The 72,089-nt window shown below is 44.0% G+C and overlaps 2 protein-coding genes across 7 annotated transcripts in view; both read right to left on the bottom strand.

Annotated features, from left to right (window-relative positions):
• LOC147608268 (calcium/calmodulin-regulated receptor-like kinase 1) overlaps positions 1 to 4,044 on the bottom strand; it is a 13,792-nt gene extending 9,748 nt beyond the window's left edge. For 2 of the 4 annotated variants that reach the window (XM_086788840.1, XM_086788839.1), the window contains exons 1-3: positions 3,724 to 4,044; positions 2,822 to 3,237; positions 2,582 to 2,735 (exon numbers count right to left, since the gene is read on the bottom strand). In XM_086788840.1, coding sequence (XP_086644966.1) covers positions 2,582 to 2,735; positions 2,822 to 3,156 — 489 coding nt within the window. In that variant the 5' untranslated portion in view covers positions 3,157 to 3,237; positions 3,724 to 4,044. Of the gene's footprint in view, positions 1 to 2,581; positions 2,736 to 2,821; positions 3,238 to 3,723 lie in introns of those variants that run through there. The other 2 variants (XM_086788841.1, XM_086788842.1) reach the window with 2 other exon arrangements.
• Positions 4,045 to 27,345: 23,301 nt separating this feature from the next.
• Positions 27,346 to 71,537, bottom strand: LOC147608267 (chaperone protein dnaJ-like protein). 3 transcript variants are annotated; one of them, XR_015264458.1, is made up of 4 exons: positions 71,278 to 71,536; positions 28,317 to 28,442; positions 28,082 to 28,218; positions 27,346 to 27,825 (listed from the first exon to the last, which is right to left on the bottom strand). XR_015264458.1 is itself a non-coding variant. In XM_086789240.1 (3 exons), the coding sequence occupies exons 1-3, from the start codon at positions 71,443 to 71,445 to the stop codon at positions 28,135 to 28,137; spliced, it is 378 nt and encodes a 125-aa protein (XP_086645366.1). In that variant the 5' UTR covers positions 71,446 to 71,536; the 3' UTR covers positions 27,869 to 28,134. The 3 variants fall into 3 exon arrangements, 1 of the variants encoding a protein (XP_086645366.1); XR_015264459.1 differs by lacking the exon at positions 27,346 to 27,825 and adding an exon at positions 27,869 to 27,956 and having other exon boundaries at positions 71,278 to 71,537; XM_086789240.1 differs by lacking the exon at positions 27,346 to 27,825 and having other exon boundaries at positions 27,869 to 28,218.
• Positions 71,538 to 72,089: the final 552 nt, after the last annotated feature.

Here is a 72,089-nt window from a genome sequence, read left to right as displayed (position 1 = left end):
TGAGGGGACACTCCCATGAGGTGTCCCGTCCCACGCGCCATGTGTCCACATAAGGGGTCCCTTCCCACACGCCATGTGTCCACATAAGGGGTCCCTTCCACTTTGAGTTTCTTTCATGGGGCTAGAGCATCACCCTTGGGGGATTCCCCCTCCTTACGTTCTGTCACCCTCACATGAAGAGCGTGGACCTTCCTCTTCTCCTCTTCCAAGGTACCATCTATAATGGGAGTGGGTGGGGGGGGTGTTTGCTCACCACTTCAGTCCATTCTTTCTCTACTTCTTACTTAACTACCGCGGCCCACCCTTTCTCCATCTCCTTCTTTGTGGCCACTAAAACTTCCTGCATTTTGTTTTTCAAGCTTTCAACCCCCAAGGCAAAGGAGGGATTAATTTTCCCTTCTTCCTTTATTTGTAGCTCCTCCTTGAGGTCTTCAACTTGTGCTTTCCACTTTCCCACTTCCGTCGCATGGGCTTCCTTGAGCTCTTTAATTTCCCTATCCTCTATATCTTCCTGGCATATCAAGATGTCCATGAAAACTTTTAGCCCATCTTTCATCCATCCGCCTAGGGGCTGCTTCTCTGGCTTCTCTGACCTACCGACCATGATTGTATTCAGTTTCTAATGCAGAGCCTCCCATTTCCAAGATCTTGGTGCAAGCGAGAGAGAGAAAGCAAGAAACAAAGAAAGAAAGTTGTATTAACGTCTTCAAAAGGCCAAAATGACCTATGAGACCAAAAGGTTACAGCATATCCATGAGGTACATCATCTTGGGTACAAAATAGTAATAAAGAAAGATAACAAAAATCTAGAACTATAAAATCTGATCTAGGTACACGAGCAGAGAGCTCTCATATCACCCTAATGCATCCCTCATGGGCCGCTGTGACATGGTGCTCAAGATGGTAAAACTGAGCCGACGTGAGAAGGTCCTGCGATGATGGCCCAGATCCTCTTGTGGTGGCATGGCCGTGGGCAAGGGCCATGGGGTTTGGGGCGTCGAGCTCTACATAACTCAATGGCTCTGTCGAGTGTCACACCTCTCGGCCGAGCTCCTACACTAGCCTAGATTATTTGTAGATTTTGATGCTTGCATATTCTCACATGCATCTAGTTAAAGTAAATTCATTCTTCCAACAAAGCCAATCATACTATTGACTCGTGAAGGAGGCATGTGGCATGTGTATGAATGCTTGACTAGAGAGAAAGCCTTGAATTAATACCCAGCTTTCCAAAGTATGAATGGGTCAATTTGATCAAACCTACCACAATATATGTGAGCATATTATTACATCCCCATACTAACTAGAGTTACTAGCTAACTAGGGCTAATGGATATGATTTGAAATGTGGGATCCTAAGACAAACATCTAAACTCTAGGGTTTGGATTAATCATAGAGCATTAGATTAATTGACCCCAATTAATAAAGGTTACAAGAACGCTTATAAAAATAGTTGGGAAGCTAAGAATAGCATCTGAGCACTATTATTGACTTAGCCTATAAAAGTGGATGCTAAGCTTTAGTTACGCACATCTACTGTTCATCAGCTCAACAATGATAGTGACATATTCGACGCCACCCTTAGTGGGATCATTCTTAGATTGGGATGTGGGCAATTTCTCGGCTCTAGCTTGCAGTTCATGTAGATTCCTCTGACCCAATCGCTGCGTGTGAGCTAGTTCCACTCTACAATTGGGTGGTGAGCTATGGTGTCATCTGTTCAGATTCTTCGGTCAGAGAGCCATCCTGCAACTATGGAGTCATGAGATCCATGGGCGAGTCCTACTAGGGACATCTCAAGCTAGTGCCCATGTTGCCAGCATGTGTGTGAAATAATTTGTTCATGATCCACACTGCACATAGGCTGCCTGATTTCTCTAATGGCAGTGAATGCTGATCCTTTTGCTCGGCAGGCTGGCTAGAACAGCTTTGTCGGAGCGCAATGTGCAGTTTCTCCCCACTAAGGTGCAGCGATCATCAGCTGTGTGATGACATCCCAATAGACACAGCAATAGAAGCGGCTCCCCAGTAAACTCACTTACTCAACAAAAGAACTGTTTGGTACCAATTTCAGATAGCTGCCCAAAGAGTCAAGTATGGCGCACCCCCTATGGGTAAGGATCTGTAGCATAGACAATAATGGGCTTGTGGTAGAAACAGGGGGATGTTTCGGTCAGACATCTTCATCGGTAATGGGCATGTGCCAATTGATATCATGCCTTACACAAGGTAGCTCCACTCTTACTGGCATGAATGAAACAACGGTAAAAATCTGGCGTTGAAAACCCAGTAAGATAAAGCTCTGATACACCAAGATGGCAAAGGACGAATCTTCAAAATAGCACCTAAAAATGGTATGTTATGAAATGCATGACAAAACCAAGGTATTTACGCTATGTTATGTAGCATGACAAACCAATTCACTTAGTTTCATTACGACTCTTCCAAGCACACTTTTACCACCCTATGAAGGCATAATCTCCTGTAATTCCACACTTTGCAGGGCAGGCTGACTTGACAACACCAAAAAGAACATATTCTACTGCTTCCATGTATCCATGTATAAGGACAGTGGCACACCTCATTTTGAAACTCCTTCTCGCCTTGCTTGGATTTGTTAGAAAGAACCTTCACAGCAGCAACTGCTGTGTTTGGCAACATGGCCTTATAAACAGGCCCAAATGCTCCTTTTCCAATTATCATTGTAAAATTATTTGTTGCTTTTTGCAGCTGTCTGATACCATGAGTTCAAGTCAGACGCTGCTTTGAGAGAAGCTATAGAAAAAACTGAATGTGTTGCCCATCAAATAATGCACTTACTTGTAAGTAAACTGTATGATCCTATCCTGTGATGATGACCGTGGGCGCTCTTCCATACTTCTCCCCCAAAAGGAGAAGGGCCCAAGAGCAAGTGTGTGGGGTTGCAAGTGCTGATGATGGGGAATCATATCGGACAGATCCATGCTGGTGTTTTCACCATGGACCCGAATAGGTAAAGAGCATGACCGTGTAGTTTCCTGATTGGATCTTGTTCTTCCTTTCCTTGAGATTAAATATTTCATGCAACAAACTATGCATGTGAATAAAACACAGGCACCAAAGATGGCTGCAAATATGATTCCCCCGAGTGCTGATGGTCCTCTGAGCTTGTCCATGTACAATCAAGTCCTTGTCATATTATAAATAATAATAATAATTGCTTGGAGCTTCTACTCTGCAAAAGGAACTGCAGAATCCTGCAAAGCAATTCACATCCGTTGTTGGTTGAGAGCGCATTGAAACCATGTTTTTTGATCCTTATAACTTCGTCACGAGAAGGAAAATAAATGAACAGTCCAGAATGTGCTTACAGACTTCCACGAGCTTACACTGGGTGCAAGCGTACATATGTATACATACATCGTGAGTAGGACCCGCTAGGAATGGCAAGACTCGTGATCTCTGAGAACACGTGTGTGTGTGTGTGTGTGTGTGTGTGTGTGTGTGTGTGTGTGTTAAGAGAGAAGAGAGAGCACAGAGGTACTAAAAAAATAGGGGTTACTCTCTTCTGTGGAGAAGAGACCATACAATTTACCATTAACACGAGGGCACTAAAAGTTGTGTGTTTTGCAGATAGGTTGAGTACAGGGGCAGCAAACAAGGGTAAGGATTGTACAGGCATCGCATTGAAACTCTAAAACCTTCGGCAGATCAGGGTATGATAGAGATAGTGTGTGGCTTACCTCTGCGGCTGTGTGCAGCATACGGGATCTGCGCGGAAGAATCGTGAAGGCACAAGCAGCGTCAGGGATTATGTTTTCTGATGAAGGTAGGGTTTCTGTTCAAAGAGTCGAGATTTCTGTGCTGCAGGTGGGTTTTGTGGAGAAGAAGCCTGAACGTGGGCTTTGCGGTGGACTTTTCTCCTTTCTTCGCTCCACTGTGTGTGCCAACGAGCGCGTCGGGAGGGTGGGGCTGACCAAGCTCGCTATTTCTCTCTCGCGTGCGCGTGTGGTGTGGGACAAAGACAACAGTCCACCCTTTGGCCTTGGAACCTTCCCCACTACAAAATTCAACCTTCAACCCATCCCTTTGAAATTGTATCGTCGAAAATTCCTCATTTTAATTCTTTCAAAATGACATTCTCTTGTGTGTGTGTCTTATTCAAGTGCCCGTTAATTGATTCAACAATGTTTAACTCTTATCTTACCACATGAATAGAATCGATCCGTAGCAGCCGAGATGGCACTTGCTGCCAGTGGCAACAAGTGTTCGCAAGAATGCTTGTCGACGACTCATCTCTCTATGGCCAATGGGCAGATCAAACCCCAGATAAGAATTGTTGCCACCACTGGCAGCAAGTGCCATGTCGGCTACTACGGATCAAAACAACATTTATCTCAACTTCCTCTCCTTGCAAATTGCAAAACCACCCGCACTTGGGGAGAGAGAGAGCGAGCTAGTCTAAACCATGCATGGTGTGTGCATGTGCGCGTGTGTGTGCATGTGTGCATGCATGTGTGTGTGCGCGTGTGCATGTGTGTGTGTGTGTGAGAGAGAGAGAGAGAGAGCACTACCCTTTAAGAGAGAGAAAAAGAGAGAGAGAGAGAGAGAGAGAGAGAGAGAGAGAGATCACATGTGACAAGCTTGATCATAAGAGATTGAGAGAGAGGTGAAATTGATCGAAACCCTTTAAATCACTAGGAAAAAACCTTGCATGAATTGGAGATAATCTATGTCCAATATCTAGTTCAAATTGCCATCACACGATTGACCTTTAAAATTAGGAGTGGCCAAAAGCGATAAGGAGCATGCATCTCTCACTCTCTCTTAGAGAGAATGCGTGGGAGCGAAAGAGGGCAAGGGGGTGGTGATGGGGAGGGGTGGAAGTGTGTGGAGTGTAAGGTACCAAAGTGAAAGAACTCCTTCCTAAATAAAAACCTTATTTTTATCTTTTCCAAAAAGTAACAAGATGACGACATCATGTGGCGCAACTACATGTTGGGCTACCATGGTGAGGTCCTAGGTTGTGTGTGTGTGTGTGCGCGTGCGTGCGTGTGTGTGTGTGTGGGGATGTAGGAAATCACCCAAAAAAAAAAGTAACGAGATGGGGAGTTCCATCCTGATAAGGGATGCATGTGTGTGTGGGGGGGGGGGATGTAGGAAATCACCAAAACGAAAAAAAAAAAGATGAGTGATGCATGTGTGTGTGTGTGTGCATGCATGCATGTGTGCGCGTGTAGGTGTGTGTGCACGTGCATGCGCACGTGTGTCTATGTGTAGGAAATCACCCAAAAAAAAAAGTAACAAGATGGACCTATTAACATTATTGTTTTTCTTAATGCTTTCGTATTTGTACCAATTTGTGAAGCACAAACATATACATATTGATTAATGTTTTATTTCATAATCATAATAAAAATAACCTTAGTAAGTCAAAAAATCGTATATTTAAATCTATTAAAAAACAATGCAATTAGAAAAAACAATATAGCAATAAATTAAAGCATGTGCTATCAAAAAGGGTCGCTTATATATTTGAAATATTCAGATGTTAACAATGTGGTAGTGTAGCCTAGTGGTACAATTCGTGTCTTGCAATCAAGGGTTTATGGATTATGTTGCATTTTTTAAAGAAGGAAGCGTCGCGAAGGTACTCTCTTAGAGATTAATTGCATTATCTAAATAAAAGGGGCCATTATGTGCCTTTAGATAGGTAAATAGTAGATAGTACTTGGATGAATATATTATTCATCTAATAATAATGTGTGTGTGCATGTGTACGTGCACACGTGCATGTTCGTGTGTGTGTGTGTGTGTGTGTGTGTGTGTGTGTGTGTTTACATCACATCTAATCTAGGTGGAAAAGTACAAATTTTTTTAGCATCATAGTACTATGATCCCATTAAGGTTACATTGTAATGAATGATGAGTTTTTTGAAGAATATGCATTTTCTAATGACTTTTTTGGAATGGTAATCACGACTGGAATTGAATATGAAGTTTGCTCGAGATCATACATGGAAATGTCAAAGATTTCAACAATTTATATTCTTATTATAGTGCTAGTTGCTTTATGAAAAGCAAAAAAAATTGAAAATACACGGTGGATCACCCCATCAAAATATCATTAAAAAAGCATAACTTTGTTAAAGAAATGGTTTACACATCGCCGATGGATTATACATTGTTCTCTTGATAACCTTTGATGTGGCCCATTGACACTGGGTGTATTTTTTTGGTGAGCATTTTTGCACGAGCGCTTTTTGGTGTTAAGGTAAGCGGTTTCTCTCTCTACACTTCTTATATTCGTCTACTCTTCTCCCTCTACTGTAACACCTACGAGATGTTGAACACTACACACATTGCAACTCATTTACAACTATCATTGCAACTCATTTACAACGATACCATATTATGATCTAAAACTTCCGTTATATTCCCAAGCAAACTTACAAGCATGTGCATGTGCGTGCGTGTGTGTAAATGTGTGTGTGTGTGTGTGTGAGAGAGAGAGAGAGAGAGAGAGAGAGAGAGAGAGAGAGAGAGAGCGCTACCCTTTACCATGCGAGCGAGAGAGCGAGAGAGAGCGAGAGAGAGAGAGAGAGGTGAAATTGATTGAAACCCTTTAAAACCTACTAGGAAAAAACCTTGCATGAATTGAAGATAATCTATGTCCGGTATCTAGTTTAAATTGCCATCACACGATTGACCTTGAAAATTAGGAGTGGTGGCCAAAAGCGATAAGGGGCATGTATCTCTCACTCTCTCTTAGAGAGAATGCGTGAGAGAGAAAGAGGGCAAGGGGGTGGTGATGGTGAGAGGTGGAAGTGTGTGGAGTGTACGCTACCAAAGTGAAAGAACTCCTTCCCAAATAAAAACCTTATTTTTATCTTTTCCAAATAGTAACAAGATGACGACATCATGTGGCGCAACTGGATGTTGGGCTACCATGGTGAGGTCCTAGGTTGTGTGTGTGTGGGGGAGGGGATATAGGAAATCACCCAAAAAAAAAGTAACGAGATGGGGAGTTCCATCCTGATAAGGGATGCATGTGCGTGTGTGTGTGGGGGGTAGGGGGATGTAGGAAATCACCAAAAAAAAAAAGATGAGTGATGCATGTGTGTGTGTGCCAGCATGCGTGTGTGTGTGTGTGTACGTGCATGTGTGTGTGCATGCATGTGCATGTGCGTGTCCATGCGCACGTGTGTCTGTGTAGGAAATCACCCAAAAAAAAAGTAAAAAGATGGACCTATTAACATTATTATTTTTCTTAGGGTTTAATTTCCTGGAATCCTTAAGGATATAGACTTGGAGATCAATGCTATCTCTTAGAGATTAATTGCATTGTCTAAATAAAAGGGGCCATTATGTGCCTCTAGATAGGTAAATATATTATTCATTTAATAATAATGTGTGTGCATGCATTCGTGCACACGTGCATGTTCGTGTGTGTGTGTGTGTGTGTGTGTGTGTGTGTGTGTGTGTGTGTGAGAGAGAGAGAGAGAGAGAGAGAGAGAGAGAGAGAGGGGGGGGGGGGGGAGAGAGAGAGAGAGAGAGAGAGAGAGAGAGAGAGAGAGAGAGAGAAACACACAGAGACAAAGATACACACACACACACACACACACACAGAGCACACATGATATATAGTATCGTGTACGTTCCCCTCCCAAGCAATAGTATTCCTATCTTCTATATTAATCAAAATAGAATATGCTTGAATATGTATAACACAATGTTTGAAGGAACAGGCTTTTTGTAATTATTATAGTATTCAGATCATCTATATTAGTCAAAATAGACTACGGTTGAATATATATGACACAATGTTTGAAGGGATAGGCTTTTGTAGTTTACAATTCTTGCATTGTAATATATTACTTAGTTATGGTTCTCTTTGTTTAGTCTAGTTTTTTGCATAAGAAAATAGATATTTTATTGAAAAATAAAATATTTACATCACATCTAATCTAGGTGGAAAAGTACAAATTTTTTTGGGATCATAGTACTATGATCCCATTAAGGCTACATTGTAATGAATGATGAGTTTTTTTAAGAATATGCATTTTCTAATGACTTTTTTGGAATGGTAAGCAGGATTGGAATTGAATATGAAGTTTGCTCGAGATCATACATGGAAATGTCAAAAATTTCAACAATTTGTATTCTCATTATAGTGCTAGTTACTTTATGAAAAGCAAATAAAATTGAAAATACACGGTGGATCACCCCATCAAAATATCATTAAAAAAGCACAACTTTGTTAAAGAAATGGTTTACACATCGCCGCGATGGATTATACATTGTTCTCTTGATAACCTTTGATGTGGCCCATTGACACCGCGGGTGTATTTTTTTGGTGAGCATTTTTGCACGAGCGCTTTTTGGTGTTAAGGTAAGCGGTTTCTCTCTCTACACTTCTTATATTCGTCTACTCCTCTCCCTCTACTGTAACACCTACGAGATGTTGAGCACTACACACATTGCAACTCATTTACAACTATCATTGCAACTCATTTACAAAGATACCATATTATGATCTAAAACTTCCATTATATTCCCAAGCAAACTTACAAGCATGTGCATGTGCGTGTGTGCATGCGCGCGTGCGTGCGTGTAAATATGTGTGTGTGTGTGTGTGTGTGTGTGTGTGAGAGAGAGAGAGAGAGAGAGAGAGAGAGAGAGAGAGAGAGAGAGAGAGGAGAGAGAGAGAGAGAGAGAGAGAGAGAGAGAGAGAGAGAGAGAGAGAGCTACCCTTTACCATGCGTGTAAATATGTGTGTGTGTGTGTGTGTGTGTGTGTGTGTGTGTGTGTGAGAGAGAGAGAGAGAGAGAGAGAGAGAGAGAGAGAGAGGTGAAATTGATCGAAACCCTTTAAATCACCTACTAGGAAAAAACCTTGCATGAATTGGAGATAATCTATGTCCGGTATCTAGTTTAAATTACCATCACACGATTGACCTTTAAAATTAGGAGTGGCCAAAAGCGATAAGGAGCATGCATCTCTCACTCTGTCTTAGAGAGAATGCGTGAGAGAGAAAGAGGGCAAGGGGGTGGTGATGGGGAGAGGTGGAAGTGTGTGGAGTGTACGCTACCAAAGTGAAAGAACTCCTTCCCAAATAAAAACCTTATTTTTATCTTTTCCAAATAGTAACAAGATGACGACATCATGTGGCGCAACTGGATGTTGGGCTACCATGGTGAGGTCCTAGGTTGTGTGTGTGGGGGGGGGGGATATAGGAAATCACCCAAAAAAAAAGTAACGAGATGGGGAGTTCCATCGTGGTAAGGGATGCATGCGTGTGTGTGTGGGGGGGGGGGTGGGGGGATGTAGGAAATCACCAAAACAAAAAAAAAAAGATGAGTGATGCATGTGTGTGTGCACGTGCACATGTGTGTGTGCCAGCATGCGTGTGTGTGTGCGTGCATGCGCACGTGTGTCTATGTGTAGGAAATCACCCCAAAAAAAAGTAACAAGATGGACCTATTAACATTATTATTTTTCTTAGGGTTTAATTTCCTGGAATTCAATGCTTTGCAATGCACAATGCTAGGAGTTATATTCATTTTTATTTCTTTAGTAGTAGGTACGCTTTCATATTTGTACCAATTTGTGGAGCATAAACATATACATATTGATTAATGTTTTATTTCATAATTATAATAAAAATAACCTTAGTAAGTCAAAAAATCGTATATCTAAATCTATTAAAAAACAATGCAATTAGAAAAACCAATATAGCAATAAATTAAAGCATTTGCTATCAAAAAATGGTCGCTTACATATTTGAAATATTCAGATGTTAACAATGTGGTTGTGTAGCCTAGTGGTACAATTCATGTCTTGCAATCAAGGGTTTATGGATTAAAGCCTTTCCTTGTTGCATTTTTTATAACGAAGGAAGCTTTGCGAAGTTACTCTCTTAGAGATTAATTGCATTGTCTAAATAAAAGGGGCCATTATGTGCCTTTAGATAGGTAAATAGATAGTACTTGGATGAATATATTATTCATCTAATAATAATGTGTGTGTGCATGTGTACGTGCACACGTGCATGTTCGTGTGTGCATGTGTGTGTGTGTGTGTGTGTGTGTGTGTGTGTGTGTGTGTAAATAAAAGGGGCCATTATGTGCCTTTAGATAGGTAAATAGATAGTACTTGGATGAATATATTATTCATCTAATAATAATGTGTGTGTGCATGTGTACGTGCACACGTGCATGTTCGTGTGTGCATGTGTGTGTGTGTGTGTGTGTGTGTGTGTGTGTGAGAGAGAGAGAGAGAGAGAGAGAGAGAGAGAGAGAGAGAGAAAGAGAAACAGAGACAAAGATACACACACACACACACCCACACCCACACCCACACCCACACCCACACACAGCACACATGATATATACTAAATTTCATTCACATTACTCGTGTATGTTCCCCTCCCAAGCAATAGGATTCCTATCTTCTATATTAATCAAAATAGAATATGCTTGAATATGTATGACACAATGTTTGAAGGAACTGGCTTTTTGTAATTATTATAGAATTCATATCTTCTATATTAGTCAAAATAGAATATGGTTAAATATATATGACACAATGTTTGAAGGGATAGGCTTTTGTAGTTTACAATTCTTGCATTGTAATATATTACTTAGTTATGGTTATCTTTGTTTACCCTAGTTTTTTGCATAAGAAAATAGATAATTTATTGAAAAATAAAATATTTACATCACATCTAATCTAGGTGGAAAAGTACAATTTTTTTTGGGATCAAGTACTATGATCCCATTAAGGTTACATTGTAATGAATGACTTTTTTGGAATGGTAAGCACGATTGGAATTGAATATGAAGTTTGCTCGAGATCATACATGGAAATGTATGAGATTTCAACAATTTGTATTCTTATTATAGTGCTAGTTGCTTTATGAAAAGCAAATAAAATTGATTTGATGTGGCCACTTGTGATATGCTCACGTCTTGTGATAATGCGATCTCATCTTGATTTCCTGTAAACCCTTTCGATTTTGCAAACAAGTCTAGGGAGGCATTTTGGCTTGAAAGTCAAATGCTTGAAAGATGCCACCTTGAAAAATTCAACATAAGTTTTTTCAACCATATTATTTCTTTTTTTGAATTAAAATTTAAATATGGTTAGTAATTAATATACATCCTTTGTTTATTGATAGGCAACCACAATTAAGACAAGTGCTTAAATTAGTCCCTAAACATGATTAATTGCTGATCCAAGACATCCATTCTTTCAAATAAGATGTGATGCAACTTTGTAAATTAGCATTGCATTAAATATGCACAGAATTTCTTAATATTTAGTAATTAGTTTGACAAATAGATTAATTACAAGAAGAATACCTCAAGAATTTGAATGATTGAATCAACTTGGGTTGTGGAATGTGTTATTGTAGTATAGAGAACCTTTAATCCATCACTTCTTGCTCCTTATACTCCACCAGATACTCTAATTGATTAATGTGCGTTGGGGGCATGAGGGTGCGTTGAGGGAGGCAAGGGGGGCACGAGGGCACATTGGAGGAAGGAGAGAGGGGAAAGTTGAGGGAGGAGAGGGGGGCACATTGAGAGAGGAGAGGGGGCAAGTTGAGGGAGGAGAAGAAGGCAAGGGGGTTGCGAGAGTTGAGAGAGGAGAGGGGGCACGTTGAGAGAGGAGAGGGGGCAAGTTGAGGGAGGAGAGAGAGGTGAGTTAAGGGAGGAGAGGGGGGCACACGAGGGCACGTTAAGAGAGGACATAGGCTAGTTGAGGGAGAAGAAGGGTGTGAGGGCGAGTTGAGGGAGGAGGAAGACTTGGGCGAGGAGAGGGAGGAGGGGGACTTGGGTGAGCAGAGGGGGGTGCTTGGGTGAAGGGCTCACAAAGGGCTTTGTAAGCCCTCCACTAGCTGTCCAACGACTTTAAAGCCGTTGGAAAGCCACAAGCCATGTCATGTGGCATGTGGCATTATGAATAGCCACAGCATTATTACTACATTTAATACTTAGGAAACACACTCATTAGGCTCTACGACGCATAACCATTGATTGGGCTGAATTCCTAATTAGTTGTTCATTCTCTTCGTTGATGACTCTGTATGTCCTCTAGTAAGCAATTGCGCTTAATATTCTAAGCTCAAACATACCTATTGCTGCAAGATCATTCTCCTTTGCTTTGATTATTTTATTTAATTACCATAAGAAGCTCCTTGAAATCTCGCTAGCTTGGTAAAGTCCGGATCGTTTGAGTCCTTCTTGTGCATCTCGTTAAGCGTCATGTATCCTTGCAAAATGATGCACTCCATGGTTAGATCCTCTAGTGATGGCGTGGCCATGACAAAAGCACACATGACAAACCTTAGAGATTGAGATATCTAGAGAGAGGGGGGGGGCATGAGGACAAGTTTAGGATTGAGGGGAAGGGGGGGCGAGGGCGCATGAGGGAGGAGGAGAGGGGGGCGCGAGTTGAGGGAGGAGAGGGAAGCGTGAGGGCGAGGAGAGGGGGGCCACAAGGGTGAGGAGAGGGGGGCACGAGTGCAAGGAGAGAGGGGACGCGAGTGAAAGAAGAGGAAGGCATGAGGGTCAACCCTCCTGTGGTGGCTATCCACGTGGCATGCATCCCACGTGGCGTGGCCTGTTGCATGTAGGCCACATGGATAGCCACCACAGGAGGGCACAAGTGCAAGGAGAGAGGGGGCGCAAGTGAAAGAAGAGGAAGGCATGAGGGACAACCCTCCTGTGGTGGCTATCCATGTGGCTTGCATGCCATAGGCCACACCGTGTGGCACATGTGGCAACCCTCCTGTGGTGGTGGTGGTGGCTATCCAGGTGGCCTGCATGCCACAGGCCACGTTGTGTGGCATGTGCCACACGGCATGGCCTATGGCATGCAGGCCACATGGATAACCACCAAAGGAGGGTTGTCCCTCATGCCTTCCTCTTCTTTCACTCGCCTCCCCTCTCTCCTTGCACTTGTGGGCAACCCTCCTGTGGTGGCTATCCACGTGGCGTGCATGCCACAAGCCACGCTGTGTGGCATGTGCCACATGGCGTGGCCTATGGCATGCAGGCCACATGGATAGCCACCACACAGGAGGGTTGTCCCTCATGCCTTCCTCTTCTTTCACTCGCGTCCCCTCTCTCCTTGCACTTGTGCCCCCATCTCCTCACCCTTGTGCCCCCCCTCTCCTCGCCCTCATGCTTACCTCTCCTCCTTCAACTCGCCCTAGTGCCCCCCTCTCCTCACCCTCACGCTTACCTCTCCTCCTTTAACTCGCCCTCGTGCACCCCTCTCCTCCCTCATGTGCCCTCGCCCCCCCCTTTAATCCTAAACCCATCCTCACGCTGCCCCCTCTCTCTAGATATCTCAATCTCTAAGGTTTGTCACGTGTGCTTTTGTCATGGCCACGCCATCGCTAAAGGATCTAACCATGGAGTGCATCATTTTGCAAGGATACATGACACTTGACGAGATGCACAAGAAGGACTCAAACGATCCGGACTTTACCAAGATAGAGAGATTTTAAGGAGCTTCTTGGCAATTAAATAAAATAATCAAAGCAAAGGAGAATGATCTTGCAACGATAGATATGTTTGAGCTTAGAATATCAAGCGCAATTGCTTACTAGAGGACATATAGAGTCATCAAAACGAAGAGAATGAACAACTAATTAGGAATTTTTCCCAATCAATGGTTGCGCGTTGCAGAGCCTAATGAGTGTGTTTCCTAAGTATTGAATGTAGTAATAATGCTAGTGCTACTTCATAATGCCAGCTTCTTCAATGTAGTAATAATGTTGGCGGTACTGCATAATGCCAACTTCTTCAATGTACTTACTGAGCTTTTTATAGCGTAATATTGATTATGTTTCTCGTCGATGTTCATTTTGTAAACCGCGATTTGTTTATTGCAAACAAGGGCAATGTTACTTGAGTTCCTTGAGCATTGAGTTTGAGCACCCACTCCAATCATGTTGAGAGGTTTGATGGCAGGACCATTTTTCTGATTTGTAATTATAACTTTCATTGGGAAATCTTGTTGAAATTATATGCTCATATTAGAGATAGGATGTATGTGTGTGTGTGTGTGTGTGTGTGTGTGTGTGTGTGTGTGTAGCAAACCATCTCATGTTGAGATAAGGTTTGTGTGTAGCAAACCCTAGCCTAGAGGCTATAAAGGGATCAACTCTTTCTGATATTGTGTGAGAGGAGAAAGGTATTGTAAGCCTTGTTTTTAGCTAAAGCACATTCATAAGCTTTTCACAAGTGTGCCTAGCACATAAGTGATGCTACAACGCAAGTGTGCAACTATAGAGTTCCAGCCTAGCGTGCTTTATGCGGCGGCAGCTTGTGTAAAGCCTTAACATAAGGCTTACGAGAGGCTTACAAGAAGGCTTAAACAAGATATGCTTTGCTGCTCTCATCAACTGGCAGAAAATAAGCTCATAAGTGGCTTGTTGTTCTCCTTTCTACCTGCATCGCACAACAAATAAGCTTACATGCTGTTGGTTGCAATGAGGGAGGCAGGCTCCCTTCTGCCATCTGAGGAACGAGTCTGCATTCTACGTGTAATTTTTCACTAGCATGTAAGAATTAACCATTAGCCTCTTTTCTCTTTGCCTTTTTTTTTGGGGTAAAATGTCCCCAATAAGAGTATGTTCATATACAATTTCTTCATACGTAGTTGCAATCATCAACTTATTTTTTCTTCCTCGTAATTTGAGCCACCCGGTTTGTAAAGCAGCTTTTGAGGTGTAAAGGTGTAAGAACCTCCCCTTATGTTCTTGTCATTATTCCCCTCTCTGAAATAGAAGAAAGATCTTGTTTTACCCTGTTTTGGCCTAGAGAGATTTCAAGGTGTAATGGAGGTATCTCCGCAACTCTCACTAACTCCGCAACTCTCACTAACAAGCTTGATGAATTTTGTCACATCTATTTTGAACACACTTTGTTCTTCTTGAGTTGTTGTGCTCTTTAACATAGTTGTCACTCACAACCTTGTCAAAGTAAGGCCACACCTTCTTTCGCTTGTTTTGTAGAGTTGGATCCTTGTCGAGATCTGTGGTGCACTTCCAACGCTCCCATCACGGGCTCCTCCCTCGATCGTTCATAGAATGCAAGAATCGCCTCGCCTTTGCACCGCTCATTGACACTTGTTGAGAAACAATATGATGTGCCCCAGACTTCTTAAGATCTTTCACAATCTCTACATTCCCGCCATGCACTCCCAGAGAGTTGAGGATCTCCTCCACTTGCTTTATTGCTTGGCCTGAGCATAAGGCTGGCTGTATAGTGAATCATAGTCAATGTGAAGCTTATGGGGATACCTTTTGAAACATTGAAATTTGGAGTAGAGGTACGGGATACAAAGTTCCCCACCTCTTGTTTAGAAGCATGTTGTGGACACCTTGAAGTATTGTTCCCTTGCTCTCCACACTTACTACATTTAAGCTTCTGGGAATACCTTTTGAAACATTGATCGATCATGTGTCCTTTTTTGTGTCCTTTTTTATTACAATAAGAGAATTTAAGGTTATGCTTCATAATAAGGGCCTCATTTGATGTAGTAGGAGTCGTCGATGTAGATCCTCCATTCTTCACATGTAGTTGTTGATCTTTTTCAAGGAGAGCTGCCTCCTCAATGCCTTCAAAGGTAGGGTTGGGAAGATCCTTTAGGGTGGTGACAACGTTGGAGAACTCATCGGGCATTGCCTTGAGAAGAACCGCCACGGTGTTCTCCTCTTCAATTCTTGCATCAATGCTTGCAAGTTGTCCCATTATGCTCTTCATGTTGCTTATGAAGCCTCATATATATAATCTATACAAAATAAAGCAATGGTACCTACCCCGTAAATCTAGCCTTTACGTGGAGAAAGATGAGGGACAACTTACATGGTAAGATATTCTCATCTTAATTATCGTCGTTCATTAATTACCATTGCAACTAAAATTCCATAAACATTTGTCTTCATAATTTCTTACTTAGACATTTTTTCATAGCACATTGTATATGCACATGGACCGTATTTTCTACAAAAATACGGGTCCTTGGATATTTTCAGTACCCAAGGCATGGAAAAATCACATTACGCAGCCAAAGTAGTGTACTTCAAGAATACCTGACATGGTGGAGGGAAGACACGTAGCAATTATCTTGGGAGATGTTTAATTGGTTCTATCGCAGCAATCTTGCAAGAAATGTTACTAGGGAAAAGGCTCGAATGTCAGCAATTGCTAAAGCTGCACGACTCAAAAGGAAGGAGGCAAACATAGAGAAGTGAAATGGAAGTTCAAGAGTAGGCCACATCACATGGCGTGCCACAATGGCAAGACATGGTAGACGTTGGGTGAAACGTGTCTAATTTGGTGGTTTTGTAATTTTTGGCCGGTTTCAGAGTATTTGAACACATTATAAATGAATTTATATAAAGGTGTAATAGTCTCATTTCTATATTTTGACTTCACTTTTTGCCATGGCTCGCACAAAAAACACTGCACGTAAGCATCCACCATCACCTCATCGTCCTCCACCGCCACCTCCACCTCCCTCTCCCCCTCATCCGGACACCACTGACCCTGCCACCACCACTGACCCCCTGATCGAGAGATAGGGAGTGATGTTGACCCTGATGGAGTGCCATGGGCTGATATTCCTATCCCCCCAATACGTTCCACAACTGGGGGGAAGAGCTTGCATCAAGGCATGGGTCCATTGCCAACACGAGAAGAGGTAACAGCAACACCAGCAAAACGAAAGCAACACAGCAGAAGCAACAACAGTTGAAGGAGCTCCATCATCCTCTCATAAACGTGCACGAGATTGGAGTGCTCATGCACGTCCTCCTCGACCACTTGCAAGAAACCCTCCTCCTCGACCACCTGCAAGAAACCCTCCTCCTCGTGCCCCCAGGAGGAAACAACACAATGGCATGGCAGCTCTAAAGGACGGAGGTTCCAAAAGAGTGTCGACCTCCTCATCCTGAGAGCTCCTTTTACACGTGTCTTGTCAAAGAGATACTATACGATTTAGGGGGCCGAGACAAGAGGATGCAAGCCTTGCCTTAGCTGCAATCCAAGAAGCAACGGAGGCATTTTTGGTCACCATATTTGAAGATTCTAACCTATGTGCAATCCATGCAAAGCGGGTCACAATCATGTGTAAAGACATGAAGCTGGCATGCACCATTTGACGTGATAACCTCTTAATATTTTCCCTTATGATATACATGATTGGACAATGTAAAACTTCACTTAATATATTCCCTTTTTTAGTGCTTCTCAAGTTGTCCATCAAGGCCTTGATTGCATGTGTATCTGTATAAAAAAATTTAAATGTAATTGATTTGTATATTTCATTTACAAGGGTGATTTTTATATTTCACTTGTTAGCATGTATAATTTGAAGGCTTAAAAAAGTAAAAAAAAAACCCCAACCTGAATAGGGCGACTTTTGCCTGTCTGGGCAAAAGTCACCATGTTCAGGTTGGGGGTCTTTTGCCTTTGTAAACCTTCCTGTCAACCATATGTATTAATATTTTTTTATTTTAATATTATTTAGTTGTAAATTGCTTGGTGATAGCAAAACTTGCAATGTATGATAACTAGGTGATATCAGGCCTAGTCTGAATGTACCACATCTTTTATGATCTTAATACTACTTTGTAAGGTAGTATATATCTTTAATTTTAAGTACCCACCAATTTATAATAAGGTCTATATAAATGCTAATACATGACAATTGAAGGCTAAAAAATGCAAATAGAGCCCTAACCTGAACAGGGTGACTTTTGCCCAGACAACAAGCCTGTCTGGGCAAAAGTCGCCCTGTTTAGGTTGGGGCTATTTTTGTATTTGGTGGCCTCTAATTGTCATGTACAAACATTTATATGTATTCATATTCACATATACATAGGTCTTACTATCAATTAAAGCTAAGTATTGGCTAAATTAGATAAAACTATACTCATGTAAGAACTCTCTCTTTCCATGTGTAAGAACTCTCTCATCATGTAAAAGAGTATCTTTTATGATCTTAATATTACTTTATAAGGCACTATATATCTTTAATTTTAAGCACCTAGTTTATAGAAAATCTTATATGAATGCTTATACATGACAACTGAAGGCTAAAAAATACAAAAGGAGCCCCAACCTAAACAGGGCGACTTTTGCCCAGACAGTGTTCAGGTTGGGGCTATTTTTGTATTTGGTGGCCTCCAATTGTTATGTACAAGAATTTACAAGTAGTCACATTCACATGCACATAGGCCTTGCTATCAATTTACAAGTAGTCACATTCACATGCACATAGGCCTTGCTATATCAATTAGAGTTGGGTGTTGGCTAAATCAGACAGAACTACACACTTATTGTGGTCAGAGAGGATAGGGGGGGACATCATGGGAAGTTGGCCCAAATTAATCATTACTAATACCACAAACTAAACATGCATGCAATCCAGTGTTATCCACAATGGCTCTCATTCTCTCTCTCTCTCTCTCATATCATGAAAACTTGCATTATTCAAACTTTATGTAGACATTATGTATAAAAAAACCCACTTGTATTTACATTGATTGTTGAACATAGTATCTACGATAAATTTTCAAGCTAACTCATAATGTTCTTGAGACGCCTAGCTACAGTCTTGCGCCTCTTCTTGCTAAGTGGAAGGGTCCCTGACAATATGGCATTGATGACACAATCTGGGTCCTTCTCACCAATACTCTCCGCAAATGCAGTGTGTGCAAGCACTTTAGAAGTGTAACCCCCTTGGAAGAGGCAGCGTACGCTGTAGCTTGTTGATGAGCACTATCTTGTCAGCGTTTCTTGGAATCGTTGACAAGCATAGGACCTTGTAAGTACTTTGAGGGCTGACATGTAGAAGCTTGCCATGGGACTGAATGCATTGTGTACCACAACAAGGTGTTGAGGTGCCATATGACCCATGTAATGGGCCAACACTGTATCTCTTCCAAAACCCTAGCGTGTGCCACCTTTATGTTGAGCCCAAGCATCTACAAAGACTATATGTTGCACACAAGAAAGAAGATTAGTGGAATTCTAGTAGTATTATCAATTATATTTGTTAGATTCATACATAATTTATCTTACTGTGTGTTTGAAAAATCAGAGCTAACCACCTCACGCTTGCAAATGTCAATGGACTTGTGTTCCTCTAACGACACTAATGTAGCATCATACTCTCTAGTCGGCCACGACAATTGTTCTTGAGCTTTTCGAAACTCCTCCTCAATCACAAGGCTTTGATCAACCTCTACAATTACTAATTTCAGGATCATCCCCGACTCATGCACACCACCCTGCACCGGAACAAGCCCTTGTTGCAAAGCCTCCGAGCCCTTGTTTGTCGATGGAAAATTCATCATTCTCACAGCTAACAAGGAGAGGCACTCGGCTTGGTTGAGCTTGTAGACTTTTTCTAGGTCATATAAAAAGAGGAATTCCTCCCCTTCAATCACCACAGAGCTGAACTTACTAAGCTCAAGCTCCGGCGTCTCATGTGTAGCCTCCTTTCCCTTATCCACATCTGGTACATCTAGGGTACCCTCTATAGGACCCTCCCCCACCTCTTCTCCACCCTCTATTGTGGCTGAGGCACTTGTTTCTCCAGAGTATGGCACTAATGCCTTTAATGAGGATGCTTCACCAGATTGAGGTGCCTCAATTTGGAGGAGGAGATCTTTGGCCATAATGGCCTCAACAAGATGGTTGAGGACCTCAGGTTTAGGATCCTCCTCCTTGCCTTGTACCATGCCTCCAATTGAGACATCCTCCACCTCTACCTCTTCATCAAAGTCTTGCTCATCACCACAAAGGTATATGAAGGTGGCAACCCAAGAGAGGAAATCAAGGCCAATCTTCCCCCTCTGAAGTGCAAGCATCTCCTCCTTGGTGATATGCTCTATAGTGACCATCACAAGGAGCACAATATCTTGGAATTTTTGCAACCTCCTGAGGGCATTTGTGTCATTCTTGGAGATTGCATGGCACCCAATCACTATTCTCCTATGGTAGCTTGACAATCTAGGGCCTCATGTACTCCTCCATGTAGTCAAGAATACCTCTGTAGTAGTTCTCTTCTACCAAGAGGATGGTCGTTCCAAAGTCAATCTCGCGAGAGAAGATGAAGAAAAGTTCCTCTCTGTCAGGCCACTCGGTTCTCTTCAAGAACTCGAGAAACCTCTCGTATGCCATGTTTGCGTCCATATGCTGGAAGGGAGTGACGAATGCTAGAAATGGAGAGATGGGTGGTGAAAGAGAGAGGAACTTCAAAACAAAGTGTTAGAAAATGAGAGAGGTCCTATATTTATAGACCTCAAAATTAAACATTGGGAATTTCAGACTATAACATAAGTGACCAGTAAGTAATCCCAAATTTATATCAAAATATAAATTAAATTGACAAGACATAACACAAGTGGTCATTCACAAAAGGAACCATCATTTTATAATAGGTTTAATACAAAACCATCTTAATTTTTTTTTAAAAAAAAAGACAAATAGCCCCTCGATGACTTGCACGACACTAATTTTCAGGTTGAAATTTGCATCCACCATTACTCCAGTCTTTGCAAACCTTTAAGCTCTTCTCCAAACGTCTTTCAATATAAACAAGGAAATTCAAGTGTAATAAATAAAACAACATATTCAAAAAACACAAAGCAACGCAAATTTACAAATATCAAAGCTCACCTTTCGTCGGCCAATCTTGATGCTTGCTTCTTGAACATCTTGAAATCCCAGAATGAGCAAATGCTCCCAAACATCTCCTAAGCTCCATTCATTGCTTGCATTCACCACCTCAATTGAACCATCAAGAAGAGTCATAGATAAATCTATGGGTGTATCCACACCCTCACTTGATTTCAAGGGAACCCACTCCCCATTCTTCTTCATCCATTGTTCATAGAAAAATCAAATGGATAAGCTCTGACGAGTCTTCAAGTATCGAAAGGTCACACTTGAAGGCACCACTTTACATGAGTAGATGTCCCCTTTGTGAAACCCCTCCACAATATTCCATCCAATTCCCAAGACATTGTTAATTTGTTCAATTTGCAATTTCTTGTTGCAAATGAACATTGTTGGGGTGGGTTGTGGAGAAAGCTTAGAGAACATAAATACAAATAGATGGATTGGGGAAAACCATCCAAGCCCCACAGACTTAGAGACCTTAGAGAATTTTAAGGAGGAGTGTATGTCAGAATACATCTTGTTTTTGAAAGCATTAACACTCTACCTATCCGGAACTGGCCACTCTACACTATGTAAAGAGTCCATAGGGATCTCCTCAAGGCTACCATATTCTCTAGGCCGAGAAGGAACTTTGTAAGAGTGTGTGTAAAAGAATATATTTTTGAAGAGGACTCTATGATTCTCACCTGAAAACATAAGCTCACCTATTGTACTATGAAAAGCACTAAACACACCAGTGAGGCTTCTCAAAGGTTTTTCTTCAATATAGCTTGATGGGAAAATGTCTCCATAATTAGTAAAACAAAACAAGCCATTTCCAAAAAAAAATTACAACCACATACTTACAATTGCAAGGGAGCCTATTTCTCTCCATGGAAGGAGGAAGATACATGTCTATAGCCATGTAGACATGTTGTATTATTGCCTTGATTTCTCCATTCTTATCCTTCTTAAAATGAAGAATCCTTCCCTTCCAATGGTGTTCTAAAACACCACAGTTAAGAACTTGATGTGGGCATGTGGCACTTGATTGCATATAAACCCAATCTTTCACCCTAAATGGATGCCCAATCCACTCACCTTCATCATTTGTAGTGTTGTAGAGAAGGTATTCAAATATGGAATCACTTGGTCTCTTACTAGAGGTAGGCATAATGAGATGTATGGGTGAAGAAGAGTGAGGAAAAGAGAGGGCACGACAGCTTAAGAAACGATTAAAGAAATAGAAGATTATGAAGAAATAGAAGATTAAAGTTTGGTATGGGTGAGCAAGAGAGAGCAAGATGAGATTAGGGAGAGTATAGTAGCTTTAGAGATGATTATGCAATAATAGAAGATTAAAGAAGCTTGTGGAAGAGGATTGGAGAGAGATTAAGAGCATAGAGAGCTGAAATGAGCTTGAAAAATGATTAGATAGCCTTGTTTGAGGTAAAAACACCTTTTTGGAGGAAAAACCAAAATTACAAATTTTTACGGTTTTTTTTGGCAGAGCTGCACTTTTTTATTTAAAAATGTTGGCCCATGTCATTTCAAAAAAGAGATTTGACCCTTGCCTTGAACTTTGGTGTGACCTCTAGAGAGAGGTGGAAGATAGGGGAACAAGGCTAAGAAATGTAATAACTACCCTATATTTTATAGTAGCTAAAGCTAGTGGATAGAATGTGCACTCCCCTCCCCTTTTCATTGGTGGATATCTTGATTAGCACTAATTTTTTGATTAGTAAAGGACCCATTTTATAGTCCATTTTCTCCCTAATGTAGTGCGTGGTGGCTAAGAATGTGTGCCACTACTAGATATATGTGGTCCTACCACACCAGCACTTAAGTGTTCATGCTTCTGGGATAGGTGACAACCAATAGAAGCGACTCCTATGATTATTTGGCACTTGTGTTGAGGTGGATGTGAGACATTATAGGGCTCCTTTGGTCATCACACAGTGGTCCAAGAGTGCCCATTGGTACATAGTACCGTCCTTGTCTAAGGATCACGATTATGGGGGGAGGAGTTTTATGATGATGTGATTGACAAGCGTTGATGAAATAGCCAATGGCTATGACATTATGATATGAGGTCCCAAATGAGTCGCTCTATGGTTAGTGTGGTTTCGCTGCCATAAATAGTGGAGTAGGAATCTCATAGCTAGTATTAGAGCTGAGCCACGTCTAGATGATGTTAGATATATTTTTATCATATGGTGCACTGCCTGGAATAGAAACTCAGTATTTCACTAGGTTTCTCTTTCAGATAGAGCAGCAAATAGCCAGATTCTATCTATTTGGAGTCCTTAAGCTATCTTTAGATAACGACGACATGATAGCCTTCACATTCAAGCACCTTCTCTAATTAACTCATTGCGTAGACAGAGTCGCCCTGGCCTAATCCTTTGAGAGCCTCTACTTTTCGACCATTGCTGAGACACAAGTAGTACTCAGGACAGTGAACATTGCCCTTAAAATGATGACTAGATATTGTGAGAGGCACAGTACTGTCGTGATTGCTTCAACGAGATATTAGAGTTCATGGATTGATGTATAGGACTCTTAGGCGTTGTATATTCCTCAACATAGGATCTCAACAACTAGTCAAGCCTCTGATCAAGTTTCCTATTGCATGTTCGTTCGTATGTATCGACGCTCCATGAGAGCTAGACTTGGTCATTAATGACATCTTTCGATGTACTCAAAAAGAAAACTTTATATGCATTACCTTGTGTTATGTTCACATCTTGTCTTTTATTTGGAGTAATGTTGTGTAAAATTAAAATTACAATAGGACCCAAAACTTGTCTTCTTTCCTAGAAGGACAAGCCATCCGAGTATACGATCAGCGACAAAAAGATGGTTGTAAGTTTCTATCTCAACTGTCAAGAATATTATTTTAGGCAGCCTTATCAGTCACTATTTATGGTGGAACAAACATGAAGAAAAGTTTATCTTGGTTATAGACATACATCATCTTACATTCTATGTCTCAATTTTGAGCTTGGCCATGATTATGAAAAGTTTAGATTTTGTAAAGAAGTACAAAATTTGTGGCAAAAGTCTTTTTATCCTAGATGAGTATTTAGTTAGGCTAAATCATCTTAGTCTATATTTCCCTCGTAGAAAAATTATAATTATAGGCCAATATCGTCATTTTCAGCTTTTTGGATCCTAAGATTGAGATCTTTTAGTAGCAATGTAAAAAAATATTTTGAGGAAATAAAGAAAATATTTATTCACTGTCAAGATTTTGATTCAAGAATCGTGAGGCATGGGCTTCAAGCTCAAAATGTTATACCCAAAATTGAGACCAGATAATGATGTCAAGGAGGCGCTCCATAGATCTCAGCTAAGACTATTCTGAGGTGAGGGTAATAACCTCATAGAGGAGGTTTTGAACTGGACAGAGTATATGGATGAGTACTTTGACATTATAGGGTACAATGATAGACAAAAGATGACTCTTTCCAATTTCAAGATTGAAGATTATTGGTGTAGCCCAAAACAATTGGAGAAACCACATTGAATCTAACCATCTCAACCACAACGAGCTGAGATGGGAAGACATGAAGACTTACCTCCATGACAGATTGTCTCCCTAGATTTCAAGAAGTGAAGATGAATGAGTTCCTAGAGTTATCTCAAGTAGGCAAGCCTATTGAGGCTTACCATCAGTCTTACGCAAGCCTAATCCGATATGCTCTTACGATGGATGATGAGATCCTTCTCCGTCAGGTTTGTTAGAAGATTAGGTTCTTCCCGAGACATATTAGTAAAGAATGCAAATCCCTCTTTGTTAGAGCCAAAGTAGTAAGGATGGTTGAGGACTTTGTGCAAGCTTTTTCTAAGAAGACAATCCAATAAGCCCTTTTTGCCTCCTCCACCGAAGAGAACTCCACCTAATTTTGGTATGCCAAAGTCAAAGAGAAATCGAGGACAAGATCAAAGCCAAGTCCCAGAAGCCATTGGGTCCAAAGGCCATGATTATTTCCCTAGAATGCATTTAGATTTTGTAATTCCAGGTCAGGAAGGAGCTTAAGTGTTTTGGATACCAATAACCAAGACATTCAATGAATGATTGCCTGAATGCAACCGTTGTTGTCACCTTTCTAACTCCATCTCAACTAGGATCTCATTACCAAAGACTTGCGACTTAGTCTACAGTACTCAAGGACCTCCGCCTCAGAACTAGAAATTAGAGGAGGCTAGTTCCAACATAGTTAGCCACTTCTAATGCTATTTATTATACAATACATGACCAAGAGAACTAGAGAAACTAGAGGAGGCTAGTTCCTGCATAGTTAGCCACTTCTAATGCTATTACACAGTAGCTGACCAAGAGAAAGAAGAGAGCTAGAATTCATGCCATAGTTGAGCACAAGGATCAGAACCAACAATCTCAGTAATTCAGACCCTGGCCAATATCCAAGGTAAAAATTTTAATCTTTTGGTTGATTCCAAGCAGCACTCATTCTTTCATTTCACCTGGATACTTACATAAGTTAGTAATCGATCAAAAGTAGGGTAAACCAATATAAGTAGAATTGGCTAATGAAAAGGTTATTTTCACGCACTGTGAGACGGATGAAATTCGATTCTCCTTGGATGGAAATCTAACTGAATGTAAGTTCAAAGTCGTACCCTTGGGCGTGTACAATGGGAATCCTGGTATGAATAGCCTCATGCAAAACCAAACGCATTGTGATGTGAGGCCCAAATGCCCTTAGTGTGATTCTACTGTCATAAATAGAGGGGCATGGGTCTCACATTATCCTTCTCTGTAGTTACTACATTCATTTGTTGTTGAGCAATATTGATAGGCATTGCAAAGCTGCTTGTGGTGTGATTACACTGGCTGTGTTGGAAGAAAAGGGAAAAGATGTGACTGTACAAAGAAAGGATACAAGTGGGGTCGTCGGGTGAATTCAAAAAGGAATAGAAATAGAGACGAAAGAAGTGGCGAGTGAAAGGAAATCCTGAGGAATGGCGGTTGAAGAGGCTTGTGGATATTCAAAGGGTCAAGACCCTTCAAATTCGGTTTGAGGGCTGCAAGCCCAAGCATATAACATTTGTAATCTAAGTTCTTCTTTAGCTACAATCTTGTGATTCCTAGTGATGCTAATTGTTCAATTCATAGCTTAAATGGTAAACGCATTCCATCATGGCCTGCTGTAATGGTGCAAACAAGCAGGCCCCCACACACACAGAATTACACTAGAGTCCGTTAGTCACCCTGGTCATGCAAAGCAACACACCTTCAGCCTGCAGGAAATCCGTACCGGTGTGCCAGCCTCTTTCCATTGCCTACAGCACTTTTTTGTTGTTCACCATTGCAGCCAAGAAAGAAGCCTCTGGTCCACACATATACTAGATGCCAATCCGTACAGTTGTCTTAGCACATCTAGAGCTCATCCTTTTTCATAAAAATAACAACAAACATTTTTGGCTCTAAGACCGCGGTCGCGCTCCTAGCAGCTTTCCTGGTGGCACATTAAAATCAGCAAGCCCACATCTTTCTTCGCCACAGCCAAAGAACAAATTGTGCAAAACCGAAATCGCGGAACTGTAAGCATGAATCAAACAAACAACTTGCATGAAGATGAAGGTCACATGCATGAAGCACTGGAGTGGCTCTAATACCAACTGAAGCAACCCCTTGTCTCTGAGGAACTCTTGCAAGACAAAGATAAAACACAAACCAACATAGATACGGTGCCCACACAACTCACCACCCAACCATTGCTCAGCTAAAGCACCCTCGAGCTAGAGGCTAGACCAACACTGTGACCATACACTCCGCCCAAACCAGAGTGAGCCCACCCATCCAAGTGCGTGGCTAGAGCCATGGCCAAGACCTCATTTGGGTCTTGATCTACTAGGAGTCCCCCCTAGTAAGGATGATCACTTATGAGACAATAAGTCACTTAAATAGGCTTGGGCGAATTATAAAGCAGGAAATCGCACGTTTTAGCTATTTATAGCTTTTCACATTTACCCTTGCCTACAAGCACCCATAAGTCATTTATTCCCCATGCATCCCATCCTGGGCTGCCCTGGCCCCTAGGTAAAAGCCTAGCCTCAAAATACATGCCAAGAAGGGAGATTAAACCTTCTAGAAAGGGAGTAAGAGCCACGTTGAGAGCTTAAAATGCCATCTGGACTCAGCTGAGGCCCACTCAAGAAGGGACCCCTTGGGCTCCAAACGCACATGAAAGCTGCTCTACACTTACGTATATAGTGATAATTGAAAGAACTCAGAACAGCAAAGCATCACGCGGGTGGAAGCATAGCATGTGGACGGAGGCCAACAACCAGCCGGGTCCTGGGTGAAGGATTTCAGCCCTGGGTGCCAAAAAAGAAAAGAAATTTGGAGGTTCCCTAGGCTCTGATACCAACTATAGAACACCTGCATATGTGCAAGGGTTTTCCAAAGACAAAAAGAAGAGTGCGACGGAAACACACAACTATAGAACACTTGCATATATGCTAGGGTTTTCCAAAGACAAAAAGAAGAGTGCGACGGAAAAACACGACTATAGAACACTTGCATATATGCTAGGGTTTTCCAAAGACAAAAAGAAGAGTGCGACGGAAAAACACGACTATAGAACACTTGCATATATGCTAGGGTTTTCCAAAGACAAAAAGAAGAGTGTGATGGAAACACACACACGTTCTAAATTACTACTTTGTATTATGTACAAGAAAGAAGTAATGCAATTGAATTTCAAGTACAAGATGTGACTAACGCCTCAAATCACAACCCTGTGACCTACTGTTCACTCCTAGCTAGCACTTTGCCTGTAGAGAAACGCTCTATGAAGTACAACGCTTGGGAAAGCAGATAAATATGACGATTTGGCTACCCACGTATATATATATGCACCAATGCTCCTAGTCGGCCAGTTATAAAGCTGTCGGCCAGATATACCCGATTGCCACGCCATCAATGCCATGTCACCACTGCCACATCATCACTGCCACGTGTCACCTGTGCTGTCCTACTCTGCTTGTCGGCTGCTATCTGGCGTCTCTGGCTCTGCCCTTGCATACTGGTAGGTGTCACATACCACATTGACTCTATGTTACCTAAGAAGGGCATACCTCTATGGAGTGCGTGGGAGTAGCAGTTTGCCTCTTTGGCACCTAGTCCTGGAGGTCAATACACCATAGTTAGATGTCCTATGGGGAAAAGATTACAACCACGTTTTTATTGTATATCATACAAACTTTACAGCACTTGTACACCAGCAGAAAAGCTGGATTGCATTTCTCCCTTACTTCTGCAGACCATCGCATCCATGCATTTACAACACAGTAATTAAACAGCTATGAGCCAACCTAGTGAAGTCTCTCTGTGCAATGCACGTTTCTAAAGCCAATAGAATACCAGTAACCAAAAGCTTACAGAGGCAAATCTGGCAAACTTCTCGTAGGATTGTGCACATAGCACACTCCACTTCACATTTCGAATCCACCATCCTTTCCATCAGGGAATGTGACACACTTGTAAACTTTACAATTGGGACAAAGCACAACACCTGCCTGCATGGCCCAATGCATCCATACATGTAAATTGACTACAAATCAAAACTACAATTGGGACGATCTACACCAAAACCATCAGAACCTTGATCACTTACAGCTTTGCAGGATGGGCAGCGCCTGTACATGCGATTGTTTTTTACTTGGACATTGATCTTCTGTCCGTTGCAAAAGTCACAGATTAACCATCCCTTGGCCTTGCAAAAATTGCATGAGTCGTCCACCTGTCTCACAACATGCAAAGCTCATTGAAGTCATGAAAACATTGATGCCTCCCCTTGAAAAAACAGGAAAAACGGCAAGCTTTCATATAACTAGGCAAGATGGATCTCAACATTTAAAAAAAAAAGATCCAGTGCCCTACCAGTGTCAAATTACTGGATCTCAACATTTTAAAAAAAGATCCAGTGCCCTACCAGTGTCAAATTACTGTCTCACAACATGCAAAGCTCATTGAAGTCATGAAAACATTGATGCCTCCCCTTGAAAAAACAGGAAAAACGGCAAGCTTTCATATGCCTAGGCAAGATGGATCTCAACATTTAAAAAAAAAGATCCAGTGCCCTACCAGTGTCAAATTACTGGCTAACTCATATAGAAATGCAATTTAAGGGTTCCTTTCTGATAAACAGCTGAAAGCATGCAGAGCACTCTTTTACTAGATTGAGTAGTATAAATATGAAATGGAGTAAAATATGTGTACTATATGACTACGGAAAGATAAGATACATTATGTACACCACTATTTTTCTAGTTTGAATAGTGTAAACATAAAATGGGGTATATTGAAAACAAATGAGTATAGATAGTATGTAAAAGCTGCATGGTAAAGCATATGGGAGGCATGGATGAGGCATAGGGGCTGCATAAGAAGGTCTAGGATGAACAAGACCTCTAAATTATTTGTGCATTTTGTGTGGTGTACAAAGCACTGCATAGATATGTGAACAATACACAAAGTACCTTTTGGATGCGTACAAAACACAACTATTATGCTAGCTGACCTTGAGCTGGCCAAGAGCTTAGCTCACCTCCCAACCGTAGTGTCATGTGCACAGTGCGTATCTACCGTGTGCTACAGCACGCAAGACTAGTTTCGAGGCTTGGGGAAGCTTGGAACTAGGCAGGCTGATTGACGAGCTGAGTTAGGGAAATACTAACGGGCGGGCACCCAAGTATATGGACGGGCGGGCGCCCAAGTGTGGACGCCCGATGACCGGCCAAGAGCCTATAAAAGGGTGGCAAAGGTTAGTTATTGAGATATAGAGAGTCTCGCGAGTTTGTGAGAGCTCTATGGTCTTGGAGCCTGGATCTAGTGCAGATGTGCACATGCTTTGCGCAGCCGAGGCCGGCAGCAATCTCGAGGCCCGCGAGGGCAGCTTCGTGGCGGTATGGGACGTCGCGAGGAGGAGATTGGTCGGTACGTCATCCTAGTTAGCTCAGCTCGTGGCTCGGTGGGGACAGTCAAGATTGTGGGCTTGCCCACGGCTGTCATGGTTGGGAGGTGAGTCAGGCCTACAGCCCCTTGCTTGTTTGTTTGTTCGTTTGTTTGCAGGATTCGAGTTTCGAACCAAGATCGATCACGACGAGATCCGTGGGGATTTGACACTGGTATCAGAGCATACCTCGTGAACGAGCAAGTCGGTAGGTAGAGAAGAAGAGGTCGAAGAAAGGTATGTGTTAAAAAACTTGCTGTTTTTTCTGTGCATACTGCAGATTTCATAATAGTATGTGTTTTCCTTCATCTAAGAAACCCATGTTGATGGGAGGGATGGTAGTTAAGTAGGGTTGATTGCTTTGCAAAGAAGAGGCATGTTTTGTTGTGCAGTCGCATGAACTGTAGTGAGAGAAAAAGAAAAAAATGAACGAGAGAGAAAGCGAGCCAGGCGCATGGTCGTGAAGAACTGCTGGTCGTAAGCATCTGTACGTTGGGCACGTGTTGGCTTTTGGTGTCTATGCTGGCGGCCAGGCTTGCAGTCGGCCAGGTATGCGTAGGCGCTCAAGGCTGCGTAGCCAGGCGGCTAGGCCTGCCAAGCCAAGCGGCCAGGCTTGCGTGGCCAGCCCAGGCAGCGCCTACGCTAGGCGGGCATGTACCCCGGCCAGGCCACGCACAGCAAGGCCAGCGCCCAGGCCAGCGTGGCCAGCGTGGCCTTATGGCCACGTTTACACAGGCTGGCACAGATGCAAACCTGCCGTGAAGCAACCGACGGCAGTCGATGATGGCAGTGCATGTGGACGTCAGCAGCTACTGGCGGCTAATCCAGGAGGAGAGAAAAAAAAAACGAGGAAAGCTATCGTTTTTTTAAGCTTTCGTTTTTTTTTTTTGGAGTTTTAAAATTTTTTTAAGGTTTAAAAACTCCTTCAAGGTTTCAAAGGTGTTTTATTTTTTTAAAGAAAATAGAATATATATATATATATATATATATATATATATATATATATATATATATTCAAGAAAAAAAAACACAAAAGCAAAGATAAAGCCAAGCATAGCTTTTGGGGGCTTTTAGTTTTTTTGGGAAACCTTCATAAACCCCCTCAAGTGGGCTTCTTGCCACACATCTCTCAAGTTTTCAAGCTCTCAAGTTCGCTCGCACTTTTGTTGTGCAAAGATCGAATTTTCTCTCCACGTACCCTCTTCACGATGTCGACCCAAGAATCGGAGTTGGAGCCCCTTGTGGAACGCGAAGGCTTGCCGGCTGGAAGGTACCGATGCCGATCTTTTTGACGATTTTGTGTCAAAATCCGATTTCCAAGAGTTCAAAGTAGCTCTCGAAGCTTCTTCGACGGAACGTCAGGCACAAATCGCAGCCCAGATGCAAGCTTTGCAGAACTCCATCGCTCTATTGACCACTACCCTCTCTACTTTCTCGGGTATGGATACTTTGGCTTCAGCTTTAGGCCCCAACATTACTCCGGAACCGTTCGGAAGCGAGTAAAAGCAGCGAACCAAGGAGATCGGACACGTGGCTACATATGTGGCAAGTTCACTTGCAGTTTCATCCATATGATGACGGAAAGAAGATCCAATTAGCAGCAGGTTTCCTGTCTGGCAAAGCTTTGCTTTGGTGGAAGGAACTCAACCCTAAGCCAACGACTTGGGCACAATTTGAAGACGTTTTCAAGAAAGAATTCCTCAAGAAAGAGGATGATTACGATGTTGTTGCCCGGTTTTCAGCTTTGACCAGCACCTCACTTATGAGGTCTACCTCCAGAAGTTTCGTGACTTACAGATGAAAGCTACAAAGATGGATCCCACTACTCTTTTGGGGTTTTTTGTAGCTGGTTTACCCGACTCGTACCGATTACAGGTTAAAAATAACAAATGTAAAACATTGGACGAGGCCATTCATTCAGCTCGTATCTATGATGATACGATGGTCTCTTCCAAGTCGAAACCCGTTACCGGGCAGGGGAACAAGCATAAACGAAAGTTCTCCGCACCTATGGCTAACACGACTAAAGACAAGTCTTCGGACCAACTTTCGAAGAATTCAAGTTCGACACCAGCGAAGAAGAAACGACTCCTTAGGGCTTTAAAGCTCAAGAAGGAAGGACGTTGTTTTATCTGCGAAGAAAACTTGTTCTGATTGTCTGTTCAATTCTAAGATATTTGGCTTGCATGATCTTCTCCGAGTTTATGGAGAAGTGAATGGCCATAAGATTCACATTCTTTTAGACCCTGGCAGTTCGCATAACTTTGTTAACTACAAACTTGTGCAGAAATTGAGTCTTGATACGACACTCAGCGACCATACATATGAGGTACGCCTACCTGCGGGAAGGCAAGTTTAGGATTGCAAGATGGAGATGCTTCCAATCCAGATTCAGGACTACAAAGATACTCTAGAATGCTATGTTATGCATCTAGAAAATGTAGACTTGTTATTAGAGATTGAGTGGTTTAAGACTCTTGACGTCCAGATAGATTGGTCTAGTCATATTTTTTCTTTTCAGCATAGGGACACCAAGTATAGTATTTTAGGTGATTATATCCATCCCTCTCAGGGACCTCTTGTAAATACAATTGATTTTGGAAATATAATGGATTCTTCTTTGTATACCGCTTTCCATTGTGTATTGATTCCACTTTCTTCTTTTCTCATCCCTCGTTGGATATAAATGAATTAAGTGTGTTTGAAAGCAAAGAATTACAGAAGATACTTGATTCATTTTAAGATGTATTTCCTAAGCAACTGCCATCGGGTTTACCACCTGAATGGGCAGTAGATCATTGTATTCACTCGATCCCTGGTGCTCATCCTGTCAGTATTCCACCTTATAGGATGAGCCAAGCTGAGGAAGATGAGTTGGCTAAACAACTCGAAGATTATTTGAGGATGGGCCAAATCCGTCCAAGTAAATCACCTTGGGGTGCACCTGTGTTGCTTAGGAGAAAGAAGGACAACACTTGGAGAATGTGTATAGATTACAAGAGATTGAACAAGCTGACCATTAAGAACCGTTATCCTCTCCCTAGATCAGATGACTTGATTGACCGGTTAGCAGGAGCGAAATATTTCACGAAAATAGATTTATGTACTGGCTATCACCAGATACGTATTCATGAAAGGCATGTCGAAAGAACCGCCTTTCGGGCTAAGTATGGCCATTACGAGTTTCTCGTATTACCTTTTGGGTTATGTTCTCAAGTGTCATATTTGTCAGGCAAATAAAGCTGAACGCTTTAGACAGGCTGGGTTGTTGCATCCTTTGCAAATCCCAGGTAATAAATGGGAAAGTATTTCCATGGATTTTATTACCGGATTGCCAAGAACACATCAAGGCCACGATTCTATTTGGGTTGTGGTAGATCGCTTAACAAAAATGGCTAGATTTTTACCGACTCAGAAGACTATTACAGCTACGCAATTAGCTCGGCAGTTTATCGAGCAATTGTTTAGACTGTACGGGTTACCGCAGGACATAGTCAGTGATAGGGACTCTAAGTTTACGAGTGATTTTTGGAAACTTGTTTTTGAGAAGTTGGAAACAACTTTGAATTTGAGTTCCTCTGATCATCCTCAATCTGATGGCCAGACTGAAAGAGTGAATCAGATTTTGGAGGATATGCTTCGAGCATATGTATCCAAAAGACAGAGTTCATGGGAGGATTATCTTCCTATGTTAGAATTTGCATATAACAGTACTAAGCATACGAGTACAGGGTTTAGTCCTTTCATGCTTATGTATGGTTTTCAACCTAGATCACCTATTACAGTAGGATTCTCAGGACTTCAGCATGATGCAGTACGTAATTTTTTGCAAGATATGCAAGAAATGTTACAAGTTGCAAAGGAATCTATTAGAAGTGCTCAAGACCGAGACAGGTTTTATTCTAATAGACATGGTTTACCGAGAGAGTTCTCTGAAAAAACGATGGTGTATTTGCGAGTTCCGAAAGATTCCGAGACTTTACGGACAGGTAGATCTCCGAAATTATCCCCTAGATACTGTGGACCATTTCGTGTTACACGACGGATTGGTTCAGTTGCATATGAATTGGATTTGCCTTCATCAGTTAGTTACTTCTCAAGAAATTATAGATGTCGAGGACATGACATTTGTTCTGCACGAACCTGAAAAGATTCTTGGATTTCGTGAAAGAAGATTGCGTAATACGCTTATCACGGAATACAAGATCAAGTGGAAGGATCGTGTTGAGGAGGACGCTACATGGGAGACATTGACTACTCTTCAGAGAGATTACCCTGGCTTTTTAGTAAGCTCAGGAGTGAGCTCTTAGAGGAAGGGGAGTATGTCATGTGCACAGTGCGTATCTACCGTGTGCTACACGCACGCAAGACTAGTTTCGAGGCTTGGGGAAGCTTGGAACTAGGCAGGCTGATTGACGAGCTGAGTTAGGGAAATACTAACGGGCGGGCACCCAAGTGTGGACGCCCGATGACCGGCCAAGAGCCTATAAAAGGGTGGCCAAGGTTAGTTATTGAGATATAGAGAGTCTCGCGAGTTTGTGAGAGCTCTATGGTCTTGGAGCCTGGATCTAGTGCAGACGTGCACCTACTTTGCGCAACCGAGGCCGGCAGCAGTCTCGAGGCCCGCGAGGGCAGCTTCGTGGCGGTATGGGACATCGCGAGGAGATTGGTCAGTACGTCTTGTTCGTTCGTTTGTTTGCAGGATTCGAGTTTCGAACCAAGATCGATCACGAGGAGATCCGTGGGGATTTGACACGTAGATTCCATCTAGAATCACCCCTTGAGCCGGAGGCTAAGGCTCCAATCCCATGAACCATGCCAATCAGCACTGGTATACCACCAACGCCTCCCTACTAAGGCCCTTGGCATGAATGTCTGTGATCTGTCAAATCCAATCAAGTTCCCAACAGTAATCCTGGTCCATCGTAGACCACATAGTGTCACGACCCTGTGTTTTTCTCTGGACAGTATGCAGGTGTGCACGGGGACATGGTGGACAATGTGAATGGCATCAGATTGGAGTCAAAAAGTAAACCCATGTGTGACCAACCCCAAGTGTGACAGGGGCCAAGTGATTAAAGTCTTTTCTCATAACCCATGGGGACAGAGGGTTTTGGAGGGGACAAAGGTTTAAAAGCCTTTAAAAATAAAAGAACTCCTTTTAGGGGATAATTGTGGCCTTTATGCTATTATGGGGGCATATGCTTCTTTTAGAGGGAGTCAAGCTGCAGTTCCAGTCGCATGTGCTTTTTGGGAGGCGACTGCTGGATTCTGAAGGAGAGAGCTTCTAAGTCTTTCTCTGTCGATGACGGCCTGAATTCCACGTGGATGGACTGCACGTGGGCTGGAAGCCTGGACAGAGGAACAGAGTTGAACAGCAGGCTGGCGGTCTGTTTGCAGGTGGCACACGGGGGCTGAACAGCACGTGGAGGCTCTCCCTCTCTAGCTACAAGTCGGGCCAGCAGACAGGGGTGCTTTTTTTTCTTTGACGGCTGGTCACCAAGGAGCGCAGGTGGGCAGATTGCAGGGCAGCGTACAGCTCAGCAAGCTCACCCACTCTCTATCTCCCCTTTTGGAAAGCAGCCAGACTGCAGTGCTCTTTCTCTCTCTCTCTCTCTCTCTCCCTCTCTTGGAAGGAGGCACAGGGCTGTAGGCAGCTGCAAGAAGTGTACAGCCGTGTGGGTTTCTCTCTCCCCCCTACATACTCGTGGGGCATCAGCTTGGTGTTTGCTGGTTCCGAACACATGAACATAGACATCATGTTGATGGCGTTCAACTGATGGAACTTTCAGCTTCTCTCTGCTTTGGTTCGGGACTGTTTTGGAAAGGGTTTATGGATTGTTTCGTGGCAGTGCATGTGGTTACGAACATGAGCAATTCCGGGACTGTTTTGAGATCAGTTCGAGGACAGTTTATGGGCTGTTTTTGGTTGGCTGCAAATTCAGCTATGTGCTTGGGTTTCTGGCTGCAAGTACAGGTCACTTGAATGTGTTTCTTGGCAAGGGAGTGAAGCAAACTCGCATGGCTGCATGCTCATGGAGCAGATTGTTTTCTTCCTGCTAGAAAGGAACAGAGGGACCTACAGTTATGGGCATCTCTATGTTTCATGAGGGAACAGGTAACTAGATGTATGCTGTTGTTGGCGATGTTGTTGAATGGTGCCATGAATGGTTCTGTATGGAAACAAGACAGAAGTTTCAAAGGGAAACAGGCCTAAGGGTTTCATGTGGAAACAGGTCGTAGGTTTCTCAAGGAAACATGTTTTTTGGGTTTCTCCAGGAGATAGGTCACATGCAGGCAGAAGGTACAGGAATGGACACATGTTTGGTACAGCCTTGCTACTGATTGGGTAGGGGACAGGGAATCCACGACAGAGATGGATAGTACCCTTGGAAGGTAGAGAGGGTTGGTACAGGTGTGTCGACTGTATGGTATGCTGTGCTGTGATGCGAGTTCTCTTTTGAGAGACAGTTTGGGAGTCTGTGTTGTAATGCAGAAGCACTGGATGTGTCAGGGTTGATGCTGTTCATAGGGTGAGAGGCTATGGATGGTTGTGGTAGTCCTGATCATGAGAGAAAGCTTCTGTATGCAGGACTCAATGTGAGAGAGTCTTTCGATGTGAACGATGGCTGGACTTGTTTGTGGATGCCGAGTGGACAAGAAGCCATGATGCAGGTTCTGTGCAGGCTTCAAGAGTTCTACTATGACGGCTGAGTTCCCAGCCTTATTGTAATCAAAGCTCTTATAATCAATTAAAGAAATACCGCAAGGGACGCCACTGCGTTTTGGGGCCAATCGGTGTCCGTGTACTGTTTGTTGCAGGAGCACTCTAGCCCCCCCTGTTTGTTTTCCTTTTCTAGGTCCTCAATGGCGTTGAAGTGTTTTATGAGCGAGTGTTTGTTTCACCGCCCGTCAGGCCGGCTTCAAGGTTCCGTTGCCAGGACAATCGCCAACTTTCCTAAGGGGACAGAGATTTAAAATTTAAAAAGGTTTTATAACCTTTGGTGGCCAAAAATTAAAGTTATAAGGGTTTTAAAACCTTGGGAGGCCCCTAGGTAATTTATAGAGGCTACTCTACTTTTTTTTTTTGGGGGGGGGGGCACGCCTCTTTCTCTCTCTTGCTTTTTTGGAGAGGTCATACAAGTTGGCTGCGTGGAGGAGAAGATTTAGCAGGCCGGTTGACTATGTGGAGAGTAGCCGTACAGTACAGCAGCTTTGAGAAGGCAGGTACAGGCTGGTCCGGGTGCTGCAGGTGCAGGCGCCTACTGTGTAGGTGTAGACTTGTACGAACAGGTACATGCAGGCGGAGAAGGACAGTTCTGTCCAGCAGGTACTGGCGGGACAGTTCAGTCTTGTACAGCTGCAGGCAGCGCATCACCAGGGTACAGGCGGCACATAAAAAGCTAGGCCATGCATGTGCTTTTTGGCTCGTGGAAACAGGTCTTCAGGAAGCGCCCAGCCAACAGATTCTCTCGCCCCTTCTCTCTTGAAAGGAGGCCGGCTCTAGGAAGTGCAAGACTGTTCTATCTCTCTCTCTCTCTGCTGAAAAGTGGACAGATTTGCAGGAAGGGCTGGTCGGGCAGATGTAGCAGAGATACATGCTTTACTATCTTGGAAAAGAGGCTGGTGGGCTGGCTGCAGGAAGCGCCCAGCCAACAGATTCTCACACCCTCTCTCTTGAAAGGAAGCTGGCTCTAATGTGCATAGCAACCTCGGGTTAATATCTAGGAAAGAGGCTTCCTATGTCTCAGGGCCATGCCAACAGTGGGATGTATTGGAGGAGGATGCTTTAGAAGCATGTATTGAGGATCTACTTGATGATGAAATTGTGGAATCTATGTAATTGTATCATGTCATTGATATGTCACCTATGTATTTGTCACTCATGTATTTGTCTCTCAATGTTTGATTCATGAGGAACTCGGAGCAAGTCTTTCTTTTAAATGCGGTTTTAATGTTTCATTTATGTTTTGCACTGTATAATGGCTTTGAAACTCAACCTACCCTCGGCGTTTCCATCCACATAGGTTTGCCATTTCCTTGTGTTTCTTGTCAGGCTGTCATATGACGTTTCCCTAACAGAAACGTTTCATGCAACCTAGGTGAAGATAGCCAGCAGCATTTTTGACCAATACACCTGCCTCCCCTTTTGGCTTGTTCTACAAAGTGATTTTCCTCCCTCTAAAGTGGAAGGGGAGTTTGTACAAAAAGGAGTAAGCCAACATATGAGAACCAATATCTTCCATTTGCAGCAGCAATAGTAGTAGCAAAACCTCTTCAACAAGGTACAAAAATTCCTAGAGGACCAGTCATTGACTTTAGCTACAGTTTATACATTTTATTTTCATTTTGAAATGAACAAATTAGGATCAACTCCCTGAGAATCAGAGCCCTCAAAGGAAATATCATTCGACACCAAAGCAACAAAGATTTCATCCAAGAGCTGATGGAGCAAAATAGACTGCTAAAGCCAAAACTTCAACAAGCGGGTAGCCAAGGTGCTTGAGCCTTGAAGCCATTCCCTTGTTCTCCACTTGGCAACCTCATCAATTCAAATCAAAAGTGTTCTTCTCTATTAGACTTATAATTCTAGATTTGCTAAGGTTGCATCCAGGACTAGACGCTTCAGGAAAGCAATGGATGATATGCTAGTACTCTCTTGAGGTTATTCTCATCAGGTTGAAGGAAGAGGATGGAGACATTAGCAAAACGTTGAATGATTAACTGTTTGCACTGCTCCAGCTATTACTCGTTTCTTTGATTATCCTCTACATCCATTTCCAGGGCTAGGATAAGGGGGTGAGTTATCATAGAAAAAAGTACAGGGGCAAGACCCATGGGGACAAAGGGTTTTGGAGGGGACAAAGGTTTAAAAGCCTTTAAAAATAAAAGAACCCCTTTTAGGGGATAATCGTGGCCTTTATGCTATTATGGGGGCATATGCTTCTTTTAGAGGGAGTCAAGCTGCAGTTCCAGTCGCATGTGCTTTTTGGGAGGCGACTGCTGGATTCTGAAGGAGGGAGCTTCTAAGTCTTTCTCTGTCGACTGACGGCCTGAATTCCACGTGGATGGACTGCACGTGGGCTGGAAGCCTGGACAGAGGAACAGAGTTGAACAGCAGGCTGGCGGTCTGTTTGCAGGTGGCACACGGGGGCTGAACAGCACGTGGAGGCTCTCCCTCTCTAGCTACAAGTCGGGCCAGCAGACGGGGGTGCTTTTTTCCTTTGACGGCTGGTCACCAAGGAGCGCAGGTGGGCAGATTGCAGGGCAGCGTACAGCTCAGCAAGCTCACCCACTCTCTATCTCCCCTTTTGGAAAGCAGCTAGACTGCAGTGCTCTTTCTCTCTCTCTCTCTCTCTCTCTCCCTCTCTTGGAAGGAGGCATAGGGCTGTAGGCAGCTGCAAGAAGTGTACAGCCGTGTGGGTTTCTCTCTCCCCCCCTACATACTCGTGGGGCATCAGCTTGGTGTTTGGTGGTTCCGAACACATGAACATAGACATCATGTTGATGGCGTTCAACTATTGGAACTTTCAGCTTCTCTTTGCTTTGGTTCGGGACTGTTTTGGAAAGGGTTTATGGACTGTTTCGTGGCAGTGCATGTGGTTACGAACATGAGCAATTCCGGGACTGTTTTGAGATCAGTTCGAGGACAGTTTATGGGCTGTTTTTGGTTGGCTGCAAATTCAGCTATGTGCTTGGGTTTCCGGCTGCAAGTACAGGTCACTTGAATGTGTTTCTTGGCAGGGGAGTGAAGCAAGCTCGCATGGCTGCATGCTCATGGAGCAGATTGTTTTCTTCCTGCTAGAAAGGAACAGAGGGACCTACAGTTATGGGCATCTCTATGTTTCCAGATGTTTCATGAGGGAACAGGTAACTAGATGTATGCTGTTGTTGGCGCTGTTGTTGAATGGTGCCATGAATGGTTCTATATGGAAATAGGACAGAAGTTTCAAAGGGAAACAGGTCGTAGGTTTCTCGAGGAAACATGTTTTTTGGGTTTCTCCAGGAGATAGGTCACATGCAGGCAGAAGGTACAGGAATGGACACATGTTTGGTACAGCCTTGCTACTGATTGGGCAGGAGACAGGGAATCCACGACAGAGATGGATAGTACCCTTGGAAGGTAGAGAGGGTTGGTATAGGTGTGTCGACTGTATGGTATGCTGTGCTGTGATGCGAGTTCTCTTTTGAGAGACAGTTTGGGAGTCTGTGTTGTGATGCAGAAGCACTGGATGATGTGTCAGGGTGTGATGTTGTTCATAGGGTGAAAGGCTATGGATGGTTGTGGCAGTCCTGATCATGGGAGAAAGCTTCTGTATGCAGGACTCAATGTGAGAGAGTCTTTCGATGTGAACGATGGCTGGACTTGTTTGTGGATGCCGAGTGGACAAGAAGCCATGATGCAGGTTCTTTGCAGGCTTCAGGAGTTCTACGATCATTCATCAATTAATCAATTTATTCATCAGTTCAATTCTCATCATTAGCTAGGATCACAGACCCCCAAGATAAAGTCCACTTAGCGGCTCCCCATCTCACTGGTGAGGCAGTCACTTGGTGGCAGCATTGGTCTAGTATTCATACAGACCAGGCCACAGGTGTCACAACCTTACTAGGACATCTTTGTCCATGACCTGAAGACCAGATTTCTCCCGCCCCAGTCCCATGTGGTGGAGCTAGAATATATTGAACTAGCTCTACTATCTGGTAACTATATCATGTGGTGGAGCTAGAATGCATCAATGTAACTATATCATGTAACGGAGCTAGAATTCATTGATCTAGCTCTACCATGTGGTAGAGCTATATCAAAATAATCTATCTAAACACCATGGTATCGCTAGAATGCTTTGAAGTCTAACTCCACCACATAGTAGAGATAGTCTTCAATGGGTTCTATCTCTACCATATGATAGAGCTAGTTCTAGCTCGGCCATATGGTAGAGCTATGATGATGTAGGTTCCAATCTAAAAAAAATTATGACCGGTCTGAAAGATGAGTTCTATGGACTCAGACAGAACGGATCCCCAATGCTTCAATTTTCTAGAAAGGTTATTACTTTAGCACAGCAGTTAGGGCTTTCTGCGCAGGCTAAGATGGAACAAATCATTCGTGGATTGGACTCTAACAATCGGTTCATAGTTCGTAACTTTGAACCAAGTACATATGACCGAGCTCTGACTCTCGCTCAGAATGAAGAATGAAGCTGAACGGGGGCAAGCCCAAGCAATCATCTCAGTCCAATACCAAACCCCAGCAACAGCAATCAGCTACACAGACAGGGAAAGGTAACGCTACTTCTAAAGATGCTAAGAAGGACGGCAGTAATAGCTCCAGTTCAGGGGGTAAGAAAGATAAGGAATCTAAACCTAAGAAAACCCCTGATGAAAAGGCTAAAGCAAGCATTACTAGAGGTTATCTTCCTCCAGAGAAGCAAAGGAAGTACCAGTCAAAAAATAGATGTTTTTTCTGTCATATTATAGGGCATGGTAAGAAGGATTGCCACAAATGGCAAGCGGCACAAGCCGCCAAAGCTCCTTCTACCACAGTTGCCACAGCCTCCCCAGCTCCTCCAACCCCACCTACTACCTCAAATGCAGTTCAACTTTTACCTTCTATGCATTCTATGCCATCCGTGGTATTTGATGCTAAGCAGGAGGGTGAGAGCGATGCTGCTCAGAAGAGCCTCATCCGAGCTTATGGCTCTGTCTAGGGCCGACAGTTTGTAGTTCTTTTCGATATGGGTAGTTCTGAAGACGCCATCTCTCCCCAGTTGGCTAATAAATTGAACTGCACATTAGTCCCATATCATCTGGATGTGGACGGGTTTACACCTAGTCTTCGCACCCACATTTCCTAGAAGGCACAACAATTTGCCTTTGAAGTTCAGAAGGCCTCATTTCAACGAGATTTCATCGTCTCACCTCTGTTGGGGTGTGACATGATCTTAGGAATTCAGTGGTTCCATCAGTATGAGCCTATTCCTGATTGGGGCAGGACACTTTTACTATTTGTAAAGGTTTTCCTGAGCCTGTCATGATTCATGGGGATAGAAGCATTCTTGACATCCCATTGATTTCGCATCTCCAGGCCAGACGAGCTATCCACAAGGGAGCAGAAGGAGCACTCCTTTATGTTCGTGCTCAAAGAGCCCCTCCCTCATTAGTAGCATCCATTACATCTTCAGTCTCTCAATTAGCAGACCTCCTATCCAAACATCACGACATTATGCTTAGGGACGATCTCCTGCCTAGTCTCCCACCCTCTCGCCCTGAGGACCATCACATTGATTTGGTCCCTGGATTAGATCCTCCTAGTAGGTTTCCCTATCGTCTTTCCAAGACTTTAGAGGGCGAGTTAGAAAAGCAGTTATCTGAGCTTCTCCGAGCCGGATTCATTCGGCCTTCTTTCTCCCCATTTGCTGCACCTATCCTATTTGTCCAAAAGAAGGACAAGTCTGCACGCCTTTTTTTTTTCCCGAGAAAAGATCCTTTCATTAGTTATATAAAAACGCCCGTAGGGCTACAAAAGATCTCTCCTGCTCATAAGAGAAACAGAGCAGTGAATATAGCAAGACAGCCCGGGAGACTCTCCCTAGGTGCTGCAAAATACAAGCATCAGTACAAAGGATTGAGGGGCTAAATCATACAATAGGAGGGGGGGAAAGCCAAACAGGTGGCCTGTAATGCCAACGGGGGGATCCCGTGTGTAAGGTATAGAAGGGGCCGCTACGCCAGGTGGTGTGAAAGGCCTAGCGCCGCAAGATCGCCTCATCCGAGTCGCCCCAGATGCGGTCATACTGTCCTCGCAGGGTGTGGATCAACTCTTGCCAAATCCCACTTTCAGTCTCTGCTGGTGGCTCCAGTCTCCCCTCAAAGGCCCTGAAACACCGGGCCCTCCAGGTGAACCAGATGGTGAGGCTGCTGAGGAGCTCCCATCGTAAATCCCTCTCCTGTGTCTAGCTGGCGGACGAGAAATCTGGTGACGGAACCAAGCGAGGCTGGCCCCTAATGAATCTGATGGCCTAACTGTCCTGCTCCATCTCATAGCCCATAGCAGGCCCTGACGAAGTCGACCAAGCAGCGGCACCCCACGTAAACATACCCTCTGGAGAGAGGGGGGCCAGAATACGCAGCATCCGCAGCCAAATCTGCTGCGCCTGAGGGCAATCCCATAGGCTCTGTGTCTCCATAGGGTGGCTGCATCAGACGCAGGCCGCCGGAAGACCGCTGTAAACAAGCCAGGTGCCAACTGCTGAGCCCCTGTGGGCGACCAGCCACTGGAAAGTCGAGATCCTGCGGGCCTGTCGACTAGCCCAGAGCCGGGCCCAAAAATCCTCCAGGAACTCCTGTGAGAGTCCCTGTAGCCGCCAGTGCCCCGTTGCAGCTGGAGAGACCATCCTCCTCGCCGTCAAAATATGCCGCCCCAGCCGAACAGTATACTAGAAAAAGGTGATCTCTGTGGCCTCAAGGGATGCATAAGGATCATGCCACTCGTACTCCCCAGGGTCCCACTGTAGCCGGGCCAAGGGGCGCGCTACATATGCCCATATGCGCCAATCCGGGAGCACATCTGCAGGGTCGGGGTCAATATGCCACTTCCGTGAAGCGGCGGCCACTACCCGTATCCTCTGAAAGGTGCACTCTGCAACCAAAGGCGACTCCACCTCCACTCTCTGAAGTCTGCCCTCATCCTGAATCTCATAGTAGAGGCATCTGCCATCCTCAGTGCAAGCTCTGACAACAATTAGGATCTCCAACTGTGTAAAGGCTCCCATCCACCGTGGGGCCACTAGCTCGAAATGCGTGAACCACTCCTCTATGAGTGCCTCCTGAATATCATCCCTCATAATCAACCCCCCTCTGAAGTGACTCAGCCTCTCCACCTGGATCTCCTCTGGGAGATTGCAGAAGGCCTGCCAGTCTCCAAAACTACGTGCTGGGCCTGCCGCTAAAGGTCCCCAGGCTAGACGAGGCCGAGAACCCAACATATGACCTTGCTCTGTGCGAACCGCTGGGCTCCAAATGAGCGGCTGTCTGGCCCGCTCCTCAACACAAGAAGGAGGTCGCTGAGGAGCCCCGGTCTCAGCAGCTCCCAAGCTCTCAGGATCTCAAAGCAAATCTGTCCTCCCATCCTCTACTGAGGCCTGTCCTCCTCATCTCTATGAAGATCCAGCGAATCTCTGGTGCCCAAGTGCCCCCTGCTGGGGGAGCCCGAGCCTACAGCCGCTGCAAGAGAAGCTCTTTCCACGGCTCTGCGCCTGGAAGCAGCCCCCGAACAATAAGCTTCCCCAATAAGGCTCTACTCTGATCGACTAGATCTATAATGCCCAAGCCTCCCTGAGCCAGCGGAAGTGTAATAACTGCCCATGCAACCTTTGCCCGGCTGGCTGACCGTCCTGCCCAGACCAAAGAACGTTCCTGATCAGCCTCTGTAACTGGCTGATACAAGAGCTCGAAAAGATCCAGCAAGACGTAATGTACCACATGGTCGCTAACAGCACTTGATTTGCCACCACCACCCTCCCAGCCAAGGATAGTCGAGCTGTACTCCAATACAAAAGCTTCTTCCGAATGCTCAGAAGAAGCGGGGCAATCTGCTGCTCAGGTGACAAATCTAGTCCAATCTGGCATCCCAAATACCGCACTGCTGTGCTGCCAGGAGGAATCCATCTTAAACCGGGGTCCGGGCTCCATGCCGGAGTGGGAGCGCTGCTGATCCAAAAGGCCACTGTCTTGCGCCAATTGATCAATGCTCCCGAAGCTGCACTAAAAACCTGGAGCGACTCCTCTGCCCGAAGAAGATTGGCCTCTTGGCCATGCAAAAATAAGCCCGTGTCGTCAGCAAACTCAGCATCGAGCAGGTCCTCCCCCCGGACTGGGAGCTGGAGTCCTCTCAAACCAACCTCCTCTGCAGTCAAATACATGCTCATAGCCTCCGCAAAGAAGAGAAAAAGAAAAGGGCCGAGGGGACACCCCTGAAGGACTGATCTGGTCAGCTCAAAACTCAGCCCCTGTCCTCCTGCAATCAACACCTGGCTACGAGCTGTGGAATACAGAGCCGCCACCCCTCTAATCCAGCCTGGCTCAAAGCCCAGGCGAAGCATAGTGTCCTCTAAGAAACCCCAATCAACTCTATCGTATGCCTTCTCAAAATCGAGAAGCATCACGACCAAGTCCTCACCAAGAAATCTAGCTCGGGCCGTCGCCTCCCAGAAAGTAAAGATGTTGTCAAGGATACTGCGCTCCTTGACGAATCCTGTCTGGGTAGCATGAATCAGGCGAAAGCGGAGATCCTGCAAGAACCGAGCTGCACACAGAGAGGCGGAAGACGAAGGCCGGAGAAAAAAAGGAAAAACCCCCCTAGGGGCGGAAATCAGCAAGAAAAGGGAGGGGGGGGCGAAGCGGCGAAGGAGTAGCCCTAGGGGGGGGGGGCGGGAGCTGCGCGCAAGAGGGGTGGGGGGGAGAAAGAGCTGGCGGAGGGGGGGGTCGGGGCACTGCAAAGGGGAGGTGGGCGCGAAAAGAAGAGGGGGCGCGAAAAGAAGGGGGGCGGCAGGCAGTGCAGCGAGGGAGGGGGGCGCAGAAGCGAAGGCAGGCGGGGGGGGGGGGGGGGGGGGGGCAAGGGGAGGCACGAGTAATGAGGGGGGCACGAGGGGGCGAGCAGGCAGGTAGGCGGGGGGGCGCAGGTGTGCAGGTAGCGCGAGCAGGGAGGGGCGGGAGCTTCAGCGAGCAATGCCTAAGTCTGCACGCCTTTGTGTAGACTGCAGGGCATTAAACAAACTCACTATCAAGAATAAGTTTCCTATGCCAAGGATAGAGTACATTTTGGAGCGTTTAGACAGTGCTAAGTTTTTCACTAAGATCGACCTCAAGAGTGGTTACCATCAGGTCCGCATTTTTGAAGCTGACATTCCAAAAACAGCTTTTCGGACAAAGCGTGGTCACTATGAGTTCGTAGTCATGCCTTTTGGGCTTACAAATGCACCCGCAACCTTCAATAAGATGATGTCTAGGATTTTCGCAGTCCACATTGGGAAGTGTGTTTTCATATTCCTTGATGACATACTATTCTTCTCAGCCACTGCGGAGCAGCATGAGAAAGATGTGGAGAAAGTCTTGCAACTTTTGCGAGATAATCAACTCTACATAAACGCCAAAAAGTCTGTCTTTGGTGTTAAGGAAGTTCAATATTTGGGCTACATCATCGGTTCCGATGGGATTAGACTGGATCCATCAAAGGTTCAGGAGATCTTAGATTGGGACATTCCTAAGACCGCCCAAGAAATCCGCTCATTCGTAGGTCTTTGTCATGCCTATAGTACCCATGTCCATCGGTTTTCCAACCTTGCAGCACCTCTTACCGACTTGCTCAAGGGGGTGAAGACTTGCAAGCAGAAAGTCTCAATTACAGGCAAGGCACTTGATGCATTCCGTGCACTCCAGAAAGCTGCCTCAGAAGCACCTGTATTAAAGTTAGCATCATGGGACGAACCTTTCGAGGTCATCACCGATGCCAGCAATGTAGCCATAGGTGCGGTCCTCCAGCAACACAATAGATCCATGGCATATTACAGTAGAAAGTTGGATGTCGCCGAAAAGAATTATTCGGTATATGACAAAGAGCTTTTGGGTGTGATCACAATGCTTGAACATTGGAAGCCTTTTCTTTATGGATAGGCTTTCATAGTGAAAATAGACCACCAAGCACTTAAGTGGCTTTAAAGTGCTGAAGATGCTGTGTTTTCCTCTTCCCTCTCTTCTTCTTGGTACACGTGCTACCTGCTGTTTACAGCAACGTTTTTTTTTTTGCATTATCTCATCTGCGTTTTTGGAGGCAGTGGAGGCAGGTGTTCTTTTCCAGGAATGGTGCCTTTCCACATGGCCTTGAGCCCTTGCTCAGCCAATCTTTGCTTTGTCAGAGTTTTCAGACTCATGGGTGCACACTTGGATTCACATCCTCGAGGTGTGTGTGGAAGACAGCTAGTCCTTTCTCGATAGCAGAGGGGGTCTATGAGTTTGTGCCAGTTTAGCATAGTTTTGCTGGTGTACAGGTGTTTCCTTTAGGTTCTCAAAGTGTTCACCTTGAGAGGGGGATGTGGTTACTTGGCAAGGTGAGCCACTCCTATTCCCCAAGAATATGGCCTTCTGGATTACAGGGTACAGGCACAGGATTCTTCATCCCTAGGATGAGCATTGATTTGGGAGCTTGGTGTACAGGTTGATATCGGCATTCATGCAGAGGCAAGCTAGGTCATTTGGTGACGAGAGCTGTTGTCGAGGTTCACAGGTACTTGCTCAGTTGCAGGATGGGAACAGGATGCATGGCAGGTGTACAGGTTCATTAGGTACAGGTAGGTACCAGTGGAGCAGCAATTTGGAGCAGATGATTTACATCAGATTGTGCTTTGGGATGATGAGTTGTGGATGTTTGGTTCCACATGGACACATGACTAGTTGGTTGGGAGCTTGCCAGCTGGAGGTGTGAGGTTTTGCCAGGAGAGCTTTCTTGAGCTCAGTGCCATAGTTAGCACCAAAGAGCTCAGGGGGTGTTGCCATGTGATTGGGTGACTCATAGGGGTGTGTGAGTAGTAGTCCCATCACGCGACGGCGAGTTATGGATACAAGTTTTAAAGGTCAAGTGCCAGCAGGATTGTCAGCTACAGTGCTGGAGGTATGTTTCTTCCACTTGGAGTGTTAGTAGGACCGAGGGATACGTGGAGATCCAGAAACCTTGTATCTGGAGATTGGTGCTCAACAAGCTCAGAGTTGGAGGCTTGAGTACCAGGGCTGATGTAGACATTGTGGGCCTCTAGGGTGTCTAGAGGGGGTGCCAACAGGGAGACAGTTTGGTGGTGTTCTCTAAGGAGCAGATTTTTTCTTGGAGGTAGAGAGTCAGACGACATCCTTTCTTGGGCTGAAGAGGGAGCACATTGTGTGGACTAGTGTGATACAGATTGGGTTGGAGATATGGACATCTGGTGGTTCATTTTTTGGATTTTGCTCGACTTTTGGATCGGGAGCAGCTTCTTGGAGTAAGTGGCAGAGGCGAGTTCAAATCGACTTCTCGACTTACTTTGGAGGTTTCCTTTTCCATCTCCTTGGACCGGTTTCTCTCCCAGGATCTGAGAGGAGGTGTTAGCATTATTCATCTCCTGGTAGTGTGCCCAAGTTGTGTATCAGGGGTGCCCAAATTTATCCAGGGCAGCACCATATCTTTTCCTCTGTTCAGGGCCCTTGGTTGTAGGGTTGGCCACCCATTTTTCACATGTTTATTTTTGTCTAGTCGTGGGTCTTTTTCTAGAGCAAGTCGGCCAGCTCCAATAGGGGCTATATAAGGCCAGGCTCTTACTCATTTGTAGACACCTTGACAGGGGCTTCCAAGCCCACGTCCTCCCTTACGGGAGTAGTTGTTCATCATGCCCTCACTTACAGGGACCACCCCTTGCACAGGGTTGTTTGTATCATTGCTTCTTCATCATTATGCAAATTCGTTTTCTCTCTCTCTCTACCTATGTCTCACGCTTTCCGTTGCGCACTTTTGACACATAAAGCCATAACCTCTATGAAAGGATGCTAAAAAAGTACGTCCAAGAGTATCATGCACTACGACAAAAATGTGCCCAATCTCAACAATGGTCAAACACTGTATTCTTGGTTCCCATAGCTTCCTGAAGAGGGCCTACGAAGTCCATACTAATATCTTGAAAAGGTCCCTCGAAAACAGCAGACAAAGGTTGATGCAGCCAAGCCTACTTCAAGCGTGAAACCTTCACTTTTTGGCAAATATGGCATGCTTGACATACTGGTAGACGTCCCTTCTCATCTTTGGCCAATAGCATAACCAACTTCTCCAAGGTATTGTTGATACCACAATGACTCCCAACAAGAGAATCATGGGCATCATGAAGAAGTGTTTCCTTAATACACAGCCGATTTTTGTAGAACAACCCGCCATCTTGAACTGTATAGTGACCCGATTCTGAATTGAGAGCCTAATTGTATGGAGTCTCGAATTCTACCAAATCCGCATACTGTGCCTTCATACTATCCAAATCTTTGCCTTGAATTTCCAACACACTGGACCTGTCCAATATCTGGACGGTGGATTTCCGACTAAAAGCATCATCAGCAGGGTTATTCTTGCCAAGGACATACTCAATCATGCCTCCAAACTGTTGGAAGATTTGACTCCACCTCACTTGCCTATCAATCCATTGGGCACTAGGCATGGTTTGTAGCCATTTAAGTGCCTGGTGATCAGTCTTCACTGAGCATTCCCTCCCATAAAGGAAAGGTTTCCAATGCTTGAGAGTTGTGATCACCCCTAATAGCTCCTTGTCATACAGTGAATAATTCTTCTCAATGTCATTCACCTTGCAGTTGTAATAAGCCACGGGTCTTCCCTCTTACTGTAAAATAGCACCGATGGCAAGATTGCTAACGTCAGTGATAACCTCAAATGGGTCTGGGCCAGCTTTATAGAACTGGTGCTTCTGAGGCCACTTTCTTCAATGCATGGAAGGCCTTGAGAGCCTTGTCACAACGGACACTTTTTGACAATGCGTCTTCACGCCCTTGAGCAGATATATGCGAGGTGCTGCGAGGTCGAAAAACTTGTCCATATGGGTGTTGTAGGCCTGGCAGAGACCCACAAATGATCTGATCTCTTGAGCAATCTTGGGAACATCCCAAACCAGTGTCGACAAATATTGAAAGCACTGACAAGATACTGGACCTCTAATAGGCCAAATGTGCTCTTCTTCTCATTGATGTAGAGCTCCTTGTCCCGCAAAACTTGCAAGACCTTCTCCACATCCCGCTCATGCTACTCTGCCGTGGTAGAAAAGATCAGTATATCATCCAAGAAGATGAATACACACTTTCCAATTAGCTCTATGAATACCTGAGACATCATTTTATCGAACGTCGGTGGTGCGTTGGTGAAACCGAACGGCATCACGATGAACTCATAATGGTCACGTTCAGTCTAGAAAGCTGTCTTTGGAAGTCGGCCATAAAAATCCAAACCTCATGGTAGCCACTCTTGAGGTCTACTTTTGAAAAATACTTAGTACCATTGAGACGCTCCAAAATGTACTCAATCATGAGCATTGGAAACTTATTTTTGATGGTGAGATGTCATGTGCAAGGCTGATCTCAGAGCTAATCTTGAAGAGCAACAAGATAACGAACCAGTTCAAAACTTGAGTTTGAAGCATAGGTTGTTGTTGTGGGCAGGGAGTGACTAGCGGAGGACATTGAAGGGTTGTCAGCCACGCATGCATGAGAGGACACTTGTCAGCTGCAGCAAGCTTGTCTAGGACCTGGCCGACCAGTAGTCTGCTGGTCAGCCAGTTCACCAGAAAATCCCAAGAACTATAAAAGGCAATGTTGCTGATTGTTGTGACTCATTCAGTCCAGCATTGGGCTGAGTCGTTGACATTGGTGAGCTTATTCAGTGCCCTGTAGTCCACACATAAACATGTGGTCTTGTTTTTCTTTTGCATGAATAAGATGGGTGCACCAAACAGCGAGAATGATGGGCGGATAAATCCAGCCCAGAGTAACTAAGATAATTGTTGCTCCAGTTCGCCCTCCAATGCCTTAGATAGGCGATAGGGAAACTTACTCGGTGGCTCTATCTTGGGGAGACCAACTTAATGCAATGATCCTCAGGACGAATGGGTGGGAGCTTGGGTGGAAGGTCATCCCTCAACATGATGGAACTGTGGAAGGAGACCTGCCAACGTTTTCTCTAAGGGTATTGCTAATTGAACAACACATTGCTGGGCGCAATCATAGATCAATGCACACTCAACTCCTTTTTGATTGCTCGTTGGTCCTGGACGTGTGAAATTAGTGGGACTCTAGGAATGCTCCTATCCCCACGAATTATAACGGGCACAAGTAAACCGTCAACAATGGTGAAGATGTCATGCCACCATAAGGAATGGGCGCATATTCTCAAAACTACTAGATGCTAAGAATCATGTCACACCCCGAAAGTGGTGAAACAAGTAAATCTCCTTGAAATTCAGCTTTTACTCAAACTGAGCTTTGTGAGTAATGTGTGTGTGGAGACCAAGTGTGAACCCATCCACGACCAAATTGTGTGACACTAAGGTACAGCCCATCTTCATAACCAACTGCGAAGAGATGGCATCCTCAGAGTTGCCCAAGTCGAAAAGGGCAATGAACTGATGTCTCTTCACTATGCCATATACACAGCTTACAGCTTTCGTCCGCCCTTCAGCCTTTGGAGATACTAGATTCAAAGAGAGCAAAAGTTGAACAACATTCGCAATTGAGGGTGGAGGGGTGGGCGTAGCTGTGTGAATATATACCTAATCTGGTATTTTATTCAGCCCAAAAAAGGGATTTTTTGTTTAGCAGTCCACTTGAATGCAGGAGCAGACTTTAAAAGTTATGTGAGAGGAGCAGCTATTTTTGAAAATCGATGAACCTTTGTGTGATAGAAGTTGGCAAGTCCCAAGAACGAACATCATGGATGTTTGTGAGAGTTGGCCAATTGACAATAACCTGTATTTTCTTTGGATCCACAGAAATACCGTAAGCTCAAACAACATGTCCGAGGTACTTCAAGGATGTCTTGAAGAATTCACTTTTGCCTGGATTAATGTAAAAAGCATTGTCATGAAGCACTTGGAAAACGATCTTAAGATGTGCCTTGTGTTCATCCATATTACGACTGAACACCAAGATGTCGTCAAGATAGATAATAACGAACTTGTCCAGAAAAGGATGAAAATGATCATTCATCAAACTCATAAATGTTGCAAGGGCATTGGTTAACCCGAATGGCATGACCAGGTACTCATAATGACCATATTTTGTACGAAAAGCTGCCTTATATTCATCACCTTCGCGAATGCGAATCTGCTGATATCCAGACTTAACATCAATTTTGTTGGAGACCTTTACATGGAGTAATTGATCAAACAATTCATCAATACGCGGAAGAGGATACTTATTCTTGATAGTCAACTTATTAAGGGCACGATAGTTGATGCAAAGACGCATAGACTTATCCTTCTTTTTCACCAAAAGTACTGGAGCTCCAAAAGGGCTTTTACTTGGTCGAATATGTCCTTTCTCCAAAAGTTCAGTGAGTTGTTGCTGTATCTCTTGAGATTCTGTAAAAGAAACTCGATATGGAGCACGAGTAGGGGGAGCACTGCCAGGAGGGAGATCAATAGCATGGTCAACTGGTCGCCGAGGTGGGAGAACCGCGGGAAGCTCCTGAGGAAAAAGATCCAAGTATGGAGCAAAGAAAGGTTGCTTGAGGTACATCATCTTCGTATCCATGTCCTCGGGAGGATCTTTGGCTGAATAGACTATTAAAAGTGCCGAGGAACAACCACTCCGTTTTGCTTGAAGAGCTGAAAGGGTCGGTGTAGAGGGTTGGTCTCTGATGCCTTCGAGTGCCACAAGCTTATCATTTTGAGCAAATTGTATGGAATGGTTTCGGAAACTGGTGAGGAGATCATATTGGTACAACCATTCTTGACCAAGAATCATATCATAATGTACCAAAGACATGACTTGGAAATCCAATTTGTCACGATAGTGCTGAATTTGAAAGGAGAGGTGTTTGGCAACGGTGTTACACAAGGATGTGGAACCATCGACAAGAATAACAGCACTTTGTGAAGTCCGAATCTTCAAACTCTGGGTTAAAGTGGTTCCCACAAAGTTATGAGAACACCCATTGTCTATGAGCAGCTGAATGGGGTGATTGGAAATAGGACCTTGAAGAACCAAAACCTAAGTAGACCGCTGGGATAACGGTGAAGAGGCAAATTGAGCTGTGGCGGTAGAGGTGATCACCAAAGCATGTGCAATAGCATGGTGATTAACTGCACGCTTTCCTTTGTCAGCAACTGGGGGTTTCTCCTCGGAAGTGGAGGGTTCAGCATTAGAATTCTGTCGATGGGTTGGTCTTTTTTGGGGCACTCAAACCAACGATGAGGTCCATTGCAAATTGTGCACAATCCTGTCTTTTGTTGATCCCGAATAGAAGGGACAGTGGAAGGACGAGGATTGCGAGATTGGTCACGTCCTTAATCCCGTCCACGATCCAAATTGCGTGGTTGGAAGGGTTGAGGACGTCGTGACTAAAAAGAGGACGATCCTTCTGGTCGGCGAGGTGAGAATTATTCCATTGGAGATTAGGCCGGGAGGTAGAAGTGCCAGAAGATTCTCTTCGACTATCTCGGTTCATACGAGACCCATTGGCTTTTTGAAAGGCATTAGCTCGACCAGAAGAGGCCGAATTTTGAGAATTAATGTCTGCAACGCGCTCTGCGTAACGTATGGCATCAACAAGATCGACAAGATTATATTTCTGAACATCGGCACGCAGTGTGGGGTTAAGACCTTCAACGAAGGCATGGAGTTTGTTCGCTGGGAACAAGGAGCCAATCTCCAGTATCAAGCTAGTGAACTGGGAGATATAAGAGGCCAAGGAACCATTTTGGTCCAAATGGCGTAAGCGAGTACGGGCTTGGATCCGCATTGGCAAGTGTGTTGTCGTCGTTGCCACCACAATAAAGCAGTGTCTTTGAGGAGGGATACGGCAAAAGTAACCTTTTTGGAATCAGAAAGGGTCATGGTTTCAAAGTATAACCACAGTTTGTAGAGCCATTGGTCTAAGATGTGCTTATTGTGTTGGCCACAATAAGATTCAGGGGGTTTAATTTCCAATTTCTTTGTTTTACTGGCTTGTAAAAGACGATTCAGAGTTTTAAGGTCGTCGCCTTCTACCTTGGAAGGAATGACGTCTTCATCTACTGGTACTGTTGCTGAAGCATCTGCTGTTGGTACTGAACTGGTGTGGGAGTGGCGGTCCGTCTGGAGCTGCTGGATCTGTGAAGCCAAGGATGCCATGGACTCTTGGAGTTGCTATTGGAACTGCTGCTAAAGTTGTTGCAAAGCTTACTGCCATTCTGGAGGAGCTGGTGTGTCAATAGGTTCCCATGAGAGGACGCTGATGTAGAGGCTGCAGGGTGACGAGGCTCTGGGGGTTTTTGCTGCTGATGACACCGTTGGGCTCTAGTAAGAACCATCGGCTGGAGGGTGCGGCATCTGTAAATCCAGTGAGGAGAGGCTACTGGTTAGTGAAGCGGCTATGGACCATCCAGTGTAATGAGGACGATCCTCTAGGACTGGACTCGCACGAGAGTTTGCTACTGGAGACGAAGGTCTAGGTGTAGGGGCAGTTGCTGGTGTCAAAGGTGTATAATCTGGTGTAGAAGGGCGCATCGTGAACTTCTCAGAATAGGTGTAATATTCATGAAAAATGATGTTGCTGCTGTAGGAGAAGCACCAGGGAGAAGGCTGCTATCCAACATGCGAGTCTTCAAAGGGGAGCGGCTTGTCCAAGGAGAGAGTGTAGACAGCAAGATGCATGCTCGAGGTGAAGGGCTGAGGCGGGCTGGAGCCGTCAAGGAAAAGGCGGCTGTAGGTTGGCTCACGCAGAGGGAGGCACAAACAAGTGGCGCCCGTTTGTGTTGTGGCTCATGTATGGTTTTTTTTTTTGTATGCGTGGCAGTTTACACCTTAAGCCCTTAGTGTGTGTTTTTTTTTTGGGTGTTATGTTTATAAAACAAAAAACAAAAAAAAATGATTAAGGAGTAATTAGGGGGAGATTAAGAGAGTTAGTCACAATCGTGGACAAGGGACATGTCAGGCACGAGCTATGTAGGTCTTTCCAAGCCTTAGGTGTCAGTAGGGCATAGGCCCTAGGGCATAAAAGCTTGTCTTAGGACCAGCCTTAATAGGCAGCATAGCGACCCAAGAAGGGGCATGCACTTGGGCTTTAGGCATGGGGGCTAACAAGAGGCCAACCTTGGCTCAGTTGGCCAGCCCATACAAGCCTGTCGGCCAGCAGATAAAACACCAGCCCATGCAAGGAATAAAGCTCAGCATTTAATGCTTATTTCAGCAGTTCTGGGCATAATAAAGCAGGCCGACAACAGTATAAATAACCGACCAGCATCCTATGTTCATACATAAGCATCCCCTCAGTCCCTTGCATAAATAATCCCATTCTTTCATAGATTCAGCAGTAAACAAGTGCAGAAGTATGTATGCTTGAGTCTTAGGGCTTGTGCATACATCATCTCAGCCAAATCACTTCATTGTGCTGCAGTCCAAGGCAATCCGAAGCTCTCTTCAGCATTCAGCCTTCATTCTTGCATCTCCCTCAGCAGATTTGGGTGTGCATAAGGCTTCCGAAGTGGCTTCATAGTTGTCTTCAATCCATTTGATGGTTCAGCTAACATTCGGTCTACATCGTTCTTGGGTTTGGCAATCCTGAATCACCCGAATCACAGCAAACTTTTTCCACCTTGTGACATGCCCAAACCCTAACCCTAACCCTAAAATCAACCCTAACCCTAACCCTAAAATCAACCAACCCAAACCCTAAAATTGGGTGTAGCAGGTATTGAATGGAAGAGCAGGAGAGAATGCCCCATCGAATTCGGCCCCAAACTCCCAATTTCTGCCATTTAATGCCGGGCCAGCCATATGCAGAAAATTCATGAACAGAGGCGAGACAGCATGCAACCTGCAAATAAGGGAGCTTACCTCTTCATCCGGTACCCCTTCGTGGAAAGGCACCCCTCCTACCCCTCCATCGAGTAGACACACCCCTTTGTGGGTTGGCTTCAGCCGGTTGCCCTTTCGTAAGTAAAACGACGAGTAGTCCAAGATTAACTGGACCTTGCTGTCATGCGTGGATATATCGTTCTTTGAGAACGTTGTCGTGCCATGGCACGTCTATGGCGTGAAACCATGCATGTGAGGCCAGTAAATACAAATTCAGATGCATGGGATTAAGTGCCATGACTTGAGTCATTATATGATGCCCATGTACATATGTTCATATTGTAAATAATCACTATAAAGCTTTTATAGCTTAATTAACATGATTAATGACTTGATTAATGAACATAAGACAAACACTACAGGAAAAGATTGAATGATTGCATTGAGATAGCCTGACAGGGGCCTTTCTTAAATAGAGGCCGAAAAGGTACAATTGAAGAGGCACATCCTTGTGAAGGGGTGTGACTTTAATGAAAGAAATTAAGCAAATACTCTTGCTTTTGTGGGAGGGGGCCCTTAAGTGGGTAGATTGGGACTCAATTTGGTGGTCTCTACATTCTCTCTCTCTTCAGCTCTAATTCTTGTGAATAAAGATTAAATTGGATTGCTTCAGGCTCACTAACATAAAGGTATAAAGAAGGCCTTGCCGTGCGCTACATGATCATACCAGTCGCCTATTGGTTGCATGTTACATGGGTATCAGAGCTTTTGGTTGTTACCCAACTTGGCTACCTACATTGAGAGCATTATGTGAATGGAAAACTGAGGTCAGGAAAAACCACCCAGCCATTCACCATGTAAGGAGAAGAAGAAAAAAGCTTCAAAGAAGGCACCACTGTAGAAGAAAGTATCCACGAAGACCCAACAAAAGAAGAAACGCTTTCGCAAAGGACTAACATTTTCCTTCAAGAGTTGATGGAACAAAATAGTCTACTAAAGTTACAATTTACAGCAGGCGAAAGAAGTAGAAGAGCATAAAGAGCAAGGTCCCCAAAATTTTGAACACATGCTTCTTCTCATGGAGTAGCTAAGACGACAGGAACTTGCTGAGGAACGAAAGACAAAGAAAGCCAAACGCAGGGATGTTGAAGACCAACGCCAGCCAAAACGCGCGGCGTTGGAGTATTGGAGTATCAACATAAGCTCAATCAGGAAGCCATGTAACTCCAACTTTAGCAGTTAGTTACTGGCAACTTTACAAGCCAATTTGATGGCAATACTTCCCAAGTTGGCACCTAGTCCAAGTTCCTCTGCCACCCCATTCACTACTGTCATTCGAGCTCAACGAAAGTTCAATAAGTATAATGGTAAGTGTGGTCATTCTACCGTCACTCAATTTATACATCAATTTGTTGCGTATTTTCCGTTGGCTAAAGTTGCAAATCCTCAAGAAAAAGTCCATATGGTGGCTCCACCCTTCACTGGGGAAGCCCTTACGTGGTGGTAGCATTGGTCGGGTCCTCATACAGATCCAACCACCGGCACGACTTTTGTGTGGGATACTCTTTTGTTTGACCTTAAAGCTAGGTTTCTTTCCCCCCCCCCCTCCAGTACATGACAAATTTGGAGGATGGGTTTTACAACCCCTCCGAGAATGGGTCTCGCGTTCTAACCTATTCCAACAAGGTCATAACCATGGGATACTTTTGTGTTTGACCTTAAAGCTAGGTTTCTTTCCCCCCCCCCTCTCCAGTACATGACCAATTTGGAGGATGGGTTTTACAACCCCTCCGAGAATGGGTCTCACGTTCTGACCTATTCCAACAAGGTCATAACCATGGCACAATAGTTGGAAGAAGAGCAGCTGAAACAGTTTCTTAGGGAGTCAGATACGAATATCTCGTTTCCTGTATGGAATTTTGAGCCTTAGTTATATGAGCGGGCTCTGGCTCTGGCTCTGGCTTGGAATCAGGAGATGATGTTGAACGGAGGCAAGCCCAAGTAGAAACAGTTTCTTAGGGAGTCAGATACGAATATCTCGTTTCCTGTATGGAATTTTGAGCCTTAGTTATATGAGCGGGCTCTGGCTCTGGCTTAGAATCAGGAGATGATGTTGAACGGAGGCAAGCCCAAGTAGATTCAATCAAGCCCCAAACCCCAGTAGTAGGAGCAATCTTCATCCCAACTCGGTAAGGGAACATAGAACCGTAAAGACAATAAGGACAACAAGTCTCACAGCAACTCAAGCGAAAAGAAAACCACTGAGGCCATGTAACATGCGGAAGCTCTGGGAGTCTTCTTTCAGCCCTAAACACTCCTGGCAACATGCTGATGCAAAATGCAGATATAGAGAGAGAGTAGAGAGAGAGAGAGAGATATGCTGGAAATTCAGTATATTGCTATAGTACAAAAAGGTACTCTTACACACAGCCCTAGGCTGCCTTGAATAAAAGGTGAATAACACCCAAAACTGTCCCCAAATGGGACTCCTACCGACCCAAACCCCTAGAGGGTTGAATGCCTTAACAATGAGCACATGGTCCCTTTTTATAGGACCTCTCCAAGCTTGGCCAACTCGCCGACTGCTGGTCGGCCAGTCCACCTTCCATAAAATATCCTCAGCGCTGCCCGACCTGAAATACCACCCTTGCTCATCATGCGCGCGCCGGCTCCTGCCTTCCTCTGATTCAGCCGACCAGTGCTGGTTCAGCCGACCCCATGTCCTGGCTCCTAACGCATGGTCATGAAGCCCCTCCAGGCCTTGCTCTGAATCCACCTTTGTCCTCTTGTGCTCCTATCTAGTTCATAGTCTTTATCTGGCTGCCTCCTCTAGATCAGCACGTGAGGATTGTCCATGGCATTGATCATGCACAAACTTGATGACGGGATTCCAACCTGTCCTTGGATGACTGTCATCATCCCAATCTTTTCCCGAAGTCCCTCTATCATCCATCCATCCCTAGCAACCCTTTTCTCTGAAAGCCCGGCCTGTTCTCCATAGTCCACAATCCATTCTTGCCCTGACTCTGAACACCGTCTTGGTCTTCATTCCTAAGAGATGAGTATGGCACTCTCATATCACCCTTGGAGGGTAAACCTCCCTTGGGACCGTTGCCTAAGAACCTATCTGGCTCACAGGACTGCCATCCCCTTTGGCTTTGTGGAACACTACCAACAAAGCTCCTAGGAGCTCTTCCCGATCTGTGTTCCTTGCCTTGGCCTTCATATCCATGTACTTTCCTGTACCTTGGACCTGTACACCATCATATGGGACTTAATCAGCGTTTAGCTTTGCTGAGCCTGATGCTCTGATGAGAAGGCCATTATTTGAGGTTATCTTGGCCACTGGTGCCATCTTGATGCAACAAGGACGTGCTATTGCATTTGACAGTTATAAACACTCTACGATTCAAGTAGGATACCTAGTATATGACAAGGAATTTTTGGCTATTGTTCATGCCTATCGTGCATGGAAACATTATCTCCTTGGTGCGGATTCACTGGTCAAAATAAATCATCATTCTTTGAAGTACATCTTCACGCAGCCAGTTATGAATGCTAGGCAAGCGCGTTGGGTCGACTTCTTAGCCAATTTTCATATGACAATTGAGTATGTTCCTGGTCTTACCAATGTGGTTGCGGATGCTCTCAGTCGCCTTGGCTCAAGAAGTTTGTGGACGATGACTTTCCAGTTTTAGATGTTTTGGATTATGTTCCAAAAATCGAAGAAGAATACATACTCATAATTCCAGAGACAATTCTTGATGTCAGATAGAAAGAAACACGACATAAGCTCACTACATAATTTTTGGGTAAATGGAGAGATCTTGATGATTCTGACTCTACTTGGCAAAGTGATGAAGACTTACAGGAATATCCTAAACTTCTTCAGGAATTCTTTCAAAGACAACCATCTCGTCTTTAGCCGGAGTCTTATTTTAAGTGACACGGAATGTCACGATTGTGACTAACTCTCTTAATCTCTACCTAATTACTCCTTAATCTCTCATTAACTGTAAAGACACTTGTGACGGGTCACACCCTTGCACATGGGTCACTATCAAAGGACATGCCTATTCATTAAAGACACCCCTTCACAAGGATGTGCCTCTTCAATTGTACCTTTTCGGCCTCTATTTAAGAAAGGCCCCTGTCTCAATGCAATCATTCAATCTTTTCCTATAGTGTTTGTCTTATGTTCATTAATAAATAATCCTTTAAAAAGGTACTAATACAGTACAAGTATGGCACTGATGATGAGCTAGTGTCACACGGCACCTCAATGCATGGGTGCGTGTGACAACGCTTGCCAAAAGTCAGCCCCAAATCAGCCAACACAACTTCACAAAGGTCTATGCAATCCAACAAGTCAAGTCAATTGGTAGCATCTTTGTACTCAGCTTAATCCAATAGTAAAATCAAAATACACTGTAAGGAGGCGGCCCTTAAGTGGGTGAATCGAGACCCAATCACGTGTCATCTGTCTTCTCCTCTCAGTTTCTTCAAGCTAAAGTAATTGAATCATTAACCCACGGGTCTGCTAAACCCTAACTCTCCTTGACTACAAGGTACATCTCCTCAATTGTCTTGGCATGCATCTAAGGACTGATGCATGTGACAGTTTGCTCTTTCATTTTTATAATGCCAGAGAATACTCTTTCACGGACGCAAAGCCAGAACCACAGTTGCCCAGAGTTCAGCAAGGCTCGCAAGTTTTGGCAGGGACTATGCATCCACAACAAATGGCTCTTCTTCAAAGGTCGTCTGGGCGTCCTCCCAGAATTCACAAAGACATTGTTGCAGGAGCAGCATGATTACATATAAGGCAAACACAGGGGTATGCAAAGTACATTGGAGAAACTGGAAGGCATATTCTTTTGACCTCACATGAGATTCAATCACATCAGCCAATGCCCAATTAGTGAAAAGATAAAGGGACTGCAGCTTATGGCTTTAGAGATTCTAGAAATTTCTTTTGAGCAAATCAGTATGAACTCCGTGACTAACTTATGTCCTAGTTTGGAAAAGCAGAACACATAGTCATTGACCGTTGTAGACAGGTTAAGCAAGTTCAGAATGTTGATGCCATGCAAAGGCAATGTCACAGCTGAAGACACTGCCCGATTATTCATATGATATTGGTACCCCGAGGCATGCATACCCAAGACTATTGTGTCATACCAGGTTTTGGGATTCTGGAGGCAGTCAATCAGTGGATTAACGAAGTTCAAGCATATTACAAACATTGTGCACATCAGCACAGGAAAGGTGTAAAGTTCACTGTTGTGCATCACTAAACAGAAGTTGAAGCAGGTTGGAAAGAAGTGCCCGAAGATGCTCTCTAGAAATTATGTCCCTTTTCCCATCACCAGTGTCATGAGATGAATACCGAGAGCTGGACAATGCACAACAGATTTCATGTCTCTCTACCCACAAACATATTGGTCCCCCACTCACAGTAGTACAAGAGGAGGATTAGCCTGCCCTACTTTTAATAGTGAGGAGATTCTAGTTCCAAACAAATAGCATTGCATAGATTTAAGCATGGGTCCCGAAGGAGAGTCATGCAGTATCTGACAAAGTCCGACAAAGTTTTTGCACAGAACCTTAAGCACCATTTGAATGATGAACCCTTTTTCAGGGATTATCCAACTTTATTATCAGTTGATAGGAAAGCAATGCAGTTGCCACCTCTCGAACAAGCTAATGGTGATGCATTGGCTCACGCTCCTATGCATCCAGACTCCAGAGGTGCCATTTCCCTCACAGATATGCAATGTCATCACCTTGGCATGGATCCATTTGTCCACTTGTGAGCCCTATTTGATAAAGGGACAAAGGCCTGTATGCCAGTGAGGATGAAGGGCGCACATAGGTAGATTGGAATGCATGCCTATGAATGGGAGGATCATGGCCTTGAGGCATTGGCTTATGTAACTGAACAGACCAGAAACTTAAGCACAAATGTCGACAACTGAGTTTGGGCATAAACCATCATGGAAGGGAAGCACCCAGCTTTGGAGGCCTTCGACAGCCCAAATGCAGCCCTGGCCAGGCTGTAGTTGTGGGAAGCAAAGGTGGAAGGAAGCGTGCGCGTGCGCGTGCGCGTTGTCGTGCCATGGCACGTCTATGATGTGAAACCGTGCATGTGAGGCCATCAAATACAAATCCAGATGCATGAGTTAAGTGCCATGACGAGTCATTATATGATGCCATGTACATATGTTCATATTGTAAATGAGGTTCAATAAGATGAGTTGAGGCAGTGCAAGATCTAGGAGTTTTTGTACATGAATGTGGTGTGAATTATGGAGTTTCATGCATATGATGGACCTTGTAGTAGGGAACATCCTTCTTAACATGTATGGAAATGCAAAGGTTTGATGCCAGATGAGTTAAAAGAAATTCAGTGGGAGCCAGTGTTGTGAGAACTCATCCAAGTCTGTCGAGCCATTAAAAAGAGCTTCTCTCAGCTTGTTGGTCTCCAGAGCTGGCAGTGGCAGCTTTGACTATGAGTATGTTAATAAGAAGGATGAGGAAGTGGATGTGTCTCTAAGTTGGCTTCAGTGCAACCACCACTTAAGCTTGGTCTCTCGCTTGCAAGCCACCCGGAGGATAAAGATGAACAAGAGGAGGAGGAGTAAGAGGCGGTTGATGGATTCCTTTTATGAAAATGATGAGGCCTTCGCTAGAGCTTTACAAGAGGGTGAGCACCATGATGCAACCATACTTCTATGTGGACATTCTTTTGGAAGTGAGAGTCTCCAACGTGTTCTAGAAAATAATGCCTGTATATCATGCGGAGCAGTAGCTAAGAGGGAAGATATGGCGCCAAATCATGGGGTGCTTTAATGGATGATGCAACCGCTTACATGCATACTTGCTTCTCTATATTGGTAATGAAAGAAATGAATATGAGACATTTGGCTGGCAGCTTATGTGTAATAAACTCTAGAAGAAACACAAGCATTAATGCGCAGTTTTTTAAAATGGAAAGCCGACTATTAAGCTGCAAAAGGTGGTGGGGGGGCGCCGAGTTCTCCGCGGGAAAAAGAGAAAAAACCCGAGGTGGACGGCGGCGAGGAAGAAAAAAGAAGAAAAATTCTGCAGAGATAGGGAACAGCGTCCATTCGACCAGTACGTTTGGTTTCGTGCAATCAGCGACTGTGTATGGCGTGTTGGGGCTTGAAATAGAGAGCAAAGTTGCTTCTATCTATTGATATGCTTTTATCAAAAATTCAGAAAAACCAGCTTCGCGCCGGCTGTGCGCTGTCTGCAGCAAAAGGATTGAGTGGGAAATAGCAAAAATCCAGGAGTGATTCACAATAATATTTTCAGATAAGTCGTGTTTTTCTTAAATTTATTTTTTTGACTACCTTTCAAACCTTAGAGGTTTTGTAAATCATGAACGTCTGGATACGAGGAGTTGTGATATTAAGGCACTGGATATCTGAATTGTTTCTACCCTAATGGAACCAGAGTGCAAGCTTCGAAATTTCTTAAAACCATGAGAACATGTTATAGATATGCCATATATTGTCTTGTACTTGTGAGTTGTTGAAATTTATAAACAGGTTTTCAGGTGATAAAGAACATTATGAGATGTTGGGAATGGTGACAGTGGATGTATGGAATGAAAAGGGACACATGTATGTTGGAAATACTTAAAGGTTATGATATGCTTTCATGTGATTAGCTGGAAAGTTTTGGAAAAAGAAGGCAGTGAATCTATGCTTGGAAAGGGATAAACAATTGGAACACGAATTCAAGGATGGATTTGTCCAATGCTTTTTGGAAAATTTTGAATGTGAGTTTCCTTGTTAAGATTGGCACCAACTCTCACAGCTAGAAGTCTCGTACTTTCCTGGCTAATCCGCACACGTCACGACAGCTTTTTGGTGAACCCGACGTGAAACTGCTGGGGTGAGAGTGTGGTGAAATATACAGGGAAGCTATGGCTGAGAATTCTGAGGGTCAGGGGGTTCATTTTGACCCCGGAGTTATGCAGATGTTTCAGATGTTTACCATGTACATGCAACAGCAACAAGCTGCTGAGAGGGGACAAATTTCCACGACCAAGGCATTACAATCAATTGTGAAAAAGGTGGATCAATTTGATGGGAAGGACATTACAAAGTACCTGCGCAATTATATAAAGGAGATGGAGCTAAACAGGGTGACTGAGGAGGATATGGTTCGAAGTTTCGAGCTGGTATGTGTTCCTGAGATAAGAGAGCGCATAAGAGGATTGCAGACGGCACATGGTGGCAGAAATTGGGAGGAGTTCAAGCTTGCTTTAAAGGATGAATACTTCATGGAGGATTCTGAGCGAGTGACCAAACGAACTTTCTTGGAATGGGTCACAAAACCTAAAATGGGAATTTCTGCCACAGAATTGCTAAGAGAGTTTGAGAAGCGTTATGCCCAGTTGTCAAGGATAGAGCGTGCAACTTTGGACAGAGAAAAGACAGAGCTCTTCTTACAAGCAGCTGGGAAAGATCTCCAGGAGAAATTGGAAATCCTCCTTGAGGATAAGGATACAGAACAGGGATTAAAGAGTGATTGGAATGATGTTGAGGATGCAGTCACTATGTTAGCAAAGCGGCAGCGGAGGAGGGATAAAATGGTGATGGGCTCTGCACCCCCCATAGCTGCTGTTACCCCTGAGAATCTACCCAAACCAGCTGCTACAATTCCCAAGGTAGATGGGCCGATGGATGAGCTTATCAAGGATATGCGTGTATGCGTGACTTAAAATTGAAGATGTCCAGGATTGAAGAAAAAGGTCTACCATTGGGGCAGGCTTCTATGCAAAGGCCTCAAACCAAAGAAGGGTTTACATATAGATGCATATGGTGTGATGACCCAGAGCATGCAAAGAAGGATTGTACCAGCTATAAAGAAGCTCTTAAAAATCAACTTGTGTTTTTCAAAGATGGGAAAATCCATCTTACAGAGACTGGTCTTCCATTGAGTACAAACTTTGGGAAAGGAGGGATGAAAAAGCTGGTAGAGGATATGGCTGCTAGTCATGCCATTTCTATGGTTGAGGCAGCAACCTATGGATTAAAGGTTGGTCAATTAAAGCAGGGATTTGAGAATGATGAGGATTATGAGAATGAGAATTTTTGGCCATCAACAATGGAATTAATTGCGTCAAAGAAAGTGTCAAAGCAAGCTTTGCATGAGACAGGTGATTGTATACGTCTTGAGACTGGCTGGGAGGAGCCTGTGGATTCTTTATCCATTCATGCCTATATTGCCAAATGCCAAAATAATGAGGCACAGGTAGAGGAGAAGCGTAAAAGGGAAAATGAGGAAGGAGGACCATCAAAAAGAGTTACACGTGGAAGTGAAAAGAAGGATCCTGGGCCATCACATATGCCTCCACAGCATAGCAGACCTCCACAGGATGTTTCAATGGAAGAAGTGCCAGCAAAAATAAAGGAGAAGGGTAAAGGGAAAAGTCCACTCTACAAGCTTCAATCTGATATTGAAGTTGCAACAGATCTCAAAAAGGTACTTGAAGAAAGGATTCTAAACAGCAGGGTGGAATTCACACTGGGGGAAGTCTTGGGGATTGCAAAGAAAGAATTTCATGATGAGATAATTGATATTATACGAAGAAAAAGGCAGTCCATAATTGAATCTATTCCATCACAAGGGGAGGCAAGCACTTCCAAGACTCATGGAGTACAGGTACAGAAAAAGGAAGAGAGAGAAAATGTGGTGGAATGTAATCACTCTGCTGATGGGGCACGGCAAGTGCGCTTTGTGGAAGAGGATGATGAAAAAGAAGTTCTTACAAAGAGTCATTACTCCAGGAGCCATTGGGCAAGAGCAACCACTGAAACCCTTGTCAAGATAGGTGATTTGGAAGAGCCATATGTCGCTCTAATTGATCATGGGTCTGAAATAAATCTTATGGCTAAAAATCTCTACAACAAATGTAAGTGGCCAATGGATGTGGATCATGGGTGGATGATTAAAGCAGCCAATAACTCATCTGGAGAGCTTTATGCAGCATGTCCAAATGTAAGGGTAACTATAGGGGATGTGAAGGATGATCAGAATTTCTTTGTTCAGGAGATGTCATCGTATCCCCTTATCCTTGGGCAACCCTACATTACAGCTGTAAGGATGGAAACAAAAGTTTTGGATGATGGTTCAGCATATGCAAGAATAAGGAGTAAAGATGGCAAAAAAGCTGTTCAGTTTTTGACAGTTTGCATTAACCATGAAAGGAATCGTGAGTCTCTTCGAGCACATTCACTCCCAAAGATAAACAGAGAGTTCATGAATTACAGGGAGATGAGGGATTTTGGCCAGGTGCCATTGTAAAGCGGGATTCCAATGGTACAAGGGGAAATGAGTTCTCGCAGGACTCAATCAATGTAAATAGCTTTTCAGCAAATTTTCAAGGATTCTCCAGCTATGGGTCACTGATTTTTGTAAAAAGCAAGGATTTGAAGCGTGGCATGCAAAAACATATACAAAATGAACAAAAAAGTTTTGAGCAGTGTGGTCTTTTGGAGAAGAATGAGTTTATTTCAGGGGTGCTTGATGAGGTGTCATTTGTAGATACTATGGATGTGCTTTTTGATATGGGAAGAGCATGCTTACAGGGTGGAAATGAAATGATAAAGGTGTCATCTGTGGAGATGTATGATATAATCCAGGAATTTGAGGGGGTGGAATGTAAAAACATGAATTGTGAGATGGATGCTCATGTTGATACAAAGTATAAAACGGTTGCAAAGAAGGTGAAACCAGTTGCCTTGCCCTTGCCACCGGGAAGCAAGGAGAAGATAGATGAAGCTTCTATGCAGCCAAATCTTAGAGATCCGAAGAAAATTGGGCATAAATTTACTCAAGAAACTCTAAAAGAGCTGAAGATTGGTGAGAAGGATTTTCTGTTGCCAGTTGAAAGGGAATGCTTTGAGGAGATGCTTGTAAAACATGGGAAAGCCTTTGCTTTTCAGCCGCATGAGATAGGCTGTGTTGATCCAAGTGTAACAGCACCAATGGTGATCTTTACTGTTCCACATGTGCCCTGGAACCTGCGGCCAATTCCAATACCAAAGGCTCTCTTGCCAAAGTTGATGGAATTACTAAAGGAAAAGATCAGGATGGGAATCTTGGAGCCTTCATGTGCCCCATATTCCAACAGATGGTTTACTGTACCAAAGAAAAATGGGACATTGCGCTTTATTCAAGACATGCAACCTGTAAACAAAGTCACAATCAGGAATGTGGGAGCAGGCCCAATTGTGGATGAGTTTGCAGAAGCATTTGCAGGGAAAGCTATATACTCTATGGGTGATCTGTATTCGGGATATGATCAGTTCCAGCTGGATATACAAAGCAGGGACTTGACCACAATGAGAACTCCTTTGGGATTAGTAAGGATGTGTACCTTACCATAGGGAGCCACTAACTCAGTGGCACATATGATGAATGGAATGAATAAAGTCTTACGAGACTTCATACCACAAAAAACTATGCCATTTTTGGATGATGTGCCAATAAAGGGCTGTGATGAGAAAGACAAAGATGAGGATTTGGATTCAAAAGGGTGCCGCAAGTTTGTGGCAAATCATATAAAGGATTGTGACATGATTCTATCCAGGCTTGAAGAAGTGAATCTTACTTTATCTGGACTGAAATCAGTGTTTGGGGTTGGTGAAGTGCTAATAGTGGGACATCTTTGTAGTACTAGTGGACGCCGTCCTTGTCCAGCCAAAATAGATGCAATACAAAGAATGAAAGAGACATGCATTAATGTTACAGAGCTGAGGAGATTTCTTGGAGCATGTGTCTTTTATGTTATTTGGATCCCACATTATGCACATGTAGCAGATCCTCTTTATCAACTTTTGAGGAAAAATCAAAAATTTCTGTGGAGTGCAGTACATATTAAAGCTATGCGGAAGCTGAAATATTTGCTCCAATCATCACCCATTTTGAGAAAGGCAGATTATGAGTGTGGCAGGCCTGTGATTGTTACAGTTGATACTAGTCCTACTGGGATAGGATGGGCAGTAGGGCAAGATGATGAGGATGATCATAGGTATGTAATTAGATTTGGAGCAAAGGTATTAAGCTTTCGGCAACGAAAGTATCCACAGATCAAGAGAGAATTATGGGGGATAGTCACTGCTCTAAAATGTGAAAAAGAATATCTTATTGGGGCATCTGTACTTGTGGAAACTGATTGCTTGCCACTTCTTGGGATAATAGCAAGTTGTACCACTCCAGATATTGCTATGCTTAGGTGGATTGCTTATATCAAGTCACTAAATCCTGAGTTTGAGCATATTGCGGGAAAAGATAATCCAGTTGCAGATATGCTATCAAGAGCCAGGTATGAAGATGAGAAAGAGATGATTAGTGACATTGATGATGTGGGTACAAAGTTCTATACTACAGCATATGCAAAAGGGGATTATATTTGCCTATCAAATGCACTTGAGTCTTTTATTGAGGAAATATATGAAGGAGATTGGTTGCTTATTGGTCAATATTTGAGTACTCTGACAAGGCAAAAAAATTGGTCTGACTCAGAATTTAAGAGGATCCGCAGAAAAGCATATGGTTATTTCCTAAAGGATGGGTATCTCTGGAAGCATCCTAAGCAGAGGAATGCTATGCCACAGAGAGTCATATGTGATAAAGAGACTCAAGGAAAGCTTGTGAAAGAATTCCATGAGAGTCTCTGGGCTGGGCATAGAAGTGTGTGGGCCACCTTTACCAAAATAAAGGAAAAATATTGGTGGAGAGGAATGTACAAGGATATTTCCCAATATGTGGAAACATGCATAGTATGCCAAATGTACTCAAATGTGCGGCATCGTGATGGCTTGCAACCAACCTACCCACCTGCCATGCACTACAAATGGGTAGTGGATCTAGTTACAATGCCTTTGGGAATTTGGCAGATGCGGTACATTGTACTTGCAAGAGAAGATTTGACAAATCAGGTAGAAGGGCGTGCTCTTAGAACAAAGAGTACAGAAACAGTATGCAAATTTCTCTTGGAAGATGTGATCTGCCGGTATGGTTGTGTTGGGAAGATAACAGCTGATAGGGGTGAGTTAGATGTTGAAGAAGCAAGGGAATTCTTCTCTAGAATTGGTATCAAACTGTCCCTAACATGTGCTTACAATCCTGAGGGCAATGGGAAAAGTGAGCGAGGGCATCCTCCAATCATTAAAGCTTTGGCTAAGGCATGCAGAGAAAGAATGCGAGAGTGGCCAAAGCTGCTACCATATGCCTTGTGGGCTGACCGTACAACTCATAGCTCAGTGACAGGATACATGCCTGCAGAATTGATGTATGGTCAAAAGCCAGTGATGCCAGTTGAAGAAGTAGTTCTAACTTGGAATGTATTGCCCTGGGCGGAAGGATTGAGCAGAGATGACCTCCTTGCATTGCGAATAAGACAGTTGGAGAGGAGGCCTGGAGATATAGAGCTTGCTAAAGCTCGCTTGAAAGATGCAAGGTTGAAAAATAAAGAAAGATTTGATAGTAGACACAGACTCCGGCCAAAACCTATTGAAGAAGGTGATTGGGTTCTAATGTATGATAGTAGCCTTGACAACCAATTCACTGTTCAAAGAAAATTTGCAAAAAGATGGTTTGGCCCTTACATTGTCAAGCATGTGCATGGAAATGCTACGTATACTCTGTGTGAGCTTGATGGAACAGAAGTAAAGAATCTTGTGGCTGGCAAAAGAATCAAGATATTTAAAAGAAGGCATGATAGTGATCCTTTTGATTCACAAGAAATTCAGGATGAGAGGCTTGACAGTGGTAGTATGGATATGGTTGAAGAGGAAGAGGATGATCTTCCTGGAACTGCAGAAGATGAAGACGACATCCAGCTATATGTGGACCTTGATGATGATTTGGCACATACCAGAGGATGTGCAGGTTTAGAGGGGGTGGATGTCGTGCCATGGCACGTCTATGATGTGAAACCGTGCATGTGAGGCCATCAAATACAAATCCAGATGCATGAGTTAAGTGCCATGACGAGTCATTATATGATGCCATGTACATATGTTCATATTGTAAATGAGGTTCAATAAGATGAGTTGAGGCAGTGCAAGATCTAGGAGTTTTTGTACATGAATGTGGTGTGAATTATGGAGTTTCATGCATATGATGGACCTTGTAGTAGGGAACATCCTTCTTAACATGTATGGAAATGCAAAGGTTTGATGCCAGATGAGTTAAAAGAAATTCAGTGGGAGCCAGTGTTGTGAGAACTCATCCAAGTCTGTCGAGCCATTAAAAAGAGCTTCTCTCAGCTTGTTGGTCTCCAGAGCTGGCAGTGGCAGCTTTGACTATGAGTATGTTAATAAGAAGGATGAGGAAGTGGATGTGTCTCTAAGTTGGCTTCAGTGCAACCACCACTTAAGCTTGGTCTCTCGCTTGCAAGCCACCCGGAGGATAAAGATGAACAAGAGGAGGAGGAGTAAGAGGCGGTTGATGGATTCCTTTTATGAAAATGATGAGGCCTTCGCTAGAGCTTTACAAGAGGGTGAGCACCATGATGCAACCATACTTCTATGTGGACATTCTTTTGGAAGTGAGAGTCTCCAACGTGTTCTAGAAAATAATGCCTGTATATCATGCGGAGCAGTAGCTAAGAGAGAAGATATGGCGCCAAATCATGGGGTGCTTTAATGGATGATGCAACCGCTTACATGCATACTTGCTTCTCTATATTGGTAATGAAAGAAATGAATATGAGACATTTGGCTGGCAGCTTACGTGTAATAAACTCTAGAAGAAACACAAGCATTAATGCGCAGTTTTTTAAAATGGAAAGCCGACTATTAAGCTGCAAAAGGTGGTGGGGGGGCGCCGAGTTCTCCGCGGGAAAAAGAGAAAAAACCAGAGGTGGACGGCGGCGAGGGAGAAAAAAGAAGAAAAATTCTGCAGAGATAGGGAACAGCGTCCATTCGACCAGTACGTTTGGTTTCGTGCAGTCAGCGACTGTGTATGGCGTGTTGGGACTTGAAATAGAGAGCAAAGTTGCTTCTATCTATTGATATGCTTTTATCAAATTCAGAAAAACCAGCTTCGCGCCGGCTGTGCGCTGTCTGCAGCAAAAGGATTGAGTGGGAAATAGCAAAAATCCAGGAGTGATTCACAATAATATTTTCAGATAAGTCGTGTTTTTCTTAAATTTATTTTTTTGACTACCTTTCAAACCTTAGAGGTTTTGTAAATCATGAACGTCTGGATACGAGGAGTTGTGATATTAAGGCACTGGATATTTGAATTGTTTCTACCCTAATGGAACCAGAGTGCAAGCTTCGAAATTTCTTAAAACCATGAGAACATGTTATAGATATGCCATATATTGTCTTGTACTTGTGAGTTGTTGAAATTTATAAACAGGTTTTCAGGTGATAAAGAACATTATGAGATGTTGGGAATGGTGACAGTGGATGTATGGAATGAAAAGGGACACATGTATGTTGGAAATACTTAAAGGTTATGATATGCTTTCATGTGATTAGCTGGAAAGTTTTGGAAAAAGAAGGCAGTGAATCTATGCTTGGAAAGGGATAACCAATTGGAACACGAATTCAAGGATGGATTTGTCCAATGCTTTTTGGAAAATTTTGAATGTGAGTTTCCTGTTAAGATTGGCACCAACTCTCACAGCTAGAAGTCTCGTACTTTCCTGGCTAATCCGCACACGTCACGACAGCGTGCTATGAGGACATTGCACAAATTCGATGACCCGATATATCATGCATTCATAATGGACAATGTTCTGTTTTTCTTTAAGTCATGCATGGATTCCAGCTATAACACAATATTGCGCAAAATCATGCATTTCGATGATATCATGCACATATATAGTGGCTAATGTTCTGTGTTGATAGAATTTCAGTACCTGGTTTTATGCAAACCCCCGTCCATTGATTACCATAAGAGCCCATCAATCTTCATGCAGAAGAGCTTAAAAATTGATTCTCTGCACAGCACAAACACAAACACACACACACAGAGCTAAGAGCAAGAATTATGCTACCTGGGATAAGGTGGACGCTTGGGCATGGACTGCAACCTTAGCTTCTGTTGGAGGAATGCGAGCATTTGTGAAAAATAAGGCTTCTGTCGACAGCGCATGAAAACTGAGCTTAGTGGTAGTGTAGTGTGGTGGCGATGGTGTGGGCACAGTGGAAGCCATGTTCTGCATGGGATGATTCCCCCAATCTTCAGAAAATTCACTACCCGCTCTTTACACACACACAGCCCAGCTGCTTAGGAGGTGTTCAAACAAGGGCCGGCCTTACACGCCCATCACCCAATAGTTTTAAGGGCTCAAGACACATGATGTGCTGGAGCTGATGTGGATTGCCAGCTCACGGCACGAACTCTCCATCTCTCTTCCTACCTCCCACCTCTAGCTACTCACCCAGCTGCTTAGGAGGTGTTCAAACTAGGGCCGGCCTTACACGCCCATCACCCAATAGTTTTAAGGGCTCAAGACACATGATGTGCTGGAGCTGATGTGGATTGCCAGCTCACGGCACGAACTCTCCATCTCTCTTCCTACCTCCCACCTCTAGCTACAATGAAATTCTTATGGCGAGACAACCAATCATAACCTTTCACCTGACATCTTGCTAGCTCGCCAGAGATTTGGCACACGATCCTTCTTCACACTCTCGCAAGGCATGCAAACCACGACGATCAGCTTCTTGCCATATACAAGCATCAAACACGAGATAAGTACTGTTTCACCCTCACTTTTCCACCATGCTCCCTAGTGTGACCCGGCCCTTAGTAGGTGTCTATCCATGATACCAAATGTTCGTTATGGCCCCCCAACTAGCAAGG

Source organism: Cibotium barometz, chromosome 53 (genome assembly GCF_041138505.1).
Source record: "Cibotium barometz isolate CiBa-2024 chromosome 53, ASM4113850v1, whole genome shotgun sequence".
NCBI classification, from domain to species: Eukaryota; Viridiplantae; Streptophyta; class Polypodiopsida; order Cyatheales; family Cibotiaceae; genus Cibotium; species Cibotium barometz.
Note: the sequence above shows the minus strand (reverse complement) of the source record. Positions and strands in the feature narration are given on the sequence as shown.

Coding starts and splice junctions, on each gene's coding strand:
- LOC147608267 (XM_086789240.1), bottom strand. CDS start 71,445: ATGCAGAACATGGCTTCCACTGTGCCCACACCATCGCCACCACACTAC. Junction 28,443..71,277: donor AAGCGTCCACCTTATCCCAG/GTAGCATAATTC, acceptor GTTGTGAGACAG/GTGGACGACTCATGCAATTT. Junction 28,219..28,316: donor GCTGCCCATCCTGCAAAGCT/GTAAGTGATCAA, acceptor TGGGCCATGCAG/GCAGGTGTTGTGCTTTGTCC.